This window comes from Hibiscus syriacus, unplaced genomic scaffold, assembly GCF_006381635.1.
Source record: "Hibiscus syriacus cultivar Baekdansim isolate YM2019G1 unplaced genomic scaffold, ASM638163v2 tig00112491_pilon, whole genome shotgun sequence".
Taxonomy (NCBI): Eukaryota; Viridiplantae; Streptophyta; class Magnoliopsida; order Malvales; family Malvaceae; genus Hibiscus; species Hibiscus syriacus.
In genome coordinates this window covers 1,513,166-1,585,254 of record NW_024063344.1, presented here as the reverse complement: position 1 = coordinate 1,585,254, position 72,089 = coordinate 1,513,166, and the positions used below count along the sequence as shown (strand labels likewise).

Below are 72,089 nucleotides of genomic sequence, written 5' to 3'. Positions count from 1 at the left end.
CAAAAAATATTGTAATTAGGGATGACAATGGGTCAGATCGTTAACTGGCACTTTGAAGGTAGAATATTTACATTAGATGGATCGAGCTGGGACAGCTGTAAATAGATCACGACATCCTCAGATGTACTAAATTTAATTGATCTTATGCTTCTAAAGAACACAATCAAAAGCCATCCTGTAATAGATGGCCTAAGGCTATTCAAATCATTAAATTTCTGGGATTGTGTTTTCCCCTTTCTCGGTTTTATAAGGACCTACTACGTGTTAGAGATTTCTCAAAAGTTTTGATAGCTTCTTATTCTTCTTATTTCTTTTAATGCATACTTGTGCTCATTGTGTTTGTAAATATTCTTGCTTTCATCATTTATTTAAAGATTTATATTTTTGATTTATAAGTTTATATACTGTCAGTGAACTGCATGAAATCTAAACCCGTAATTGTCTTTGTTAACCCGTTCCATTATTTAGTATGTGATCTTGTGTCCGGTCGCAACACATTCATGTAGGTGGTTATTCCATTACATCAGCTGAGGGCAGTGAATCCATCAGCTAGCAAAACCAACCCGGCTGAGAAATACATACAGATTATATCAGTTGATAACCATGAATTCTGGTTCATGGGGTTTGTATACTATGACAGTGCTGTTAAGAATCTTCAAGGTGCATTGCAGCCTCGTAGCTCTTGATGTGATGTTATCAAAAAGGTGATTTGGTTTACTAAGTTGATGTACATAACATATATCGAGTCAGGTTTGTAATAATTAAGATATAGCATATGTTTTGTATTGCATTTATTTCGAATGTCACTGTGATATGATTCCTTTGGTTCTTAAACCATCAGTTGGTGAATATGTTCGAGTTTCAGTAAAGATATCAGCTTGTTTGAGTGTCACTGTGATATAATTTCTTTTTTCCGGAACAGTGCATTGTAAAGAAGGACCCAGTTTGTGCAATAAGGTCGAAAGTAGTGTGTTTTATGGGCCCAAATGTGCTGGAACCGACAGATCCACTAGTAGGTCCGAAACCTGACCGAGGAGTGGATGTTGTGTCCAGTGCTAAAGGCCAGGCCAGGTCAGCTTGTCTGTCTTCATCTTAACTGGCAAACCTTATAGAAGGAAACATACACCTATTCTTATGGCAGATGATACTTAATAATGCATTCAGATCATGGGCCGTCCACCGGGGACCATAGATTCTCACTCTTTAGTTAATATAATCTTTCTTGGTATAATGGATGTAAATTTCTAAATATCAGTTTTGTCGTGTTTCTTTCTATCATGTAAAGATTCTCAAAAGTGATCAAAAATTATTCCATCGACTTTTCTCTAAGTAAGAGGCTTAACATAATCAAGTTTCATTTGGTTGTTTTAATAGCAAATTGCTAATCCTCCCCAAATAACCAAAAGCTGCAAAATTTGTCCTTCGCCATTAATAGTACCGAAACAGTTATCTATTCATTCAAAACAAAGAAAAGAGGATCATTATTGGAAAAAAAACAAAGGGTGTTTCATGGGGGATGTCTCAGGAAAGGCGGGTTAATATACGGCTAATATACAGCATTACCGGATACATTAAAATGTATTTAATAAATTCGGTTTAGCGGTACCTATTATGTTGACAACTAATAATGTTTTAGGTAGAAAATATGAAAAACTATTAAAAAATTTGGTAACCGGTAAACTTTGGTTATCGGTAAGTATCTATCCTTTTTATAAAAGTGTCCATACGTTTAACATATCAAGTAAATTTTACCGGTTTTGTCATAATGAATCTGGTTTTGTCATATTTTTACTTGTTATATTGTAAATTATCTATCCTTTTTATAAAAGTGTCCATACTTATTTCACTGTGAAAATATATTTATTATTATCTTTAGTTAATATTGTTAAATTTAAAATCTAAATAATATTTTATAAAATATCAAAACAATCAAATAATTTTTTGTGTAAATGAAATTATTAAATTAATATTGTAGGTGGAAAACATGAAACACTATTAAAAAATTTGAAACATAAATTACATAACTTTCAAAAAAGTATATATCATTTTTATAAAAGTGTCCATACTTATTTCACTGTTGAAAACATATTTATTATTATATTTGGTTAATATTGTTAAATTTAAATGCTAAATAATATTTTATAAAATATCAAAACAATCAAATAAAATTTTGTGTAAATTAAATTATTAAATTAATATTGTAGGTGGAAAACATGAAACACTATTAAATAAATTGAAACATAAATTACATAACTTTAAAAGCAGTTTTAAATCCTAAAAAGTGTCGATACTTTTAAAAAATATATCGATCCAAAACGATATACCAGGTAAAAATATGATAAAACCGGTAACAAAATGATAAAACCGGTAAATTTAAAAGTGTCGATACGTTATATAAGGATCGACACTTTGTGAATTTAAAAGAGAAGCAGTTATAGCGCCTATAATGTGTCGATACTTTAAAAAAAAATATCGATCCACAACGATATAACAGGTAAAAATATGATAAAACCGGTATCAAAATGATAAAAACGTTAAAATGATACCGGATATATTGAAAGTGTCGATACTTTCGTAAGTACGTGTAATAAATTATCGACACTTTCAAAGAAATAGGTAATTATCCTTTCGAAAGTATCGACACCTGACATAAAAGTATCGACACTTTTGTATTTGTATCGATTAAATATAAATAACATATCCGATGAAAATATAAGCTAAATATCCTCTGAAAATAGATAGAACGGACGAGTTTTTGAAATCGAAGAGTAATTGTTGCTGCATTTCAGAAGGCGTTTCTAAAGCGAAGTTTGTTTGTTTGTTGCTGCAGTCGAATCGAAAAGTATGTTGTCGAAACCCTAATTTTTTATTATTACAGTAATCGCGATAGGGTTTTTTATGTGTTGTTTGGGGTTTTGGAGTAAGGAAGCATTTGGGACCGATTGCAGGTAGAAATAGATATTCAAGGAAAAATATAAATGTCGATACTTTTATTAAATATTATAGGTAGAAAATGATATTATAGGTTGTATAAATGTGCCGACACATTTTGGTGTGGCCATTCAAATTCTTTTGAAGAAAACCGTTTTACCACAAGAGTAGTTATCTATATTTGTATATTGAAAAGTGTATGTAACAAAATAATTTGATTTGCGTAAACTGATATATGAAGGAAAAATGGAGTCAATGGGTTGGAAAATTGTTGGTGGAGCAGATGACTTTGAAATTGAGGCCGAGACTCGAAAGCAACCAAAGGGTGGATATATGTACTTCTAGTAAGTATCAATGTCTTTTTGTTATTATTGTTGAAATGGTAATTGGATTAAAGTATCGATAAACTTTAAATTGATTACAAATTTTAAATGTTAACAGTATGGCCGAATGCAAAAGGATGAAGGGAGATGGCACACAGAGCGGTTCGGTATGTAAAATGAAATTGACATTGAGTAGTATTAGTATTTAGTGTTAATGTATTGATTAAGAAACGTTTATGTTTAATATTAGGTGAAAAAAGATGTGAGGTCCAAATGGAATTCAATGAGTGATGCTGAAAAGGAACCTTACATCACACAGTCAAGGAATGATAGTAAAGAATACAAAGAACGGAGGAAAGCACATGAAAATAAGGTATTCATTAAACTTGTAAATACGTTGATACAAAATATATAAGAACTATAACATTATATATTGTTAAAAAATGTAGGAAGTGTCGACAAGATGCAGCATTAAAAGGGTGAATTTATTAATTAAACACCTTAAGGAGAAGGGTCAGTTGAATGTGCTGGGAGAAATAGGTTTTGGATCGTTGATCGGAGTAAGGGATCGACCTATTCGGAGGGAATTGTGTCGATCCTTGATGGCACAATTTGACGTCAGTCAATGTATGGCTAAGTATGGTGATTATTCATTCCCTCTGGGGGTATCGACTGCTGCAGCCGTATTGGGGGTACAAAACAAAGGCAAAAGTGTTATAGAAGTCTGTAGGAGTAAGAACTGGAAAGCACTTGCCTCCAAATATGGTTTGAATCATAAGGTGACATATACTGAAGTTGAAGAGGATATCAAAAGTGGATATTACTTGGGGGATGAGCTGAAGGCCCGAGTTCTATTGTACCTTGTCGGTATATTTCTTTGTCCAACGGGTGATACGTCAACGAACAAGGAATATATGAAGCTCATTTGCGATGAAGGCTTGAAGGGTGAATTCAATTGGGCTGAATATATCCATTCGAGATTGATTGAATCAATTATCACCTTTAAAAAGGGCAGCCAGAGATACCTCAAAGGGTGCATAGCAATCTTAGAGGTAAATGAGTTGAATCACTTTTTTGTGTTTTTATATAAAAATTCTAATTTTATTATAAATGCAGGTTGCACTGTTCGATTTTTGGTCGGGCTGTGAGGCAGTGCCGGCTTATGAAAGAACCGGAGTGGCACGCATCCGTGCATGGGGGAAGGAAGAGGTGGTTAGAGTGATGGTGAAGTTGAAGTTGGATAGAGGGAAGAAGCAAGAAATGGTAATAAATGTAATTAAATAATATTAAGAATATAATCAATGTCTTAATATTGTAATTTAATTTTTTGAAGGTTATTGGCAAGGATGTAGAGGAGGCAGTGGAGGCAGAGGAGAAGAAAGGAGGGATGGTTGTATTGGGGGATGAAGGTGAGTGGGACGACGGTGAAGCAAAACAGAGTAACTTCGACATTTTGATGTCTGAATTGGCTGATATCAAAAAAATCCAATTTGAAATCATGCAAAGACAATCAAGAGTCGAAGAGAAACTTGATCAAGTCGTAGAGAAACTCGAGAGGCATAAGGGGGTAGTGGAAGGAAAAATAGATGGAGTGGTGAAAGAAGTAGAGGTGTTGAGGGGTGAAGTGGTGAAAGAAGTTTCGGTGTTAAGGGGTGATATTAAGATGGTGACGGGAGAAAAATTTGAGGGAGTGGTGAAGGAGGTTGTTGATTTGAGGAGTGAACTTACGGGGGTGAAGGGGGTGGTTGATAAATACTCGGATGAAGGAGCTCAATTGAAGGGTGAAATAAAAGATATGAAGAGCTATGTAGAAAAAAAGTACGATGAACTGAAAAAATATGAAGAAGAAAAGAGGGAGGAGGAAGAAGAAGAGATGGAAGAAATGAGGAGGAAGGAAGTCGATGTCATTTATACACCGGAGAGTGTTATAGCAGCAGTTTTGGATTCGGAATGTCCTGCACCCCAGAAGAAGAAGCAGAAGGTAAGTTTAATAAAAGAATACTTAATTTGATTTTTATTATGTTGTTGTGACAAAAATTTGTATGCAAAATTGTAGGTTGAAAAAGCGGACATTCCAACCAGAATTGATGACATCGAAGCTGCAATTTGTGATTATTTATGGAATAGCGAGTTAGAATCGGGGTAAGTGAAATATATTGTTTTGTGAGTGATATTTAAATATTTCATGACAAGATATTAATCCTAATGATTCATACAGATATTCTGTAATATCAATGGGAAATCAATTCGCTACTGTATACGACGTTGCAACGTTGAAGCCTACGGAATGGGTTGGCGGTGTGGTAAGTAGAAAGTAGAAAATAAATAAAACTTATTGAATATGTTCTGATTGTGTAATTAATTTTGTTAGGTTATCGATTTGCTCGCCTGGACCATATGCTACGATTCTCAAAAGTCACACCGGAGGATTGGCTACCTTCCATACCTCTTAGTGGTGAGTTAAATTAATAAATATTGAAAAGTAGTGTTATAGACGGTAAATTAATAATGTTTGTTGCGTAATTACAGCAACAGGCGTTGGAAGGCAACAACAAAGAAAGTGTTGAGGGTATTTCTACCTTCTGGGGTGTCATATTGGATAACTATGTGAAATTCACCGACTATGAGAAGGTAAGACACCATACCAATTGCAAATGATGTTTTCGGATATAGAATGTTGAATTTTGTCAAATTGGGTGTGAAATTTGTTGCAGATAATGATCACAATAAACTACCATAATTCACATTGGTATCTGTTGGTGTTGGATATGGTAGATCATGTTGTAACAATATATGATAGTATGTTTACAACTGAAGCAGCTAAACAGAGAGTGAAGGATGCTAAGAGATTGGTATGTATGTATGTATGAAAGGACATTATGTAAATTATAATGCATAATTTTTTGGTGCATAACTTCTTCTATTTTAATGCAGATTAAAATATTAGATTCTTATAATAAGAAACGCATTTGGGTTGAGTCATGTGGATCTCTAGGAAAGTATCCCTTGAAAAATTTCAAATTTGTGGAGCATAAGAAGAATAAGCAATTGAATGGGTATGAGATGTTATCACAAATAGAAAGCTTAATTTATGCAGTATTCATCATATTGACATGTGTGGTTTTCAAATTTTGTAACAGATATGATTGCGGCATGTATGTGATGATGTGGATGGAATCGATCGGTTCTACAGGGGCAACTGGTGATTTTGTAAGTGGATAGAAAAAATTGTTTGTGGTAAAATTGTTAAAAGTCGTAGATTAAATGATGTAGTTGACAATACTTAACGTTCTGACAATTTGAATATAGGTTGTTGGAGACTGGGATCGATCGCGAGTATTAAACGATCTCGTAAGCCACAATCAAAATGAACGAAGACAGGAGATAACAAAAGCTGCAATATTACATAGGAATAACAAAAGGATGCAATGATGTAAATGTCGAGTTAATTTTGTATAAGATTTATAATTTTGTATACGATTTATATTTTTTTATGTGAATATAATTATGAATGAGATGAGAAAAGTTAGCAGTATGTTGTTGTACATGTTTCTTATACACATTAAGGGTCATGTCGATACTAATATAGTTTGTGTCGATATTTTTTTTCCAGAATGAATTAAAAACAAGGTGCACCCATAAAGTGTCGATCCATATATAAAAAAGTGTCGATCCCAAAATCATCGAACCCAAAAGTATAATGTAATATGTAATTTTTTAATCTAACCGGTACAATTATACCGGTTTTATGAGAGAATAAGTCTAAATAATGTGTCGACACTAATATAGTTTGTGTCGATATTTTTTTTCCAGAATGAATTAAAAACAAGGTGCATCAATAAAGTGTCGATCCATATATAAAAAGTGTCGATCCCAAAATCATCGAACCCAAAAGTATAATGTAATCTGTAATTTTTCAATCTAACCGGTACAATTATACCGGTTTTATGAGAGAATAAGTCTAAATAATGTGTCGACACTAATATAGTTTGTGTCGATATTTTTTTTCCAGAATGAATTAAAAACAAGGTGCACCCAAAAAGTGTCGATCCATATAAAAAAGTGTCGATCCCAAAATCATCGAACCCAAAAGTATAATGTAATCTGTAATTTTTCAATCTAACCGGTACAATTATACCGGTTTTATGAGAGAATAAGTCTAAATAATGTGTCGACACTAATATAGTTTGTGTCGATATTTTTTTTCCAGAATGAATTAAAAACAAGGTGCACCCATAAAGTGTCGATCCATATATAAAAAAGTGTCGATCCCAAAATCATCGAACCCAAAAGTATAATGTAATATGTAATTTTTAATCTAACCGGTACAATTATACCGGTTTTATGAGAGAATATGTCTAAATAATGTGTCGACACTAATATATTTTGTGTCGATATTTTTTTTCCAGAATGAATTAAAAACAAGGTGCACCCATAAAGTGTCGATCCATATATAAAAAAGTGTCGATCCCAAAATCATCGAACCCAAAAGTATAATGTAATATGTAATTTTTTAATCTAACCGGTACAATTATACCGGTTTTATGAGAGAATAAGTCTAAATAATGTGTCGACACTAATATAGTTTGTGTCGATATTTTTTTTCCAGAATGAATTAAAAACAAGGTGCATCAATAAAGTGTCGATCCATATATAAAAAGTGTCGATCCCAAAATCATCGAACCCAAAAGTATAATGTAATCTGTAATTTTTCAATCTAACCGGTACAATTATACCGGTTTTATGAGAGAATAAGTCTAAATAATGTGTCGACACTAATATAGTTTGTGTCGATATTTTTTTTCCAGAATGAATTAAAAACAAGGTGCACCCATAAAGTGTCGATCCATATATAAAAAAGTGTCGATCCCAAAATCATCGAACCCAAAAGTATAATGTAATCTGTAATTTTTCAATCTAACCGGTACAATTATACCGGTTTTATGAGAGAATAAGTCTAAATAATGTGTCGACACTAATATAGTTTGTGTCGATATTTTTTTTCCAGAATGAATTAAAAACAAGGTGCACCCATAAAGTGTCGATCCATATATAAAAAGTGTCGATCCCAAAATCATCGAACCCAAAAGTATAATGTAATATGTAATTTTTCAATCTAACCGGTACAATTATACCGGTTTTATGAGAGAATATGTCTAAATAATGTGTCGACACTAATATATTTTGTGTCGATACAAATTTAAATATCAAGTGTTTTCCACCGTTTATATAGTACTCTTAATCGAGAAACCCTAAACATAAATGCAAGCAGGCAGATCTTCCTCTTTCTTCCTTCTACCGTTATCATAAGTGACGATCAGATATTCAGGTAAATTTATCGATATTTTATGGGTTTGATTGATTTCTATATTGGAGTTTTTATCCTGAATGTGTTTGTGTTCCATTGTAATAGGGGTAGCATCCAACCAAAATGGCTCCAAAACGTCAGCATCAGAAGCGAGGTCTTTCTCAAAGCTCTTCTCAACCCAGTTGCTCCAGGAGTTGATGGATATGTAAACGAAGGTTCATTTTGAACATGTTTCTGTAGTTAAAGGGTGGGTACAACATTAAATTCGCAGTACATATTTAGGTATGTACAATAACTACAAGTATATTATCATTTTAAATTCGCAGTACACTGTTAAAAAAATTGAAACATAAATTACATAAGTTTTAAAAAAAGTATCGATCCTTTTTATAAAAAGTATGGACACTTTCAATAAAATAGGTAAACATATGATGTAATAGGTAGCCCTTATATAATGTAATAGGTATCGTTTATATAATGTAATAGGTAGTGGTTATATTGTAAAGTGTCTATCCTTTTTATAAAAGTGTCCATACTTTTTTCACTGTGGAAAACATTAATTTAAGGTTATCTTTTGAGTGAGTTTTAAGATATTAATTTAGTAATTATAGGCGTCTAATGATTTATTTTTACGTTACGGTATATATTATTATTAAATTAAAAATTCTAAATAATATTTTATAAAATATAAAAACAATCAAATAATTTTTTGTGCAAATGAAATTATTAAATCAATATTGTAGGTGGAAAACATGAAACACTGTTAAAAAAATTGAAACATAAATTACATAAGTTTTAAAAAAAGTATCGATCCTTTTTATAAAAAGTATGGACACTTTCAATAAAATAGGTAAACATATGATGTAATAGGTAGCCCTTATATAATGTAATAGGTATCGTTTATATAATGTAATAGGTAGTGGTTATATTGTAAAGTGTCTATCCTTTTTATAAAAGTGTCCATACTTTTTTCACTGTGGAAAACATTAATTTAAGGTTATCTTTTGAGTGAGTTTTAAGATATTAATTTAGTAATTATAGGCGTCTAATGATTTATTTTTTACGTTACGGTATATATTATTATTAAATTAAAAATTCTAAATAATATTTTATAAAATATAAAAACAATCAAATAATTTTTTGTGCAAATGAAATTATTAAATCAATATTGTAGGTGGAAAACATGAAACACTGTTAAAAAATTGAAACATAAATTACATAAGTTTTAAAAAAAGTATCGATCCTTTTTATAAAAAGTATGGACACTTTCAATATAATAGGTAAACATATGATGTAATAGGTAGCCCTTATATAATGTAATAGGTATCGTTTATATAATGTAATAGGTATCTATCTCGCATGTGAGTACTTTATTCCAACCATGTGACAAGTGTGACAACTCCATCAACTCACAACTCAGCTTTGAACTCAATCAATATTGTCTTTTAGCTTGATGGTTCATAAAGCATGTTACTTGAACAGTATGAATCAATTATGCAATTTTCATGTTCAATTTAACACTGCATTTCAAATTCATTTCATATGTAATTGGAGTTTGAATTTAAATTTCAATTTGAGTTTGAATTTCAATATATATTTCGGCTCCACTATAAATATTAGCCCAAGCCAATATGCATGTTATCATTGATTATTCCTAATTTCCATTGTTTTTTTTCCAACGTATAAACGCGAGGGAAATCCCGACCATTTTATTTTTTGGTCAACTTTAAAGCGTCAGAAACGTTTCGGGCGTATGATCTGGATGGTATACAAGAAATGTAACAAATAGCAACTAAAATCATAAGTTGAGTACCACCCAAATCATAAGTCTGAAATACTTCCGATGCTCATCAAAATCCAAAGCTCATATGGTGCCAAGCAAAAGGAAATCAAAATCCAAATCTCATATGATGCCAAGCAATAGGTAGTGGTTATATTGTAAAGTGTCTATCCTTTTTATAAAAGTGTCCATACTTTTTTCACTGTGGAAAACATTAATTTAAGGTTATCTTTTGAGTGAGTTTTAAGATATTAATTTAGTAATTATAGGCGTCTAATGATTTATTTTTTACGTTACGGTATATATTATTATTAAATTAAAAATTCTAAATAATATTTTATAAAATATCAAAACAATCAAATAATTTTTTGTGCAAATGAAATTATTAAATCAATATTGTAGGTGGAAAACATGAAACACTGTTAAAGTATCGATCCTTTTTATAAAAAGTATGGACACTTTCAATATAATATAATGTAATAGGTAAATTTGCAATGCTATCGGTATAAATATACCGGTTTACTTATAAAATAGGTAAATATAAGCGCTACCTATTACATTATATAAGCGCTACCTAGTATGTTATTGTACTTTATAATATTTCCGGTTAAATAATATAACATAACCGGTCTAAATTTTAACCGGTCACTTGTTTAACCGGTCACGCCGTATATTAGCCGTTTTTTAGGCGCCGCACCGCAGAACGACCCGTTTTATGGAGGGTTAAGATTGAAGAAGATATGTGATAGCTGTAATGTCAGTGCAAGTATAAATATTGTTCCAGTCTACTTTTGTTTCGAGACGGAGAGTCCACATGTCCCTCAACAGGGACAAACCCAAAAGCAGCATAAAACCAACCAAAAAGAAAACCCCCAAACTTAAAACCAATTTGAAACTCTTATTTCCGACAGCTTCAACTCTCCAATATGCCATCTGCTCTTTACTGGACTTTCCCCAACATCAAACATGTTCAGTTCCTTCCCCACAAAAACACATTTCTGATTTTAAACTCTCTCTGTTTATGATTTTAAACATGGTTGTTTATGGGATTAATTTGTTAATTATTTAAAAAATAATAAAAATAAAAAGGTGTTTTTAACGAGCCATCCGCGGAACCCAAGGGTTGTCGGAAGAAGTCTGACTCATGTCTGAAACACTGCAATAAAAGTGGTCGTTTTTACAGATATATCACCCTTAACCCAATAATTACATGTCAAATATATATCTCATAATATTATAGATCTACCACTCTTTTTGACACGGTGGCAATAAAACGCAAATTGTTAACCGTGCATTCGCGGGATTATGTTCGAGCTGGTGCCACGTAAGGAATGACGCGGATTGCCATCTGCGCCTTCGCTAAACCTGTGACACGTACCTTCCATTATGCACGTTGAATTATTGGTATTCAATTATTATTCAAGCTTGAAAACTCAACTTTTAAACGTTCTCCTCCACTATAAATAACAACCCCTCTGAATACAAACAGAACCACCCCAAAATTACTTGTTTATTCTTACTTCTATCGATTTTTTCTATCAAGCTAAGTAAATTTTGTTATTATTTTTATAAGGTAAAACTATTTTTATTATATTATATTTATTTTATATTTAATTATTTGAATAAATTTTATTGTACTAATTATTTTGTATTATTTTTTGCGGTTGTAAAATTGTAAAGCATGATCATACCTCGAGACATTTTACCGATACGGTAACAATATGAAATTGCGTTATTTAAATTATTGAGAAATTTTGCAAAATTTTTTGAATTAATTTATATTTTAATTCATATACTATTTATTTAATTAGGCATATTTCAACTATTGTTTTTGCGATATAAGACTCTTAATCTTTTAAACTCTCAAAATGACTCGTATTTTAGCTATTGTTTACTATGATAGAGAAATTCGGGAAGATGAAACCGGCGTCGTCTTCGCATCAAATCATTCTGTCAGAATATCCTTCAAGAGAAACATCACTCTTGAAGAGTTGATCACTAAAATTTCAAGAAAAGTTCATGTTGAAAGTATTAGAAGACTGTTCTCACTTCAGTACAGATTTACAACCGCAATATTTCCCTTAACTTATACATCGTTCGAACTCTCCAAAAGTGATGATGTTGCTATGATGGTTGATTCTCAGAATCAATATTCAGACGTCGATACACATATGTATGCGACATTTGTTGAAGTGCTTGCGGTTCGTGGCATGTCATTATGCTCCCACTATAACTCAAGTAATGTGTAATGATTTTAATTCGTTAATGAGAAATCCACATCATGGTGTCATCTCATCAAGTTCAACAAAATTATATTCAATGAAAAATTTTCATTATATACTCAACTAAATTATTTATATATGAATTCAGTACTGAAATTACATCAACAATAGTGAGAAGACCAACAAGTTTTTCACGATCGAACATAAAAAGAATATTTGATACCACGCCCAATACTGGAGAAGAATGAGACATCTGTCGATAGCATTTTTTCGATAATCAGTTGTTCGACACACTTCCCTATATAGAAATGTCAAAACTGCAGAGCCCCAACAAAGTGCGATGGTAACATGAAAATATGCAAGGTGACGCAACCACATACAATGAACTTGGTTGCGCGATTTGTCTGGCATCAGGATCTCTCCTATGAGATGTAAAATGCAAACATGTGCATACATTTTAACATGTTCCTCGGTGGCGTCGCGACTCAAATGTTTAAAAGTTGTATCCAACCAATTTAACGGTGTTCGACCACCGTTGAAATTAGGCGGGACACCTCCAAGATACTCCTAGCACAAGGAATGTCAGTCATTATCCGTTACCCCATAAATCACATCCCCATCTACCGAAAGCCCTAAATGTATGAAAACATCCTTCAACGTAATAGTGCACTCTCCACACGGAAGATGTAATGTATGTGTCTCTTGTCTCCACCTCTCAACCAGTGCAGAAATGAGGTTGGGTTGAAGGTTACAGTGCCCTTCATATTTCGCTACGTAACCAAATCTAACATCGGCTAAATACAGTCAGACACGAGTAGGTATCTTTAACTTAACGTTACGAATGAATGGATCTAATATACGGTCTCTCTCCTAATTTAATAAATAGTATACAAATTAAAATATAAATTAATACTAAAAAATTAATAAATAAAACATTCACAATAATTAGAATAACAACATAATTTAAAATTGTTACCGTGTTGACAAAATGCCTCGATATATGATTCTCATCTAAACGTAGCAACCCGTCTTTCATTTTATAACTGCAAAATGTAATAAAAATTAGTACAATAAAATTTAATAAAATAATAAATTATTAAATAATATAATAAAAATATTTTACCTTCTTAATAGAAATATTGATAATAAGAAGAATGAGAGAATTTGATATTTGAGTGTGGTTTAAGGGTTGTGTTGAGTGTGGTATTTATAGGAAGAGGGGGAAGGGAAGACGGGTAGTAATCAATGTGAGAGACGAACGGTTGGGGAATTAAATCCGCGCCTTCCGCACGTGTAAGAGTCACGCCATCCCCGCCTTTCTTTACGTGGCGTCAGCTCGGACAGAATCCCGTGAAGGCATGGCTAACGATCTGCGTTTTACTGCCACCGTGTCAGAAAGAGTGTTAGATCAGTAATATTTCGAGATAAAATGTCTGACAGGTAATTATTGCTCTAAGGATTATATTTCGGTAAAAACGCCATAAAACTGGCATTCACTGTGTGCTTCTCTGCCATGGTTCTATGTGTATAACCACTTCACAAAAATGAAAAAGAAGAATACGAGGTGAAGTCATGATATATAACAAGGAAATTAAAGAAACATGAAAAATGAAAGGAGAAATTATAAATGGAAGATGGGTAATTACAAAATTATAAAAATGTAAATTAAAATAACCAACTCCCGCATCATATAAAGCACATTTTTCAAGTTTTTCCTTAATGGCGATTTTGAGGATTTGTTCAGTGGGAGAAAGTGTGTTTAAGAGTTTGCAAAATATCAGCTGAAGCGAATTAATTATAGTGACAGAAAAGCCATACAATTAATATAGATTATATTACAGAGAAAATGTTCCAGCTTTGCATGCGAAACATTTTTTAATTCACTTTTATCATGATCACATTATATTAACTTACAAAAAAACCCTTGATCAGTTGACGTTCATCATCTTAGTAAAATCTAAACTAAAAGTGCAAATTTGATCACAGAGAAATGCAACTATATTTATATGTAAGAGATGAAAAATGGTGGATTAAAATTAGTTAATGAAGAATGAGATATTTAATGAGCTGAAACAACTCTTAAAATAAAAAAGAAAACTACAGTTAGCAACAATGCACTCTTCAGAAACTTCAGATCATCATCACCATCCTACACTGATCACCACTGATAATAATAACAGAAACTAAATCAAAATCAGATTCAAAAACAAAAAAAGAAAGAAAGGTAAAAACCCTAATTCAATCCCTAGAAAATTCCCATTATCGTATGCTTCTTTGATGCTCTTGTTCTTCCTGGGTAACATTCTTGAAGCATTTTCTTTTGGTTGGAGATTAGGGTTTCTTACCAAGAGTGTACTTGTTGTTATGCATCCAGATCTTAAGAACTTGCCTTTTCACCCCGGTTTCTTCACAAAATTGCTCCACAGCAGCTTCATCATGCTTTTGAATCCTCCACCCGAGCCTTTCAGCGAAACCAAGCATCTTATCCTTTTGTTCCGGCGTAAATCTTGTTCTAAGTCTCTTCTTTAATCCTCCACTCCCTTCACCTCCACCTCCACCGCCACTGCTACTAGGATTCGAAACATCTTCATCTTCTCTGCTGTAGGCACCGGCAATACCACCTCCCGTTGCCGCTGGCAAGGCCAAAGACCTTTTCTGCGGCGTTCGGGTCAGGTGGAGATACCCGGCCGGAGGCGGCGCCCAATAGTAGGGTGAAAATTGGAGGTGTTGATGCTGATGATGGTGGTGGTGGTGGTGCGGAGGGATATAAATATTACTGCCTTCGCCTTCAGTTTCTTTACGGTGAAAGTTCCTGTGACAGTTACAAGCAGCGCATTTCAAGGCGTCAAGGGTCCCTTCATCACCCGCGGCGATGAACTCGCCGCAGCCATCCACCGCGTGTCCTCCGATACTCAACGCATGGTTCTTGAGACACTCACGGTACCTTATACCGGACCCCACTTTTCTCGGAGTTGCCGAAGCCGCCCCACCTTCGGGGCCGCTAAGGGGTCCTATCTTGGACCGAGCAGCTGATGAGTTGCCGAGTGAGTCGTAGCCTGGTGGAAGTGGAACGGCCACACCCATTTCCTCCTCTTGCTCTTCTTGTTCCTCAAAATCCATTTCCTTTAAATATTTTCCGTTTTCACGGCCCAGTCAGAGAAGATCTACAAAGCTGGGGCTAATTCAGCATCAGATCCACCATAGACAATAAAAAGAAGCTAGCTTAAACAAAGGGTTTTGTTTTCTGAGTTTGTTTTTTTAGCAGAGAAGAAAAGATAAGAGAAGGGAAGAGAGTATGGCCATGAATTTGCTGGGCTAAGCCTAACCTGCAAAAGAAAGGGTGTCTTAGTGGAAAGCCTTTCATGTGCTTTCCATTTTGTTGAAACAAAGTAAGCAAACAAACACAATTTTCATCTTTTTCTTTACTACACTAATTATTCCTTCTTCTTTTTTTTACAGTGAATTTCAAATTGAACCTCTTTCTTCTTTGTTCGATGTTTTAGTTATTGGTGATGGCCTGAAACTCTTGTCTCCTTCCTTTTTCTGTTTCTGTTAAGAGATGTGGGGATGGTAAAAGTAAAAAAAAGAAAGAGAGAAAGAAATTGAGAATTATTACTTATATTGGCAAATTGAAAGGGGAAAAAAGAAGAAGAAAAAACTAATAGGGTGTTTGGTTCCAAGGACTAGCTATTTCATTATTGGTACATTTAATGATTGTTCTGCAGAAGAGTGGAAACCGACTTCATTCTAGCCATTCAATTAAATTAAATGGTGTTTACTTATGTTCTGTTGTTGTGATTTAATCATACATAGCTGATTTTGAGGTTTGAGATCCCGACTACTAGTTTTGTTGATGGCATAACGTTAAAAAATACTGTTAACATTCCATTAAATTACTATTTTAATTTATATTTGTTTTTAGATTATTTTAGTCTCAACATTAAAAATTTTTTAAATAGAAATAATTAATTAACAAACTGTTAATGCTCTAAAATAGGATATTTGTTTTTACTAAAATGAATTATTGAGAGTCAAAATTTAAAGAAAAATAAGGATCAAAGTAATTATTTAATTAAACGTCATAGATTTTTTTTATCTAAAATGAAACGATGGAGAGACAAAAATACTCTAAAAAAATACTTATTTTGATAATCGTTAAAGACTAATTTTAATATTATATCTTTATTTTATGATAAGGAACCTTTAGATTGAGAACAGATCAAGGAGGTGTTAGGATGTTTCTAAAAATTTAAAATTTCATATTTCTTTTTGTATTTCACATTGATAGTTTAATTTCCATCCTTTTTAAAATTTTGTGATTCCACACTCTTTAAATACACATAAAAGCATATGTTTATCTATGTCCAAACTTTTGTTTATAATGAAAAAAATATAAAATTATAATAATAATAAAATTCATTATTTATTTGTGACGTGATGTATATAGTAACTGAATATGATATCCGAGTGAAATAGTTTTGTTTCTGTTATACCATGTCTAACCATGACCTCTATGTTAATAAACCATATTATTCTTGTCAACTAAATCATATTGTAATCGTTTACTGGTGTATTAAATTATTAATTAGATACCTAGAATCATATATATACAAGTAAATAAATAATTTATGATCATGTCGAGGATATAGTTTAAACTTAAACAAGAGTTATATTATTTATAAATTTATAAGATTGAAGGAATTAGTCAAGCACTGCTTAATACATAATTATAAATCCATCGGGGGAGAGGTTTGTTTGACATTTAGGAGCATATCGGATCGAAATTTTTAAATAAAATTATAATTTTAAAAATCAAATATTTAGATATCCACTAACTACTTTCAAACTCAAATATAATTTTTTGAGAATTAGCAAAACGTGAATCATAATAAACAAATTCAAAATCAGAATTAAAAAATTTACAAATACCTAAACGGTATAATGGTTACAAATTCAAAATTAAAAAAATTACAAATATAAATGTTGTTGTTTCTTTGTTTATTTTTTAAGGTGTTCATGTTCATGTTCGGATCGTATTTGTGTTTGTTTAAATTTTTAATATCGTGTTCGTATTTGTTTATTTATTTTTGAAGGTGTTCTTGTTTGTTTATTTATTGTTCGTGAACATGTTCTTTATTGTTCGCGAACATGTTCGTTTATATATTCAAAAACGCGTTCATTTAATGTTCACGAACATGTTTGTTATTTAACGTTCGTTTACCATTTGTTTATACGTTCAATTCAATTTTAAGTTTTACTCTTTTATTTGCAAGCTAAAGAAAATGGTAAAATTAAGTCAATAGAGCTTAAACTCCTTAAAACTCACAGTTTAAAATTTAACTTTTACCATGTGTTCAATTTAGTCCTACACCAATATTTAAAATGTAAAAAAAAGGAAAAGGAGAATTCGGTAAACAAGCTTGTTAATTAACATAAATGAACGAGTCGATAAACGAGTTCATAAATGAGCTTGTTCGTGAACATAAACGAACCTAACACACATTTGTTCGTGTTCATTCGTTTATTAAATGATCATAAATTTTTTTGTTCATACTCGTTTATTTAGCTTAACAAAAGAACGTTATACAAACGGTTCACAGACAGTTCATTGAACGCTCTGTTTATTTACACCCCTACAAACAGATCTGATCGCATCGACAAACGAATCACAAAAGGAGATCAAGCTATTGAAAGACCACCGACAAACCATAAATTATACTCGAGCGACGTGAAAAGCTATACATGAACGCATAACAAGTATCCAAATACAATATGAGGATCCAAATCAGGGAAGATCAACAATATAACAAATAAGCGCCATCTTGATATGTCGTGATGGTGTCTAATCAACCCTTAGAAAAATATGAGTGAACACAAAGACCAAACGATCGAAAAAGTGCCATAAGGCACAAGAAAATGTGTAATACAGACAAATGAAAATGTGTCATACAAACAGTTTTATTGAAGAAAAAAAGAAAGAAAATAAATATGTAATATAAGAAAATTATAAGATAATAAAGAATATTGGTGGTCAACAAGGGACAACCATTTTTTTTTCAAAATGTTTTAGAAACCATATATTTTATATTTTCAAAATGTTTTTAAAAACTATGTATTATATAATTTTCAAAATGTTTTTTAAAAATCATATATTATATAAGTTTTCAAAATGTTTTTTAAAAACTATATATTATATAAGTTTTCAAAATGATTTCAAATTATATAATATATACATTTTCAAAAAATCATTTTCAAAATTATATATAGTATATATATTTCAAAAATCATTTGCAAACTATATAATATATAATAAATAAATAAATAAATAAATACGGACGAAAATGAGTGTCTACAGTAAGAAAATAAGTATAAGCAGAAACCTTGATTTTTTGTTTTGTTTTTGTTTCATAATTTTTATCTCTTCTTTATTCTAGTTTTATTTTTTTTTCTAGAACTGCAACATTTTAAGAGGAAATGAGGAAGCATAGATGGCAGCTTCATTCTCATCCACTTCATGTGTTTTGCCTTTTATTGTTGTTATTTTTGTTTTTATATAAAAAAATTGAGCTTTTTGTGTATTTCAATTATGGGTATTGAGCCTTAACTTGTCTTTGTGAAGCTGATGGTGGTTGTTGTATTATTGACAATTAAATTTGTTTCTCTATGTTCATTTGTTTGCGGTTTGCAAACAAATTTTCAATGAATTCTTATGTGGTGGTCGAAGGGCGATGTTAGTGAGGTTGGGGTTTGAATCGATGATTGGGGTTTGGGGATTAAGGGTTAGATTAAAATTATAAATTTTTATTTTTATTTTAAATCTTAATATTAATTAATTTATCATGTCACACTAAAAATAATAATAATATAGTCCACATCATTAGAGATTATCAAAATAGAAGCAATTCAAAATTTTAATGATTAAATTCAAAAAATTTTAATTTTAGTGACTAAACTAGGAGTGAGAAGATAGTAGAGTGATGAACTGTGTAGTTTACCCAAATAAAAAAAATACCACGTTGCCATTAGCTTTTTAACGACGATGTGCTAAAATGAAACAAAAAGTAAACGTTAGGTATAATTTTGAAAAAAAATTGAAAATTAAGGTACTAAAACAGAACAAAAGTAATAGTTTAGATACTAAACGTGTAGTTTATCCTTTTTATTAAAAATAACTGGGCGACGACAAAAGAAAGAGATGTCTGTTGTAGCAATTGATTTTTCGACAAGTTAAGGTGGTCGTCGACGGTGATTGATGCTAATAGTAAGTTCAAACTTATATAACTTAAAAATCTTAATTTTAAACAAACTAAATTACTTAAATTAATTATTATTTTTAATATAAAATTATAATAAAATTATAATTAATTTTAAATAAATCATTATAATTTTTAATATTTACTTAATAAAAATAAAATTACTTGTGATATGTTTCAGTACGTTATTTTTTAATATGATTTTCATCAAAAACTTTTATCTTAAAAAGAAACATTAAAACAAAAATACTTTAAGAAAAAGAATAAAAACTAAAATAATTATTTTGTGAAACATTAACATAAATTTTTAAAATACACCATAAAAATAAACACCAACACATTTGAATTAATAAAAGTATTATCATTATAATACATATGATTATTATATTAATAAAACTATAATGTGACAAATTTTTAATAATTTATAAATATTAAATAATCTAAAACGTATATTATATATAATTTTTAGTCTATTCATTAATGTTATTAATAATAATTTTTTACTCTCACGTTTTTATTAAAATTATGTTTGAATTTCAATACATATTTTTATTAATAATTTAATTTTATTATTATAATAAGTAATATCACCATCATTTTTTTAAAAAATTAATGTAATTAATCTCACCGTTCAAGTAGCCTGAATTTCTTTTCAAACCGAACCATGATGAGGGACAGGGCAAGGTATGTATCATGGGATACCGTCCATCAACCATTATTATAATAAACAATTTTATTTTCTTGGGATTTGGCAATCCCGGTATATAAATCTCTCTCCCCAATGTCACATTCATGTCAGCTGACGGGAAACCAACGTTGAAGAGGACGAGGGTAATAAATCGTTATTTTAAAAAGTTTGAATTAGTATATATCTTTTTATATTTGTAATTTATTTTTATTATTTTTAAAATTTTATAAATTCATCGTTTTTAATATAAAATTTTAAGTACATTATGAAACTAACCCTTTTCCCACTACCTATATCATTATTTCCCAACATTCTCTCCCTAACCGGGACTTAGTTATTGTCTTAATTACCACTTAACCATGTTTAGCTTTATAACTTAATTTACCACTGGAGTGACACTGACAATGAGGTATTGCTCTTGTACCGTACCTAGGTTTTAACCTTTTATTCGGCGATTTTTTTGATATATCACCGGTGAATAGTATATTTTTCGATCTAACACCGGTCATATTATATTTTTCGATCTAACACCCTTAGCAGTAAAGCGCGCCCCATGCACCGCGTTATACGATGATTTGGCACCACGTGGGGTATAGCGCGCCCCCTGCACCACGCTATACGGTGATCTGACATACACGTGGGTATAATGCGGCCCCTGCAGCGCGCTATATCTGGATATCTGACACGTGGGGTATAGCGCGGTTCAGGGGGCGCGCTATACCCCTAATTACCCCCCCTCACGTCCCCATCCTTCCTATAAATATCCCAATCCTCAATCACTTTTATCACACCAAATTCTCTCAAATTCTCTAAATTTCTCTCAAATACTCTCTTTTTAAGGTATATTTTATAATATTTTTACTATTATATTTTTACTTTATTTAATATTTTACTAATATAATTCTTTTGCAGATATATAATGGAAGGCAGTCTACTTCGCTCGGATGGAAATCATATATCTCTACACTTTGCTGATACGGTAACATTTTAACGTTTTAATTTAATTTAAATTATTACTAATATTTAGTTATTTATTTAATGCGTGATTATTAGATTAAGAATTAAATATCTCGACACTTTGCTGATACGGTAACATTTTAACGTTTTAATTTAATTTAAATTATTAGTAATAATTAGTTGATTCATTTAATGCATGATTATTAGATTAAGAATTAATTTTTGCAATTATTTATTTTTAGGAGAAGGACCGTGTGTTAGATCATTTTATTAGGAATCTTAAGTTAATGATACCCAGCCGTGTCTTGCCGTATTTAGTAGAGGCTGGATTCGGTTACATAGGTAGATATCAGGGTCACTGTAAGATAGAGCCAGACCTGATTTCTGCTTTAGTAGAGCGGTGGAGGCCGGAGACCCACACATCCCATCTTTCGTGCGGAGAGTGCACGATCACGCTTGAGGATGTTTCTATGCACCTGGGGCTTCCGGTGGATGGAGATGTGATATCGGGGATAGCTTCTGGTTCTTGGACCACTTTGTGTCGGGATAGTCTATGACGTGTCCCGAAAAATTTTATCGGAGGTAGGATACCGTTAAATTGGTTAGATGCCAATTTTCGGGAGTTGAGCGTAGAAGCCTCTGAGGATGAGGTTAAGATGTATGCACGGGTATGCATACTGCAGCTGATAGGAGGGTTGTTGATGCTGGACAAATCGCGCAACCTAGTTCACTGCATGTAGTTGCGACATCTTAGGGACTTTCGTCTCGTCGGATCATTCAGTTGGGGCTCGGTAGTTTTGGCTTTGTTGTACAGGGAGATGTGTGGAGCCACTGACTACAGGCGTAATGCTATCGGCGGATGTCTCATGCTGCTGCAGTCTTGGGCATGGTATCGATTGCCCTTTTTATGTCCCGTTGTGAAGAACCCATTCGTATTTCCACTACTTCTGAGGTAATTATAAAACTGATTTTGTATATTAATAATTTTATACAACGTATAACAAATTTTTGTCTTTGAATAGGTGGTCTACTGATAAGAAAAATCATCAGGAGCTACCTGATGATTTAGAAAAGATTAGGGTGCTAATCGATCAGAAGGCTGGCACACAGGTATGAATTTTAATGTTTAAAAAGCGATTTTAGATTATAGTTATATAATTAGATTATTATTTTGATAAAAATTATATATTATTTATTTTAGTTTGAATGGGTGCCATATTCTACTGATGATGTGAGGGCGGTGATCCCACCTGAGTTGAGGGGCCATTAGATGTTTGGATGGCGATGGTCTCTCTGATCTGTTATGCGACCGTCGAGTGGCACTCCACTGATCGCGTGCTCCGGCAGTTTGGTTGTTTTCAACCAATTCCGAAAGCACCTCGTAATATGGACGAGTTGCATAGCTTAGATAGACGCGGCAAGACAGATACAGATTGGCTGGTGAGGCATCATGGGTGGGTCGTGTTGTAGGAGGATCGACATCGGCGCCTTCCACTTAGAGAGCCCATTTTTTAATGACTTCTTGATGTATGTTGAGGATTATTATGAGTGGTTCAACAGTAACGGGAAACCGTTTCTATTTCTCGATGATGCACGAGGGTAGACATTTCCACGACGTCGACAGAGACGTTCACCGACACAGCACCATCATCCCCCGACTCGTGGACGGAGAACAGGTGCTTCCGGTTCATCCTCAGCTGCACAAGCAGGACCTTCCCAGCAGCCACCGCAGCCATATATGATGCCGCTATCGCCTTTCCATTACCAGATGTCGCCGCTGCCGCCTTCACCTGGTTTTATGACCCCGCCACCGCCACCGCCACCGTCACAGATGACCCCTCCTGGAGGCTATTATGGGTCTATGTTTGTAGATCCGACATGAGGTTCATATGCTGGATATTTAGCGGGTTCAGCCTCATCACCCATAGCCGCAGCACAGACACCGCCTCCTGTACAGTTTTCACACTCAGCGATGTCTGGGTTTTATGAGTTTTCCCAGTTTTCGCAGGCCGGTGGGATAGTCAGTCATACACCTCCAGGGTCCTTATTCTACGGAGGTGCTTCATCGTCATTTGCTCCTCATCAACCTAATATACCTGCGCAAGACGACGACGACGATGACGACGACGACGACGATGACGGTGATGATGATGACAGTGAGGAGTCAGAACCAGTGATACGAAGAAATCCTCCTCGAGACCGACAACCACCGCCCTGAGGAACACATTTGCGTCGCAGGCATCGATAGATTTTGTTTTTTTATTATATTTGTATTTACTTTATTTTGTTAAATTGTAATTTTTTTTATTATTTCTCATTTAATACTTACTTTATTTTGTTAAATTTGTTGGACTTTTTTAATGTATTTCAGTTCGTTTTGCTTATTACCATTTAATATCAATTATTGTAATTTGGTTATCATTTACCATTTAATACTTATTGTTATTAGTTTGTTAAAATTTAATGGTTGTATTTGTTTTTTTAATCTTCATCGGTGATTATCAAATGACATTAACTTGAAGTAAATGCAAATTAAAGTACAAGAATTATTATTTGATAATAAAATACATCATTTCCTCATCAATTGTTACTTGATGACAACAGAAGTGGACATGTTTTTCTAGTGTGTCCTGGGTTTCAACAATGCCCACATCTTCTGTCTTGTCTAGATCTTTCTCTAATATCCATATCGCAATGAATTCGATTGGATTTTGGAAGACCACACTCCCTCAATAAACTCAGATTTGGTACAATCGGAAGCCAATCTTGAACCTCATCAGGGTCTTTGTCATTACCTATGGGGGGAAACTCAAATTCGTATACCTTAAAAACTTCAGATAGTAGGTATACGGGATCCACAAAATGGTTATAGTCTTGACGTGTATGCGAGCAAGCTGCTATCACATGAGAGCATGGATACTTCAGAGCTTGAAAAAACCCACAGTCGCACGTTCTGTCCCTTAGATTTACTCTTAACGACAAAACTTCAATCCCTTGAAGAGGTCGCGGCAACTCTGTGACACGAAACATTTCATGCCTTCTAGAGAAGCTTGTTACAGACATTCCATTTGATGCATCAATTTTTTTCTGTAGATCTGCAACTAATCTAGGGTGATAGACATGACCGCCTTGCATCAAGGTTTGAGCTTGTCCCCCGAGCTTCGCAAAAAGCGCCCCCAAACGAAAATATGTAGTCTTTACCAAAGCCGCTACTGGTAAGTGACGTGCACCCTTTAAGGTTGAATTGATTACCTCTGGCAAGTTGGTCGTCATGTGTCCATATCGATATCCACCATCATATGCGTTCGTCCATATTTCTTTATCGATGAGAATGATGTAATCATATCCTTCCTCGTTCTTCGCCCGTAACTTTTGAAACATTGATTCAAACGTTCGAGGAAGTAGTTCGTAACCTGATCAAAAAATGTATAACTTACTAACTTGTTGTCTTTGCAAAATTAAAACGATCGAAAGAAAATAAACTTGCTAAGTTTCACTTACCCATGCGCACAATTAATTGACGCTCATCATTCTTCTTGTACCTTCCATGGTAGTTCGCGGCAATGTGTCGAAGACAATACCTATGTTAGACAAAGGGTGGTTGCCACATTGGACCCAAAGACTCCATTGCTGCTTTGATCCCAGCTCCGCGATCTGAAATGACACAGATGTTTTCCCTCGTGATAACATGTGCCCGTAAATTTAAGAGGAAAAAAGCCCAAGAAGTTGTATCTTCTCATTCGACAAGAGCAAAAACAACTGGAAGAATGTTGCGATTGCCATATTGGACAACTGCCAATAATAAAACTTGCTTGTATTTTCCATACAAGAAAGTCCCGTCGACCTGGACCACAGGCTTGCAGTATTTGACAGCATTAACGCACTGTGGGTAACTCTAAAAAACCCGGTAGAATTGGAATCGATCGCGAAGAACTCGATCATTATGGTATGCATAGGAGGTTTCGAAGTCCACAATTGTCCCAGCATTCAACGTCCGCTCCAGCCTAAACCAACCTGGAAGTTCGTTGTAAGATGCATCCCATGAAGTTTGATAATGGCATTTTGTTTTGCCAACCAAGCTTTTTTATAGGAGACAATGTACCCATACTACGATTGTATAGCTGAAATCAACACTGCAACAGCTATATGAGAGCTTGCTTTGACTATGGTCATGATGGCTTGGCATATCACTTCAGAGACCAAGTTGGGATGATCTTGGTTGACCCCTCCAGCACAACATGTGTAAGGACCGTTGTATACTGTTAGTTCCCATTTGTTTTTTTTCTATTCCTCTTCGATATGCGAACCATCCAATTGCATCCGTTTTCACGCTGGGCACAGCAACATACATATTTTTTGGTCGTGGAGCGGTCTACTCTAGGCTGAATAGAATTACGGATATTGCAATTTTTGATAGCCATCATCGCTTGTTCTTTGCTTGAAAACTCCATGCCTAAAGATAACTCACCATTATTTATTGATGAGTAATACCCATAGTCACCGAGATGAGGCATATCCGTAAATTCTGGCCCATACATTGCACCATAATCAGCTTCATACATGTGTGCAGGAGGGTCAGTTTATGCCACATTTCCTGGAACTTCATCATCATCGGAGTTGAATTGCAGTGATTCTGGGTGAATGCATAGTCCAGTCTCAGCACCATCCGCACCAGGCTCACGAAACGGTTCTTCTGGTGGAGATGATGATTCCTCCATGCTCTCCACATTTAGGTCGTAGAACCTACTACTTGTACGCCTTCCCCTTGAAATGGAAGGCATATCGACATTGAGATCGAAAAAGCTCGTAGTCGAATGCCTCCCCCTAGAGCTTGAAGCCATCGCGTCAAATGGAAACTGCACAAATGGTTGCGTCAATGGCATCTCCATACTAAGGTCAAAGGGATTTGCAGATGAATGCCTTCCCCTTGAACTGGATGCGATGTTATCATATGGATTGTTCGTCGACCTACCTCGGTACATATCGTAAGGAGTTGCAGATGAATGTCTCCCCATTATGGCATTAAAATCATTACACATTACTATCGTTGGGCTGTCAACTTGATCAACTTGTTCAGTCAGCCCATAGTAGGAGCTTAATGATTGACCCCGAACATCACACACTTGAACAAAATGTGCATACATTTCAATAGCGGTGTCTGAATAATTATTTTGAGCTTCAACCATCATTTCAACATGATCATTGTTCGAAAGTTCGAACGTTGTATAAGTTAATGGCAACAATGATGTTGGAAATCTATATTGCAATGACGACACTCTTCTACTACTTCCAACATGAATCTTCCTCGAAATCTTCGTTATCAGCTCCTCAAGAGTTATGTTTCTCTTGAATGATATTTTAACACGCTCATTTGATACGAAAACAACGCCGGTTTCATCTTCTCGAATTTCACCATCATAATAAACAATAGCTGAAAGTCGCGCCATTATTTGAGTTTAAAAGTGCGGCACTATTATATATGCAAAAAAAATAAATGAAACAAACCTGATTTAATAAATTATATATGAATGAACATATAACACAATAAAATTTTTACACATCAACGTAAATAAATTAAATAATATAATTTAATATTATTACATGCACCGCAAAACTATTTTGACATATGCTCCCGCTTTCCAATTTTACAAACACAAAAATTAATTGAAAATAATTAGTATAATATATTTTTTCAAATAATCATAATAAACAATAAATATAATAAAAAATTATAACAAAATTATCTTATAACGAAAAATCGCACGAACTTCTAAATAAAATATGAAAAGATTGCCAGAATTATTGACTCGTTGACGGAATTGTTGTATTAATTTATAAGTTGAGAGGAGAGATGTGAGAAACTTAACCGGCGGAGAATGGTATTTATAGCGAGGAAAGTTATACAAAACGCGGTACCTGCCCCGCGCTATATAAAATTAAAGGTATATCACGGTACCTGCCCCGTGCTATACCCCTACGTGGCGTATAGCGCGCTGCAGGGGTCGCGCTATACCCACGTGTATGCCAGATCACCGTATAGCGCGGTGTAGGGGGCGCGTTATACTCCACGTGTATGCCAGATCACCGTATAGCGCGGTGCATGGGGCGCGCTATACTCCACGTGGCGCCAAATTATCGTATAGCGCGGTGCAAGGGGCGCGCTTTACTGCTAAGGGTGTTAGATCGAAAAATATAATCTGACCGGTGTTAGATCCGGAAATATACTGTTCACCAATGATATATCAGGAAAATCGCCCTTTTATTCAGCTGTGTGTGGTATTCCTTTTTTGTGTTCCGTTCCGTTTCAGCTTTCACTTTAACAGCTCAAGAAATGTTTCACCCGTTCTGTGTTAAAAAGGTTCTTTTTAATCATTCGCGTCTTCGGTTAGTGTGGGAGTTAAGGTTTAATAAAAAATAAGTTTTAATAAAAAATAAGTTTTTAAATAATGTTTTGAAAATTCTTTTATTGTTTTTTTAAATGTATTTAATATTTTTTTTATTTTAAGTGTCTAGGCGTTAATCGTCATTAAAAACCCTGTTAATTGGCACATGATATGTTTGGGTAATTTTTTTAAAAAAATTATTTAAAAAAATAAAAAAAAAATATTATTAAAAAACCCTTCCCTACTCCCCCGTGCAACCTTCTCCTCGCCGGCCGACCAAATGGCAAATGGTCGAGCGCCACATTAGGTCAAATAACCGATTACCATAATCTATCTAAGGGATTTTTAGAGATTTAAAACCTTAAAACTAAATATTTCATTTACACCATTTTTGGTGTTCAATATGTTGCAAAAGTATGTGGTTTTAGTCGTGAGTGGTTGGTCGGTCACACGTCGTTGGGTGTTAGGCCAATTAGCGGCATTGGTGGCAATCAACAGTGCCAAAGGGAATAAAATTAAAGTTTTAAAAGTTTTGATTTTTTTAAGATTTGAAGAAATTTAAGGTTTTTTAAAATATATTTTTTTATTTTTATTTTGAATAAAAGTTCTCAAAATTATTAGACGTGACACTTATTACTTAACGGATATTTTTAATGACAGTCAATATCCAGACACCTAAATTTATAACAGATAAAACATTAGTCACCTATTTTTAACAAAATTTCTTTAAGTACTAAAACATTTTTTGAAAATAGTTTAGTGACTTATTTTTTATTAATCCGAGAGTTAATGTTGAGTTAAGAGATAGTTGGATACAGTGGAAAAACAATTTTAAATATTATTTTTAGATAATTTGATTTAATATTTAATTATTTAAAATTATAATTAAAAATATTTTAAATTGATAAAATAATTTTTGTAGTATTTTAAAATATAAATAATTAATGATATAAATAAATATAAGTGTGAAATTTTATTTACACGTATTTAAAAAGATAAATTTTAGATTTTCATTTCTTTAAAAAAATTAACTTAAAAAGTATTTTTTATGTATTTTTTATTTTTAAAACCATATTTGAAAATCATTATAGAATAAGAAAAAGGAGAAACGAGAGATTGCGACAACACAATAAAAAGGGTTTTTTTTAGGTCTAAGCTTGATTTCCATTTGCATTCTTTTTGGCAGCCTTTCTTTTAAATTCAAACCACTATGGTATACATATAGGCGATTTCACCTAACTGACTCATTTTTTTAAATTCTCCAATTCTAACATCCGTTAACTAATATTTCCCGATGTAGTATACTTTCGGTTGAGGTGGCATAAAGGTGGATCCCCGGGGGCACGTTTTATCTGGGTTTATACTGAGTCGGATGCCACGTGTGAAAGACGCATCCCCGAAGATGCACTTTCACGGGATTATGCTGGATCGGACGTCACGTGGGGAAGACGCATCTCCGGGGACACGCCTTCTATTAAATACCATAAATGCCCCCATCCGTTTTCCCCCAACTACCCCTCCTCCTCCCCTATATAAATCACATCTCATTCTTCACACCAAAATCATATTCTCCTCTCTTATATAACTCAAATTCTCCAACTATTTGAGTTTTAAATTTCTTATTAGTGGTAAGAAATTTATTTTTAAGTTAGTATTTTTTTAAATGGTTTTTATATTTTATAGTAATATAATTATATAAATATTATTTTTATTAAAATAACATTAATATAATTTTTATTTATTTAAATTTATTTAAATTTATTAATTAATTATTTTTTGTACTAATTATATTTTTTTTGTCTGCAGTTATAATGGAAAGTGACATGCTGCTGCGATTGGATGCAAACCATATCTCCAGACATTTTAGTGATATGGTAATATTTTTTATAATTAATGTTAATATTTATTATTATTTGTAATTTAAATTTATAATGAATTTATATTAATTATAAATTTTTATAATGCATATTATTTAGGAAAATGATCGTATTTTAGACACTTTTATTAAAAACCCACGTATACCGACACCGCAACGTATTTTGCCATATTTGTCTTCTGCTAGGTTCGGGTATATTGAAACAATTATTGGTGTTTGCAAACTCGAACATGTCCTAATTTGTGCATTGATTGAGAGGTGGAGGCCCAAAACACACACAATTCATCTTCCATGTAGAGATGCTACAATTACATTAGAGGATGTCTCTATGCATCTGGGGCTTCCCGTCGATGGGAATATTATGTGTGGTATGGCGGATGGTGATTGGCAGTCAATGTACATGGAGTATCTTGGAGCTGCTTCGCCAGAGTTTAATGGAGGTAGAATAGCTTTATCATGGTTGAAAGCTAATTTTGAAGTTCTGAATGAAAATGCTTCAGATGATGAAGTAAAGGCATGTGCTCGGGCTTATATTTTACGAATCATTAGAGGAATATTGATGCCTGAAAAATCTCGCAACCAGGTGCATTGTATGTGGTTGCGACATCTGATTGATTTTGATGAAGATGGAAGATATAGTTGGGGCGCTGTAGTTTTGGTATTTCTCTTCAGAGAAATATGTCGTGCAAAAAATTATAAGAAAACTGCTATCAGTGGATGTCTCCTGTTTCTGCAATCATGGGTGTGGTTCCGCATGCCTTTCTTATGCCCGATCGTCAATGAACCATACGTATTCCCCTCATTATTGAGGTAATTTTCGAACTAAATTTTGATTTAAATATTTTAATTAAATAGGGTAATATTTAGTTTATATTATATTTTATAGGTGGTCGATGAAAAGAAAGAACCATAGAGATATATCTACTGGATTAGAGGAAATCCGTTTACTTATTGATACAAAAGCTGGGTCTGAAGTATGTTTTGAAATATGTTTAAATATGAATATTTTAATTTAAAATGTTAGATATAATTAGAATATTATATTTATTTAAATTGTATATTTATATTTCAGTTTCAGTGGATACCTTATGCGAGCGATGAAGTAAAGGCTTGCATCCCACCCCACCTGAGTGGGTCATTAGAGGTATGAATGTCAATTATACCTCTTATATGTTATGCTATTATTGAGTGGCATCCAGTTGATCGCGTGCTCTGTCAGTTTGGTTGTACGCAATATATTCCTGGAGCACCTAAGAATTTAGACGACATGCATAACATAGACAGACAAGGCAAGAAATATGTTAACTGAGTGGTGAGACACAGAGATTGGATTGCGCTTTGGGAAAACCGGTATGCACAGTTGGCCCCTCGACAATATTACGCTGAAACTGGTCATATGGTTACAAATAACTATATGGACTGGTTTAATGAAAATGGAAAGTCGTTTCTACATTTGGCGGAAGCACGAGGGGTTAACATTCCTAGGCACTGAGAGAGACGTTCACCGTCTCAATATCATCGTCCCCCGACTCGTGGACGGAGAGAAGGCGCTACCGGTTCTGCATCAGTCCCGCCACAAGATCCCTATCCACCGATGATGATGCCCAACCCTCCAGTTCAGATGCCCAAGCCCACCAATTTATATGCCATCTCCGCAGGGTTACATTCCTAGCCCTCAGGGTTACATTCCTAGCCCGCCAGGTTACATGTCTAGCTCACAGGGTTTTATGACACCATATGGAGGTGCATATACGGCTATGTTTAATGATCCAACATATGGTTCATATGCATCTTATTTGGCTAGTGGTTCTTCTCTACATACACCTCAATCTCCATCTGGATCACACACATCGATGCCAATGTTTTCACATTTTTCTCAATTTTCTATGAGCGATGGGATTGTTAGTAGCACTCCTCCAGGGTCGTTATTTTATACAGGCCCTTCAGTGTCATCTACAACACCAGCCGAAGAAAATGCCGATGATGATGATGATAGTGAAGATGAGGAGACTGAAAAACAAGTTCCACGAAGAAATCCTCAGGGAAATAAACAACCACCGCCATGTGGAACTCATTCGAGAAGACGACATCGGTGATCCAGTTTTATTTTAATGTTATTTAAATAGTTTTATTTCATAAATTTATGTAATTTGTTTATGTTATTTTAATGTTTCATGGTTGTTAGAACAATATTTTTAATGTTATTTTTTTATTTAAATTTAACATTAAATATTTTTAATATACAAATTATAGATTTCAAAATTTAAAATTAAAATACAAATTATGGTATTCAAAATTTAACATTAAATTCAACTTAATATTCCAATAGTATTCAAAATTAAAAGTTATATTCCAATTATAGTTCACAGTACGTAAATTGAAATTAAATTTATCCATACATATGATTTTATCCTTAACATATACATTAAAACCAACTTATCACTTCATATTTATTCGTAAAAACATGTCAATGCTCATTCCATACAATTTCAATGTCACGACCAACTTATCACTTCACATTTATTCAATTTATCCATAACATTTTATCCAATATATTCAAACAACCAATTGATCACTTAACATTTATTCAATTTATTCATAACATTTTATCCAATTTATTCAAACTTCACATAACGTTTTAATTTAAGTTATGAACTTAAATGTATCCATATGTATAATTTTATCCTTAACTTGCGCGCCTATTACAAAAAGAACTTAAATTTTGGTTACAATTTACCTGATTTCACCATCCATATATAGTTCCCTGGGGGACATGAGTGACATAATAGGGCAATGATAACATATTCTCTGACAAAATAATCGAAGGCGCTCCCCCGGGAACGCGCTTTCACCACTTTGCCAAGTCCCCTCAGAAATAATAGGTACTGACATGAATAGTTCCCCGGGGGACATGAGTGACATAATAGAGCAATGATAACATATTCTCTGACAAAATAATCGAAGGCGCACCTCTGGGAACGCACTTTCACCACTTTGTCAAGTCCCCTCAGAAATAATAGGTACTAATATGAATAGTTCCCCGGGGGATATGAGTGACATAATAGGACAATGATAACATATTCTCTGACAAAATAATCGAAGGCACCCCCCCGAGAATGTGCCTTCATGTGAATAGTACCCCAATTATAGACACTATTATATGCAACGCATTATGGACTTTCAAAACAAACTTCAGTTCACAAGCTTTCAAATTCTCAAACTCTAAATTTCTCAAAAATCTCATTCCTCTATTTTCTGAAAATAAGTCATCTTTCTACTGTTTTTTATATGATGGAGAAATTAAGGAAGTTGAAGAGGGGGTTGTTTTTGAGTCAGATCATTATATCCCCTTAACCTTGAAGAGAAATATCACTCTTGAGGAGTTAATCACAAAAATTTCGTTAAAGATTCGTGTAGCTGGTCGGAGAAGACTATCTTAACTTCAGTATAGATTTCCTATTGTACTTTTTCGACTCACGTATACATCATTTCAGCTTTCCAATGATGATGATGTTTCTATGATGGTTGATACTCATATGGGGAGTTCACAATCTCTTATTGAAATGTATGTCACTTTTATTGAGGTTCGTGTTTCTCGTGGTCTCTCATATTCCTCTCACTTTGGCATTGCATATCATGTTGATCAAGTTGATAGCCCGACGCAACTGATATGTAATGATTTCACATCATTAATGGTGGATCCAACGCCAGATGTTATGTCATCAAGTTCAATAGGAAGACATTCATCAACAACTGTTTATGATCTCAACCCACGTGGTTTCACCAATAATCCATATGGCAACATCTCTTCTACTTCAAGGGGCAGACATTCATCTGCCAATGTTTTCGACTTATATATAGAAATGCCATCGAGACGGCAATCTATTCACATCCCACGTGATACAATGGCCTCAAGTTCAAATGGAGAACAAGCAAGCGGGAACTTATTTGACCTCAATATTGGATTATCGGAGGAACCCTCATCTCCACCAGAAGAACCTCTTCGGGAGCCAGGTGCTGAAACGGGATTACTCGTTGAACTTGACTCACCACAGTTTAACGTACATTCTAATGATGATGAAGATGATGTTCCGATAAATACAACACCAATCGAACTTCCTACACATATGTATGGTGCTGATTATGATGCAATGTACGAGCCTGAATTTTTGGATCTTCTTGATGTTGGCAACTATGGACTTCAGTCATAAGTCAACGACGGTGATTTACATATTGGAATGGAGTTCGCATCGAAGGAGGAAGCAATGATGGCAATAAAGAGTTACAATATTCGTAACTCAGTTCAGTCCCGAGTTGATCGATCTACCACGGAGAAATTTTTCTGCTACTGCGTTCAACGTGACAACGGATGTCAATGGATGGCTTGTATATCAAAGAGGAAGAGCAATAACAACTTATGGGAACTAACCAGATACAACGGTCCTCATACGTGTTGTGCAAGAGGTATAAACCAAGATCATCCCAACTTGGACTCCAACATTATTTGCCAATCAATCATGTCCATTGTGAAGCAAATCTCTCATATAGCTGTTGCAGTGTTGATTTCTGCTATACAGTCACAATATAGGTACACCGTCTCCTATAAAAAAACTTGGTTGGCAAAACATAATGCCATTTGCAAACTTCATGGCGAATGAGATTCCTCTTACAACGAGCTACCCAGTTGGTTTCATGTTGTGCAAAGACTCAATCCTGGGACAATTGTTGAGTTTGAAACTCAACATCATTACGTGAATGATCGAGTGGTTTGTGATCGCAGCCAATTCTACCGTGTCTTTTGGACTTACCCTCAGTGTATTAATACAGTCAAGTATTGTAAACCAGTTGTCCAAATTGATGGTACTTTCTTATATGGGAAATACAAGCAAGTTTTATTATTGGTTGTGGTCCAAGATGGAAACCGCAATATTCTTCCTGTTGTGTTTGCCCTCGTTCAAGGAGAAGACACTGAGTCCTGAGCTTTTTTCCTTAAAAATTTACGTTTATATGTTGTGACCAGGGAACTTGTATACATTATTTCAGACCTAGGAGTCGGGATAAAAGCAACAATGGAGTCTTTGGGTACAATGTATAGACCTCCACATGTTCAACATCGTTATTGTGTCTGTCATATTGCTGCAAACTATTACGGAAAATACAAGAAGAATGATGAACGTCAGTTAGTCGTGCGGATGGGTATGTTACTTTTTCCCAATTTTTCTATCATTTTCGTATTACTTATTTATACTTCATATTAACTATTACATATTCCTAATGGCTTAGGTTACGAACTTTTACCTCAAAGGTTTGAGTCTATGCTACAAGAGTTGTTTGGCAAAAATAAGAAGGGGTGCGGGTACATTATGGGCATCAGCAAAGAAATGTGGACAAATACGTATGACGGGGGGTATCGCTATGGTCATATGACAACAATCTTGGCTGAATGAATAAATTCAACCTTAAAGGGGGCGCGTCATTTACCAGTCACGGCGTTGGTCAAAATGACTTATTTTCGTTTGGGTTAACTCTTTGCAAAGCTCGGTGGACAAGCTCTTACTTGGATGCAAAACGACCATATTTACCACCCAATACTAGTAGTTGATTTACAGAAAAAAATGGTTGCATCAAATGGGATGTTGGTTACAAATTTTTCTCGTACCCGTGAATTGTTTCGTGTAACCGAAATGCCACGTCTGCTGTAAGGGATTGAAGCTAACTCTTTCAGAGTTAATCTGCAAGAGATGTGGTGTGATTGTGGTTTCTTTCAAGCACTCAAATATCCATGCTCTCATGTCATTGCAGCTTGCTCACGTTCATATTTGGACTACAAAAAATTATGTTGATCCCATATACCAACTTTCACAAGTATTCAGGGTATATGAATTTGAGTTTCCGCCCATAGGAAACGAAAGAGACCCAGATGAGATTCAAATTTGGCTTACAATTGTACCAGATCCATTACTTTTGAGGGACTCAGGTCGTCCAAAATCTACTAGAATACATTGTGATATGGATATTCGGGAGAAGTCAACAGAAGAAAAACGATGTGGGCATTGTAAAAACATCGGGCACAATAGAAAAAAATGTCCATCTCTGTTATCATCACATAACCGTTAACCCTTATGTAATTAATATTCTATTTAAATGAATGTTTTTGTTTCTAATATTTAAATGTAATTGCATTTTCTATAATTTCTCAATGTATGTACACCTAAAGATTTTTTTAAATTTTTATTTAAAATTATTTTATGATATTTATTTAATATAATAATTAATATTATTTATTATAAAATTTAATTATTAATTTTAAAATATTATAATAATTTCACCTTCTAAGTAGAGAAAAAGGTTAAATTAAACAAATTAAAAGTAAGACTAAATTGATAAAATATGTAACTATTGAAGATTAAATATGTAATTATACTAATTTTATTAACTTATGCATCAATATTTTCTTTAAATATTGATAACAAATTACTATATTGATAACATTTAAATAATTAAGTGATAAAATTAATAGATCAATAATCAAATAATAATAATAGATATATAACAATACGTGTTATATTATAATTTCATACATTTTTCATATAACTACAATAAGATCAAAGCTTGTTTTCATCTATTATTCCATCCGATTAATGTCGCGTGGAATGGGTGAATGCCAAAGTCCCTGAAACATATAATACTAAAACCTAAATTCGCTCCACCTTTAACACACATTTAAAAAATACATTCAATAATTCTTAAATTATAATCGAAACACTTTACATAATATATTAATTATTTATAATAATAGTAAAAATAAAATCTTTATTATTAAAAGAAATACCATCGTGGCATCTGATTCAGCATAACCCATATAAAGCGAATCCCCGGGGACGCGCCTTTCACACGTGGCATCCGACTCAGCATAAACCCAGGTAAAGCGCTTCCCCGGGGATGCGCCTTTGTGCTTCCTCAGCCGAAAGGGTGATACTTCGGGAAATATTGGTCAACGGGTGTTAGAACGGGATAAATTAAAAAAAATGGGTCAATTAGGTCAATTAGCCATACATATAAAGTTTATCATATAAACTGACATCATTTTAATAATTATTGTGTACTTTCATTTATTAAAGAGAATGTTATTTTTTTAAGTTTTAAGTTAGAACAATTGCGATTGTAAGATTTTTCTCTCTTGAGATATTGACTTCGAACAATTACGTTTGTAAGTTGTGCATTGTTAATGACTAAAAAAATATAATACATATATATTATCTTATAATTACCTTAAACTATTAAAAATGACAATGAAATTAATGATAATTAAAATATTAATGTCATTTACTAACACATGTCATAACAAGATTAAGTATTAATAAAACTAGGATATCTTTTTGGAGTGTCAAAATGAATTTATATATTTTGGAGGGGATAAAGTACATTTTCGTTGGATTAACTTTGTGTGGTTTCTTAAGGGGATAAAGGGCAATTTATCCTTTTAGGGGGTAAGAACAATACATGCCCATGTACTAGTTTGAGATTTTTTTTAAAGTTAAAAGTATTAGTTTAAGATAAAAAAATTCAAGTACCAATTTTAAAATATTACCAACTTCAAGTAATAATTTGTATTATTATTTTTTAATAGTACGGGGTTAGTATCTATTCAAAATATTACTTAACCATTTGACAATGGAAACATCCAAATGCAATTAATTATTAGAATCCATAACCTTTAGGAAGAATAACACTCAATTTATTTTTCTTCCACTTTGGTTAGGGTTTTCTGGATGCTCGGTTCCTACTGCCTCACGAGGTTAGTTGTACTAGTCCAAAAATAAAATAAAAAAGTTGCATTATTTATGGTGTTTTCATGTCATTTGGCAATGTCAAAACAAACATCATATCTTACAAGTAAAAGGCATTGGATGTGTCGAGTATCCAAACACTGCCCATCGGGGCCATTGCTACCACGTTCTGCTTCTGCAATTTTAACCCTTTTCAACCACCATAACCAATTCTAAACAAACACATTTCCACCGTTGCATGCCTTTTTAAGCTTTAAATCACCTCTGATAACTTTGCCCACGATGAAGGGGAATGTTTTTTTCCTTAAAGATTTTTGATTCGAATAGTTACAGTCTATAAATAAGTATATATTATCAATAAATTAAAAATATATAGGGAAAAATATTATCTTAAATTAACCTATTATTCAAAAATAAAACTGAAGGGATGAGCTATCGCCTATGGTTTTGAAATCGTACTCGGTGGGTGTTGGATAGGTTTAAACTTCGACAAATAGGATCGGCCCATTTAATATGCCCACCTCCATTCTTCATTAATTAATACACACATCTCACATATCAACAGTTTAATTAATTAATAAAATTAAAAACTAAGGTGGCCTTAGCATATAACACAGTTGATATGTTTTGTCTTCTCCTTTAATAATCGTGTGCGGCAACAACTTGCAGATAATGATACCCCAATCATGGAATTTAGAAGCCACAAAGTCAACAACCCGGAATTATTAAACTTAAAATATTCATTATTTACTTGCTTTGAACAAATTAATAAAGAAATGGACTTCTTCCTTTTTAATCTTGGGTAAACTATACTAATAGTCTCCTTTGTTTTTGGTTTTACAGAATTTGATTATCAATTTAAAAATTAATGGTACATGGTCCCTGACATTATCAATTCGTTCTAGTTTAGTCTCTAACGTTACCAATCCGTTCGATTTTATCCCCTCAGTCGTTAAATCCAATTCGATTTTGGTCCCTCAGCTATTTCACATATTCGTTAGGAGTTAACGGCGGAAGAACTTAAAACAAACAAATCGATAATGTTAGAGACTATTTATCCTTAATTTTTAAATTGGTGATCAAAATCAGACAGGCCCTAAACAAAAGGAACTATTAGCATAATTTACCCTTTAATTTTATAAATATGACCCAACGACTTATTCTTATGCAGACCCTTCACCAAGTCAATTAATTCTAATCAATTCCTTTTCTAATATATAACGGTGAATAGTTTATGTACATAAACTTTAATTAAAAATATGATGTTTTATGTATTTATTTCCATACTATCAATTCTATCTCAAATTACTAAATTTAAATAAATCTGCATTTTTTTTCAAAAATTATTCCGACCGCAAAAACAATTTGGAATCTGAGATATCAGTATTGGAAGACCTAGCTAGCTAGGGATTTGACTTGAACAAAATCGGTGAGCAATTGTTTATTTATTATTATTTTCTGTTAGTGGAGCTAGCTTTAGCTTGTTATATATCAATGGAAGCATTTTGAAAATTACGTGGCAAACATTCTATTTCGTTTTGAATTATTCCATTTTTCATTGACTAATTCTTTGCTATGATATCAAACGTCATAAGTTAACCATGCACCTTATGGTATCCAAGAATTTTTTTCTTCTTCTAAATCACACTGATATTATATCTGTTTGGAACGAGGGAAAATAAGAGAAAACCAAACCATAAACAATCTCCGTAGTTTCATTTTCCAGATAAACATTTATACATGTGTGTTTTTTTTTTAACTTGAAACCTCGTCCAAAAGCTTGTATCTTCGTACCTTGTTTCTGGAAACATGCCTTGTAATGTGCCCACCACTCGAAATCTCTTTTGACTTTCTTGTCCTAAGCTTCTCTTCCAAACGAGCGTTGCTTATGATCCTCTTTCGTGTCGTGCACGGAGGCCGTTTCTCCGGCGAGTTTGGTCCGTTGACAAATCGCAGCTTTAAGTTTTGGTTCCTTTGGGTGCCTTTAAAGCCTGAACCTCCATTGTTATAATCACACTTTCCCTTGTTCTTATCATCATCGTCTTCGTTGTTTTCTTTACACGATGGTGAAGAAGTAGAAGAATTCTGAGATTTTGAATCCATTTTTTGATTCAAACACCAATTGCAAACATCATAAGACTCGGCTTTGGGATACAGATTGCTGCAATATCTGCTACAAAAGAAACCAGAAACAAAATATGATCGTTTTTTCTAATTTAAAAAAAAAAATTGATCAAAGAAAACAAAACCCCAGAAAGAATAGATCTTGATTGTGGAGGGTATAAACTATAAAATGACCTGTGTTGATATCTGAAATGGCAAACTTTGCATTGCAAGAGCTCATGAGTTAGGCCAGAATCGCCACACATGCAACACTGGACCAGGCTTGATTGCTGTGATATAATTGGTGCACTCTTTTCCTTGTTTGCTGTCATTTTGTTTTGCAAGTCATATGAGACAGATGAAGGCATGGTTTTTATAAGGGGTAGTAAGAGAAAGACAGACGTCCACACAATCAAATAAAAGAAAAAAGCAACGTTTTGACGGGTTTTTATTTGCAATAATACAACAATGTATTATCACATTCGATGTCGCGTGCGCGAAAAGTAATATAACTACAAAACATCTTGTTAAAGGTAAGAGTAACTAAATTCTCTACCACATGAAGAAAAGAATCACCCGCTGGAAAGAAAAAAAACACTAAATCATTATAAGGAAAAAGAAAGGGAGGGTTGGGATTTTTGTGGTTTTTAGGCAAAGAATCAAAGGATGGTAGTAAACAATACCTGTTGTATTTGGACAGCTAATTTGATCTGGGAATCAAATTAGACAAAGATATGTCCATTGTGGCAATTGATTTTTCCCTTAATAAATAAAATTATATGTGATGGCAGCTTTGATTAGTTAGCATCAATTGCCCCATATAAGGAAAGCACTAGAGAATGGGGTAGTTTAGAGCACTGTAATTTTGTGAGTTGATCTATAGCTAAATAGTTACAAGTTACAACCACTCATCGTATTTATTAGCACTTCTATTTTCCCCATTTTTAAGGTTTAAAGTGGAAATTGCTGACCATTGAAAATGAGGCATCATTTGTATTTAAATTACACATTTGAGATGGTTGAGAATGTTGATTCACTGGAAAATATTAATGGGCGTTTGTTAATATGATTCTGTAAATGAAAAATATAAGTTCAAAGAAAAATGCACTTGTATGTTGATTAATATGATTTCCCAAGTTTTTTTTTCTTTTATTAATTACAACCACAATACTTGATCAGTATATTACTATATAAAGAACCAATAAGACCAATCCTTTTGACTTTGACAAACATTTATTAGTTTATGGCCGCAGAAGCCCACCATGGTCCGATAATATATTTTCTTTATAACCAATTTCCAATGAAGACGGCTGTCATGTAGAGTAGATGGGGTTTCCCTTTAAATTATACACAGCATTTCACAAAACAAGCGAGCTTGGCCGCCTACATCTTCGGTTCCCCAGAATTCAAGAAAGTGATATATATATATATATATATATATATACACCGCTGTTTGATCATTTATAGCATGCGATGGTTTGAGAGAATTAAGTGCAGACTGATTCTCAAACTCCCTATTGTTGAATGGAAATCATCCTGATTCAGCAAATAAGATTCTTTCTGGACTTAATGACTTCTTAACAACATTTACACCAATATGACACAAACCATCTTCTCATTCTTCCACTATTTCCAACACCATCTCCAACAATGTACAAATAAACTTGAATGTTTGTTCTTCGGGATAAGACGGAAAGGGAATGCAACATTGAAAGCAAGAACATCTACATCATTAACACTGTCTGAGATGGCTTACAATTGATTTAGAGGGGGCTTCTTGTAGTTCTAGACAACCTTGTTGTAAGCTTTGTTTATGGCAAATCCCCAAAAGCTTGATCTACCTCCTCTTCTCTCTTTTCCTACATGATTTTGCACACTGCTGTCTGCACGACAAAAACTGAAACTACCAAAGAAAAAAAAAGATGGTGATCGTTGATACAGATTTGCTCAACAGAGTATTAGTTTAGCCCGGGACTAAACTCGAGCAAAAAAATACAAAACCGCCAACACTGGAAATATGATAAGGAAATGGGTCACCACAACAAGATATCCATTTCAACGTCAATAAATCTTGTGTCTCAACTAGTGACATATACATCACATTTGCAGAAGAGTAAAATCCATAAAATGATCATTAGTATCCGGGTCAAACTTCATTCAACAAATGAAATTACAAGAAAAGACCCAGTATACGGTTTCCAATACCTTAAATTAACTGGCAAATATTTGAGAGAAAAACGTGTGCAATGAAAGATTGGTTTGCTACCGGCTTGGTTTTAAAAAGCGTAAAGCGCCTAGGGTCCTAGACGCCGAAGCGCCAAGCGAAAGCGATCGCTTTATGCACACGAAGCGCTAGAAAGGCCAAAATTCACAAAAAAAATACAGAATATTTATAAAATATCTTATAAATACTTAAATATCAAAGTGTCAATGCATATATTCAAAACTTATAAGTACTTAAACACCAAAATATAATTCTCAATTTACTTATAAGTTATAAACACTTAAATACTTATATACCATTAACCATACGACTATACGAGCATATTAATCTCAAAAGATGGTCTACACCAAAAGTAGTCTAAAGTGAGATGAACAAAAGTATTTTTCTAAACCCTCAATTCCTTACAACTAAAAATCCTCTAAATCGTCATCGTCATCAACTTGGACAACACCATCTCCTTCATCACTAGACACTCCAATATCTTCTTCCATCTCATCTTCATCAACTAAGCATCTACGAGATGGTCTACTAGAGATAGGATTATGAGCAGGAGATTTTCCTTTATCATTTCGCGATGGTCCGGCTCCATCATTCACTACTTTTGATGCTCTAGTTAGATAACTAGGCTCATATGCACCGGAAGCGTTAGCAACATCACTCCATGTCAAATCCTCACCAACAAACACCGCCTCATCATCATTTTCCATTCTTCCCATGAACCACTCATTGCTCTTATCAATATCTTGCAAAAGAATGGGATCGGTCTCCTTACTTTTAGCTCGACGCTCCAAGGGACGATTGAATTTCACAAACACCATGTCATTCAATCTAGATTGTGCCAATCTATTTCGTTTCTTAGTGTGAAGCTACAAGAAAAAAACCAAAACTGGATGTTAGCAACATTATGCATATATATATATATAAATTCCAGCAATATTATTCAGAAAAAACATGTAAAAATAACTTGTTGAAAAACACTCCAGTTTCTCTCACAACTTGTAGCACTACAAGTGAGACTAAGAATTTGTATAGCAAACTTTTTCAAGTTAGGAACCGAAGATCCATACAACTCTGTGAATTTTTTACCGCTCAACCTCAATCGTTCTCTGTAAATTCTTCGATTACCGCCTATTTCAATCGCATTTTTTACCCTAGCCCGCCTAAACTAAAAGCCGATCTAAGCCTAATAATTTAATAGCTCGCTAAACCCTAAACAAGCCCAAAAACCATATCTGCTAAAGCCCAGAATTGTATCTTCTAAACTCGCGATTAAGCGCCGATTAGCGCTTTGCTAAAAGCGCTGCAAAAGCGCCGATTACTACCTCTTAATGAATTCGTAGTGCTTTTTCTATGCTGAAGCGCCAGGGGCCTCGCTCGAGTCGCTTAGCGCTTTAATTGCGCTTAAGCGGCGCTTTTTTAAACACAGGCTACCGGTGCATATTTTTATAAGAACTAAGAAGCAGACTAGCTCTGGCCACACTCAAATGGTTCAGAAAACCCATCATTCCGAAAACCTTCCAAAACTTCATAGGACCTGCAAAAATAACAGAAGGAAACTTGATCCAAGAAGCATGACTATAAGAGTTAAGAAAATAACCAAATAGATGTTTTACAAACAACAATCAACATTAAAAAATAATGAACATGTCTAAATTGGAAGTTCCAAACTATACCTAAATTAAAGTCATGCCTAATCCTACCTTCCTATGGACTTTTTCTTTTGAAAACAACTTTTTGATGGTGATGCGGCTTTTGTAAATAAGTTTTTGTGATGGCAATTTCAACTTTCAAGAAACAATGACGATGGTTTGAAAGACATGGTAAAGTTATACATACAATCTACACTTTTGTCAAACATGCCTTGTAAACTAAGAGATGTAGATCCTCAACAACGACAAGAAGACCAATATCTGTTAGCTGAAAGTTCAGCTTCGTGAAGTTAGTTTGCTACCCAGTGAACCTCGGTTGAAATCTGATGATACACGTGCTAAATCCCAAGAATCAAAATCATGCTTCCTAAAAATAGTTAATTGTGCCTAATACTACCAAGTGACCCCCTCAGTTAAATTCTGACGACAAGTCCTGTAAAATTCCAAGGACTAAAACAATTTCAATAAACATAAGAGTTTGACCAATTTTGAACCTGATGTTTTGAACCATTATAGCACTGAATAATATCAAGAGAGAACACTTATGGCACAAAGCAGCCTAGAGTCCCGAGAAACTAAAGCAGAAAAAATAAATCATTGTTGAGACTCGTAGCCTTATAAGAACTGAACAGAACAGACTAGTTGAATAATCGTTTAATATAAGGATCTAAAATTTCATCTATAGGAAATTCAAATTATAAAACAATAGTAGATAAGTTCATTCTGTGGAACAAATATCCTCCAACAAGACCACCTATTGACAGAAAAGACAGTTGACGTTTGCCCAGCTGGGGGTGCTGCAGGGACAAAAGGGGGATTACATATTCTGGGGTCAGATATTTGAGAATGAAAAATATTTGGGGAAAACAATCTTACTGAAGTTCATAAAACTATACAATATGTGTTTCCACCTGTGCAGAAGGAACCTTGCATGACAATTAATAAATGATCAATCAGAACAGGACACGAGAGAAACAGAAAAGAGAATACAACGAAGCACGTCTATAATTATCTCATCAGATGCATGTTCCAATTTAAAAACACAACAAATATCACCATAATCCTTACGAGAAAGGTTCACGATAACGACATAATTTGCGTTGATTACTTTCCATGGCCTCTAATGCATTTGCAGCTTCTGGCCCTGCTGACCCACCAGCAACCATTGATGGAACAACAGCAGTTGGAGACCACAGCTAAATGGCAGACCATCTAAAATTAGAAGGTTATCTTGAATACTGCATGTAACTGAACTCTTCCCATACACCTGATGCTCACCTTTATCAAGTTGTCAATTCCACTGGTTGCCACAAAGCAATCAAATGGCACTGAACACAGTTTACGACTGCAGAGGGCAAGAAGAGCTATTTTTTAGTGAATAAGAAACATAAGGTGATGGCAAAGCCCACCATCTGCAGGGCATTTTTATCAGAGAAATATTACCAGAATCATCTCCTAGAAGTATTTTTATCAATCTACCTGTCTGCTTTTCCCAAATAAACCACCTTCCATCATCACTGCCGCTAGCAACAAATTCACCTAAATGAATCAATCAGAAAATGTCATGATAATAATTTCATTGCCAAATTGCACGTTGACCCAATTCAAGTAGTTGTGACTCGTGTGTGACTGTTTTCCACGATCAGGACTGGTTTCATGAACAGTCAGTGTTTGACGAAAAGAAAGTAACATTCACAATGAAGCAGAATCGAGACTAAGAGTGGTGAAAACTCAGGTTTCTTGGGGGATGCAGGGACATATCATCTGCACACACTTGTACTAGGCAGCAGTGGTTGCACATTGCCGAAGGAAAGACCATATTTCATGGGAGCTATTACAAAGCTAAAGCAATTGAGGTGTTGCTTGATAACAAACTTATATGTTCATCTGTCTGCGCTCAAGAGGAGTAAAAGGAATGAAATCACATGCTTGAAGATTAATGGCTCGGTTGTCTCAGATCCGCAATCGATCAAGTCTCATATTGCGGATTTTTTTAAGAATGCCTACAGCTCTAAGTTAACTATGGAGGTTGTTGATTTATCACTGGATTTCGCAAAGCTGACATGGGTTCAATCTTCAAAGTTAGAGGAGCAGTTCTTAGAACAGGAAATATGGCAAGCGGTTGCTACCTCGAACAGTTCTAAAGCACCAGGACCGGATGGCTTCACCATGGGATTTTTCAAGAAATTTTGGCCTAGTTTGAAGGAGCATGTTGTGAAATTTTTTTTGGATTTCTTCTTAGGCAGGAAATGGGATCATGGGATCAATCACGCGTTTATTACGCTTATTCCGAAGAAGCTTCATTCGGACAATGTGGAGGACTTTAGACCTATTAGTCTAGTAGGCAGTCTCTATAAGATTCTCTCTAAAGTTTTATCTAAGAGTTTGAGTTACTGTGTTGGAGATATTATTAGTCAGTCACAGTTTGCTTTTATTCCGGGGAGACAGTTGTTGGACTGCGCCTTCATCACGAATGAAGGTATTGACTATTGGAGAAAGAAAGGGCTGCAAGGGGTTGTTCTTAAAGTTGATTTTCGAAGAGCATATGACTCTGTGGAATGACCAATATTATTTAGAGCAATGTCAGAGATGGGTTTTGGAAGTAGATGGTGCTCGTGGATTTCTCAGTGCCTTTCGACAGCCTCGATATCGATTCTTGTTAATGGGTCTCCTTCGGAAGAGTTTCCAATGGCCAAGGGTCTAAGGCAAGGTTGTAGCCTCTCTCTGCTCCTGTTTAACATTGTTGGAGAGTTGCTACTTTTAATGCTCTCTAAAGCAGTTGATAAGGGTTTATTTCAAGGCTTTGTTATTGGGAAACCAGAAAATTCTACTACACTGTCTCATCTTCAGTTTGCCGATGACTTAATCATTTTTTGCCAAGCCTCTCTCCCTCGGATCAAGAATGTTAAAAGAGTGTTGAGGATTTTTAGTTTGATGGCAGGTCTGAATCTTAATTTGGCGAAGAGCAAGCTATTGGGAATCAATATGGAAGAGGATGTTTTAACAGATTGGGCAGCACAAATGGGCTGTTCAGTAGGTTCTTTCCCAACAGAATATTTGGGACTTCCATTGGGAACGAAGAAAAACTCGGAGGTTTTATGGGATCCAGTTTTTCGAAATTTCAGTGCTAAGCTTGCTGGGTGGAAAACTACATGTTTGTCATTGGTTGGTAAGACAGTTTTATTGAAATTGGTGTTAACTTCCTTACCAATTTTTTTCTTATCATTGTTCAAAATGCCATGCAAAATCGGTAAGAAGTTAAACTCGTTAATGGCCAATTTCTTATGGGGTGATAAAGAGGGAAAGAGGAGAATTCATTGGGTAAACTGGATCACGGTTTGCAAGCCTCTGAATTGTGGTGGTCTTGGTGTTCTAGATTTGAATCTCACCAATCGGGCCCTTCTTGGCAAGTGGGTGTGGAAATTCGCCAATGATAAAAGTTCCCTATGGAAATGTGTGTTGTGCAGCAAACTCAAGGTTAGTTGTAATACAATGTCTATTAGGGAGGTTCCTCACTCACAATCTTCTTGGATTTTAAGAGATATTGCTAACAATTACTTGAAGAATGATTCGGAAGGTATTAGCTTTAGATCAAATTCGAAATTGATAGTGGGAAATGGACAATCCATCTCTTTTTGGAATGATGTATGGGCTGATGAGTGCTCTCTCAAATCTCTTTTCCCTAGAATTTTTGTGCTCTCTACTAATAAAGAGGGGAAGATTGCAGAGTTTGGCAGTTTTGAACCGAGCGGTTGGGTGTGGAATGTTCAAACTAGAAGGAGTTTAAGTGATTGGGAATTGGTTCAATGGATGGATCTGATGTCTAAACTAAAGGACATTCAACTTTCAGAGTTGGTGGAAGATTTTCTTTCGTGGACTGCAAGTGGAGATGGTTTGTTTTCGACAAAATCATGCAGAAGTTCTCTTGGCCCTGTGTTGGGGAGTAATACTTTGTGGTCAAAAGGGGTTTGGATGGGTTTTGCACCACCTCGGGTGGAAGCATTCCTCTGGCATCAGAAAGTAGCAGTCAAAGCTGAGTTGGTTAAGAGAGGTTTACCACTAGGAGCCGACATTCTGTCCTTTATATAAGGAAAATGAGGAATCGGTGCAACATTTATTCATTTCTTGCGTTGTTGTTTGGGAATTATGGAATAAATTAGCGAGTTTCTGGGATGTATCGCTGGTTTTACCCCAAGACCCTCCTTCTATTCTTATTTCCTGGGGGGGAGTTGAGGGTGAATTCGATAATTTGGAAGTTTATTCCGGGAGTCATCTTTTGGTCAATTTGGAAAGTTAGGAATGCTATGGTATTTGAAGATTCTCCTCTTGACAGATTATCTTTGTTCATTATTGTTAGATTCAGGCTTTCTAAATGGTTTCTAGCCAAATTTCCTAAGATTACCATTCATGAGGATGTGCTGATTGGTAACCCTTCCCTGGCAGATGGAGTTACACCTTTTAAAGACAGAGTTTGTGATGTTTCTAAGTGGATTCCCCTTCCGGTTGATTTTCTTAAATTGAATGTCGATGGTGCTGTTAGACTAGATGGTTCGGGTGGAGGAATTGGAGGTATATTAAGAGATTGGAATGGTCGTACCCTTTTGACTTTTTCAGAGAATGTTGGCGTAGGAACTCCTCCACTTGCTGAATTAAAGGCTATTAAAAGAGGCATTGAAATTTTTTTGTCATCTAGTTGGGAATCTATCGGTAGGTTGATCGTTGAGAGCGATTGTTCATCTGCAGTGGAGTGGATCCAGTCCCCGGTTTTGGCTCCTGTCTTCTTCTCTCCTCTAGTTTATCAGATTTCGACTCTTATCACTGGGAAGGTACATTCAGTGAGGTGGATTCCAAGGACGTGCAATGGGGAGGCGGACAGTCTAGCAAAGAAGGGGATAGGTTGATTGTAAGGTTTAAAATGTGGTTTTTTATGGTCCAGTGCGTAGTATGTTCTACCAGGAGGAGTGGTTAAGTTTTATGTAATGTATTCTAGTATAATTGTTAAATCTTATGTAAATGTTTCTCCATTAATAAAAGTTCTAAGGCACTCTTTTCCTCCTTCCGCTGATTAAGGAGCTTAATTTCAAGCTCCATTAATCAAGAGGGAGGTTTTTAACGAGGCCTTCCATTCTTATAAAAAAAACAAACTTATATGTTACATATCAAATTTCCACCAAGCAAAAAATTTTGTGAATTAAATGAAGACTTCTAGATCTCATCCAGATACAACATGAACCAAACTGTTTGGGAAACCAGATTCCATTGTCAGGTGTGAACTGCATTAATCAAACAGACAATGCCATATCATTTTCAGTTTTTCACATCACAGATAGAAAATGGGTCACAACTCCTTACTATTTGATTCTCAAGAAAATGTTAGAGCTCAAATGTAGGAATTAAAATGATATTCCTCAAACAAAATAAGCAAAATTGACTTGAGATGCAATGATGTGTATTAAATAAATGAAATATAAGGAACTGAATTTAGAAGAAAGAAAAACTAAGATATACTTATGAGTTATGAAAAGTCACAAATTCAACACCGTCAAGCAACTGCCATAAATCTCATAGAAAAGGGGAAAAACAATATAATTTCAATGGTAGATAAAAAGTATAGATAAGATGATAAGAGAAAACTACCTCTCTGACCAAGGAAACTCGCCTGCTTGATGTCAGTTCCAACATTGCAGTGATCAGCATATCTATGATTCATATCAATAGCTGCCTTGGACTAGGAACAATATGAATGCATGACATGAAAATTATAAGCAAGACGATTAGTGAAGAGAGAAGCACAAACAATTCGATGAATGTCATTCAGCATACATAAAATCCAAATAGGTATTGGAAGTAAACAAACTTCTTTTCCATTCTATTTCTACTATAGGACAGTCTTTTGTAGACTTCTATCCAATATTTCTGGGCAATTTGATTACTTGTCAAGTTATTAATATTCATCAAAAGTTGAAGCAAAACACAAGTAGGTTATCTGTCCGGGAAATAACAACCAAACGCTATCATCACATTTAGCCAGATTCATAATTGACTGGAGTCACTTTCAAGGTGATTTCTTGACAATGACATAAAAAAATAGGAGACATCATATTCTCATAGTCTTAAATCATTTGCAATCTATACCAAAGATATGAATGTGAAACTGATAAGCTGCTCTATTTTGTGATGATGAGGATGGAGATCCACATGAAACATATGCACTTGTTTCTCTTGTTGAATCACCAGTTCGATGAATTCTAAGATCTTAACTTCCATGCAATACATTAGTTTCAGCATCAGGCCCTTCCTCACCTGATATTGAAGTCTCAAAAAATTCCAGCTCCTTATCAAAATCCGACTCTTCTCTTTCAGATCTAGGAACATAATCACTGTTAGCTTCTGAGCGAAAGAACATGTTAGTCAATGACAATACCCTTCCAGTTCGAGGTTTAGACCTAGGTGCCCTTTCACTTGCCTCGTTAACTTTTGCAGCCTCGGCTATTTTTGAAATTAAAAAGGAAAAACGACAATAGATTAAAGAAAAGATACAAGTTCAGCAAAAGTCAATGGAAAATGTCATTAGCAATCTAAGAGTTACTGAGCATTCACATTCCTCATGGAAAACGAAAGGAATGAATGAAAAATGAAAGAGTATTTCACCCTTCTTTAGTGATTACTGAAGTTTATTCCATATGTCATGGCAGAAAAGTTAGCATATGCAATGACCATAAATTCCATGTTATCAACTTGATAGATACGAACATTATGCATGCTGTACATCAAAACTTGATAGCTCTCGAGCCTAACAGAAAACTAAAGCTGATCTATGAACAAAGAGAAGGCTTAGGGAAAGATCAAATGATGCATTGAGTACAGAAGAAACACAAGGAGCTGAGGACATCACTTATACATGGCGTCTAGAAACCCAATGAACTGAACAGGCAGTGAATATAAGTAGGACAATCAACTTAAAAAACCACAGATAAGCCACTTCAATTGTGATGCCAATAAGCTTGCACAAGACACCAACCTGCAGCAAGATGTTTTTTTATGTTCTCCACTTTCTCAGCTGCCATAGTGTCATATAAACATTGTGCTGCAACAGCAAAATTTAATGCTTCTTTATGTTTTCCCAACTGGAAAAAAGTAGAAACCAAATGATTGACATTAAATGTGTGAATATTCATCAAGAGACAAAAATCTATATAAACATACAACTGAACACATGAGAACATAAATTACCAAGCCATATCCGCTGGCTTTACTTTATCAAACAATTTCTCAGAATATAAATTTGGCTAATGAATAAATTACATTTCCTAAGTGAGAATTAAACAACTTTCCAATGATAATTTCAATTTTTTAAAATAAAAGAGCTCCACAAGCTCAGATTGTGTTTAACCTTAAAAGATTTTGAAAGGGTAAAATATGGTCGTGACAAAACCCCAAAGCAAGGAAACCATTTACTGAGGGTCAAACTTAACAATTTAATGTTCTTGGCAACCTAAATGAGTCGATTGATCAGTACTATGTTTATAAACTCCACTGTAACACATCCTGCAGATTACCTGTTCTAAAGTCTCAGCCATAAAATAATGAGCTTTAAGGGAAGAACTGTCTATTCTTCGAGCAGTATGGCAATCTCTAATGGCCATATGAGCATCATTTTTCCACTTCCGCTGCAAATGGAAACAATTTAAAATACTGGCATAATGGCATGTCAAATAGATGAATGGTCCATTAAAAATAACAAGGTAATTATTGAACCTTAATAAACAAGGCAGCACGTGTACAAAAACATTCAAGCCTTAGAGCAGGCCCAATATCACTACCATGTCCGTCCAAGACTTCACTGCATGCCTCAATTGCATGGAAAATATCTTTCCCCTCGTCTAAGGATCTTTCAGCACTTTCAACCAACTTCCTGCATTTTTCAATCTGCTTCCACCATGTTAGAATATAGCTGAAATACATATGGAAGAACATAAAATACATAACAATCTACCTAAATTTACAGAACAAGGAAAAAAGAAAAATAGAAGTTAAAATAAAATATGCATACTCTAGCAGCAGTGTTGCTTCTACTCTGGAGAACATTTTGGAAGACACTGGAAAGAGGTGGTTGGTGCTCTAGTTTATTTAGTACAGGAATGAAGGTCATCAATTTTGAAGTATCTCCTTAGGTATAATGCATTAACCTCCCACTAGCTGTTGATTATTGAAACAACTAACACATGATCAGCTACATTACATTTCAATAATCTGAAAAACAGTTACAAAAACATCAATCTAACTGAAAATAAAGCCAACAGATAGAAATAGTGATACAACTATATTTAAGAATATGACAAGCTACAACACATATTCTGACCTGATGCTACCTTGATATTGCAATCTAAAAAGCATGACATGAAAATGAAACTTAAAATAACAGGGGAAGAAGCGGAGGCAACACACACTATGCTAAGTTGAATCTTAAGATGCAGTTAGAACTTTACATGTCAGTTCTCTGAATTCAAAACTGGAACTTAAACACAGAAAGAATTCAATAGTATAAGACGACATGTCAGGCGACATGAACCTCCTTAAACAAGATTAAGAAAATAGCAGAAACAAATTGAACAATCTGACTAGTGACTACAGTGGAACTAGAGAATTTGGAATATTTTTACCATGATTTATGTCCATTAGATATACATGCTCCCTACCATAGATAAGAAGAACCTCTTCTCTGTTAGGGCTGAATGTAACATGAGTTAAGTGCAACCTTGAGCGTCCCTGTAAAGCAAAGAAAACAATGATTTAATTAATATTAATAGAACAATAACAGTTTTACCAAAACCAGCAGTGCTGTTGTTTTAAGACATATAATGACATTAGAAGAAAGAAAGCCGTGTCACTGACGGGAATGTCCATTAATAACAACTGGCAGTTCACAATTAACCGACTCCTATTAACACTTTTAACTTTAGTTCTTCAAATATCCAGGATTCACAAAGTAAAGAAGTAATAGATTCCAGTAAGAGAAAACTACTCAATAGTGACCTAATGAAGACAAAAAGAAGAAAAGCACACTCATTCATCAATAAGGAAAACAAACAGAGAATTATGATCATTTCAAACTGAATAGTTATATTTATTCATAAATCCACACGATACAAAAAAAACTTGGTCCTGATAAGCAGAAATCATGAAGTTTACCAAGATATTTCCAAGAAAAAAGTGAACAAGAGTATTTGAGTATGAACTAACAAAGTAATTCAAAACTAACATGGCCAGAAAGATGCATTGGGCAGAAATAAACACAAGTAGGCGGTAACATTCTTTTCTGGCAGGAGGTCAACAGTGGCAGCATCCTTCTATCGTATAGACGAGCAAATGCATCACTGCAACCATTCCACGACAAGATTAGTGGAGAACAAAAAGAGCAATAAGTTTAGGAAAGGGAAGATCAGCTACATACCTCCCACCAACAAGTAGTAAATGAGGTCTAGTAGAACTGATATCACATGATTTCAAGGCCAGAGTATGTCTAGGATTATCAACTAATGATCTCTTTTCCCCACCACGTAAGTCAAGCTGCAAAAAAGGAGTGAAAGAAAGATTTAAATGATTTACAAACCAATAAAGATATGAGCAAATACCGAGAAACTCAGAATATGAATGTAAAGAACCAAATGTAAAACTATATCCTATTTGATTGTAATAGAGCCAATGCCGGCAATAGGGGAAAGGGATCCATCGGCTGTTCTTACAGAAGACAGAGAAGAAGTTGTCTGAAAAGTTTGAAAAAGACCCTTGTTGCCAGTCATATGATCAAGGGCCCCAGAGTCTATTGTCCAGGCTGGTAAATCCGTACCAGCAACCATTCCTGCAAAGGAAGAACAACTGAATTCTACAGTAGTAACTAGATGAGAAGAACCAGGTTGAAACACCTGATTAATAGTGGAGTTATTATCAGAGTTTGCAGGATTGGTCATCTCGGCAAAATCTGGAGAAGGATCGATAATTTTAAGCTGATACCATGTGGAATTTGACGAGAAACAGTTTGTTTCTTCAGTCGGTATTTTTATTCAATGTCAAAAGAACTCCTATACTGGCTAGAACTCCTATAGCTGTACAACTCTTAATTTAAACTTAGGATAGAGTTTATCCTAATCTAAACTAATCACTCTTATTTAAACTTAGGATAGAGTTTATCCTAATCTAAACTAATTTTCACATTACAATCAGTTACAACTTACAGTCTTATATTTGTTAGAATGACTCATTATGGCAATTATACAGTGTCAAACTTGAGATATCAATTAAAGACAAAAATTGGCAATCAAAGCTGAAAATTTTCAAGCTACACTGACAACAAGATGACTTTCAGATGATAATCCATTAACACAAGAATCAAGGGACATCCTTCTGTACACTGTTTCAAGCCCTCTCATGTCATCTAAACTCTAAAGTGATGTTGAACATACAATGATGAGCTACTTAATCAAGACCACTTCAAACTAGTAATTTCAGGCATTTAAAAAGGCGTATTGTATGGTTCTAAGTTTTTAATACAAACTAAGGATCACAAAATCTGAATTGGCCAGTGGATTCCAAATGGAGCATTTTTTTTTTATATAAGTAGGTAGGCCTTGTTAAAAACCCCCTTCATGATTAATGGAGCACAAAGTGCTCGTTAATCAGCGGAAAGAGGAAAAGAGTGCCTTAATTCATTAAAATCCGAAAGGTACATAATGTTTAAAAACAAAAAACACCCTTTACAATAATCAACCCAAATCCTAACTAAAGCCTAAAAGAAAGCTGTGTAACTAGCCAATACCAGCTTTAGCTAAACTATCAGCCTCAACATTGGCTGATCTAGGAACCCATCTAATAATACCATTAAGATCTCTTAACAAAATAACAATGTCTTTCACAAAGGCTCTGTAAACAAAAGGACAACAATCATAATTTTTAACCCACTCCACTGCTAGTTTACTGTCTAATTCAACAATTAAGCGTTCTTTAAACCTCTGATGAATCAAAGCGAAGAAAGATAAGCCCTTCTTTATTGCCATAATCTTAATCAACAGAGGTGGACCTGGACCAGCTGCCTCTTGGAAAGAACCCATCACCGAGCCATCCTCAACTCTTAGAATGCCCCCAACACCACTTTTCCTCCAATCTCCATTCACTGCTGCATCGACGTTCAATTTTATAAATCCCTTTGGAGGAGGAGACCAAGACACATTTTTGATGATCGAAAGCCTTGAATTAGAACAACAGTCCCCAAGAGTTGGATCAGAAATGAGAGAGTCCTTTAAAATAGCCACATTATTGAATTTAGCTAAGAACCAAGTAGCCAACCTACATCTTGCCATAAAAAATAACTCCATTTGATCAACCCTTCCCCCATCGAACACAATGTCATTCCTAGTTTTTCAAATCGTCCATATAACCACTCCCGGAATAGAGGACCAAATTTTAGACTTTAGGACCATTTCTTCCCATGCTACCATAAAACTTTGAGCATTATCCTGCAGAACCGAACACACTCCCCAAATTTTCAGAAATTTGTTCCAAAGATTCCATGCCACAGTGCAAGTGAAAAATAAATGTGCTGAAGGAGTCTGTTATACATCAACAATAACTGAAACTCCTCTCCTTTGTAATTCTTGCTTTACTGCCAATCTATTATACACCACCTGCCACATAAAGACCTCCACTCTAGGAGGCACTAAACCTCTCCAAATATATTTCATCCAAAAGGAGTCTGTTGTCGAAACAGGACAGCAAGACTTCACACTAGACTTGACAGAATAGATACCTTCCCCATTCCCTTTCCAAACCAACCCATCTAACAAATCATGGAAAGAGTGATATTGTGAATTATCACCATAAGATCAGAAAACTGTTCGAGCTCCCAGTCACTTAGATTTATTCTCAATTGAACATGCCAATACCAAACTGATGACCGAAACTCTCCAAACTCATTAAGCTTCCCATACCTATTTAAAGACAGAACAAACAGTCTCGGGAAAACTACTTTAGGAGGGAAATCAATCGCCCAACTATCAAACCAAAAACTAATGCTCTCTCCATTCCCCACCCGTACTTTAAACATACTTCGAAACTTAGCTCCAAACTGATCCTCTTTGAAATGATTTTGAGCTACCGATTTCCAAATCCAAGAAGCATGTGCAAGAAGTTTATCCTTGAACAACAAAGATCTAACGTCTAGATTGTACTTACAGCAAATAACCTTCTTCCACACAAGCTCTCTATCATTAGCAAACCTCCACGACCATTTTCCTAGGAGAGCTCTATTCATATAATTAAGATCCAAAACCCCAAGACCCCCAACACTTTTGGCAGAGCACACTGTCGACCAATTAATCCAGTGAATTTTCTTTACCTTTACCCCTCCTCCCCATAGAAATCTGGCCATGATGGAATTAAGTTTAACAATCACCGAAGAGGGATTAAACAAGGACATGAAATAGGTGGGTAAAGAGCACAAAAGAGCCTTCAATAAGACCACTCTCCCTGCCATTGACAGAGTCTTCGCCTTCCATCCTGTTAACTTTTTATAAAACTTCTGCAAAACCGGATCCCACATCAATATAGAATTTCTCTTAACACCAAGCGGCAGTCCCAAATATTCCGAAGGGAAATGGCCGACTGAACATCCAATTGCATTAGCCCACTGCAATACTTCTTCCTCACTGATATTTATACCAAATAGTTTACTTTTAGTAAGATTCAGTTTGAGGCCTGACATTACTTCGAAAACCCGTAGAACCCTCTTAACATTAAGAATCTGTGCCAACGACCAGACCAGAAAACAGACCCTCAGTTACTGCCTTTGACAGCAGTAAGTTAAGCAACTCTCCAACGAAATTAAACAGCAACGGAGACAATGAACACCCCTGTCTAAGTCCTCTCGCCATACCAAATTCATCCGTAGGTACTCCATTAACTAATACAGACACCGAGGTTGTTGCAACACATTTCCTAATCCAACAGCACCACTTCGATCTGAACCCCATTTTAGTCATGACTTTAAACAGAATATTCCAATCAATCGTATCGTAAGTCTTCTTAAAGTCTACCTTAAACACACAACCCTTTAATCCTTTCTTCCTCCACAAGTCAATTCCTTCATTCGCAATAAAAGAACAATCCAAAATTTGTCTACCCGGAATGAAAGCATATTGTGAATCACTAATAATATCATCAATGCAACCTCTTAACCTTCTCGAAAGACACTTGGACAGAATTTTATACACCCCTCCTACTAGACTAATAGGTCTGAAATCATCAAGCCCCCCAATATTAGAACCCTTTGGAATGAGAGAATGAAAGAATGATTAATGCCATTCTCCTAATTTTTTTCCAAGTAAAAATTATGGAAAAATTTCAGAATATCACCTTTCAAAGAGTGCCAAAATTTCTTTAAAAAACCCATATTCAACCCATTTGGGTCAGGAGCTTTGTTGCTATCACACGAGTTTATGGTTTCCCAAATCTCTTCCGTAAACTCCTTCTCTAGCATAAGACTCTGCTCCATAGAAATTCTTGAAAAAATCAACTTTATATCCTCCACTTCCAAAGTTGAACTACAAATGTAAGCTTTGTAAAAATGCTCTCTAATAGCTGACTTGATAAGGACAGGATCTTTGATAATTTCACCTTCAACATTAATAGCTTTCGAAGAATTCATCCTCCTCCTAATGGTGGCACGTGTGAAAAAATTTAAAATTTCGGTCTCCATCTTTAACCCACTTCTCTCTCGACTTTTGGAACCAGATTTGTTCCTCAATACTGTATAGTCTCCAAAGCTCATTCCTCAAAAACCTCAACTCTGCTGGACTACCATAGTCTATGGAATTTTGGTTTTACTAAAACTTATTTTCCAGCTGGTGAATTTTGTCTTCTAGGGCAGAGATATCATCATGTGGAAACTGTTTCCTATCCCCAGACCAGCTCTTAATAGCAACCTTTGTATTCTTAAGAATACACAAAATACCAGCTTTTTCTTGTCCATCCTGAACTTCTTTATGGACTCTGTAATCTTCTCCTCAAACCCTTCCTCAAACATTAGATAGTTAAACAGCGTAAAAGGTCTTTTCCCCCAATTGTCTACCCCACTCTCCAGAATTATTGCATTATGATCAGAGATAGATTTAGGTAATAACGACTGAGTGATACCAGAAAAAACTACAGAGAAACTAACATTAACCAGGAATCTGTCAAGTCTGACAACAGTGGGATAATCTCGGTTGCTGCTCCATGTAAAATTCCACCCAATTAAAGGCATATCAATTAACCCCGTTTGCTGAATAAAAAGACTGAAGAATTCCATCGAATTCCTGTTCTGAGTACGACCCTCCTTTTCTTCTTCTATTAAATAGGCATTGTAGTTCCCTCCCACACAAAAAGGAATGCTGAACCCATTTAAAAACAGTCCCAGTTCTTCAAAAAACCCAGCCTTTTCTTCTTCCACAGATAGACCATAGACATTTATGAAACCACATCTAAGTTGATTGGATTTGAACTTCCCGAAAACAGTAATAAACCTGTTGTGAACATACTGATCTTCTTTCTCAAAAAAACTATCATCCCAACAACTAAAAATACCCCCTGAAGAACCTACTGCTGGTGACTCAATGACCCCTTGCAACTTATTCAACCCACTTCTCCTTAAGAAAGATTTTGGTAAAATCTCAAGTTTTGTTTCTTGTAAAAAAAGAAACATTGTTTTTTTCTCAAAAACTATTTTTTGAACTGCTCTCTGTTTTTCTTTTTTGCCCAGCCCCCTAACATTCCAAGACAACATATATAACTTTGACATCATATTTCTATTTGATAATAACAAACCCAATCCCAGGATTAACCCACGAACTCAGGAAGCCCCACTCAAGCCTTTCTCCAAATCCATAATTTTTTGCAGAAAAGTGTTTCTCCCTTCCTTAAAAGATATACCCAAAATCCTGCTGATCTCCCATGTAGCCATAGCTTCCTCCAGCAGCAAAGAAAAGGTTGATGAGGACAATGTAGAAACAGCAGCATGATCTAATGCATCCCTAATGAGGGATCTTTTAAAACTCCTGTTGAAACTCCTCCCCCTTATACCATCTCTGTCCCCTTATGTAAAATCAACAGCCTCCGAAAAATCAGAATGATATCCTCTTGGAATTAAAGCCCTATCCAACTTAATACTGCTCTCCCCTCCTGATACATCCAACTATATATTCCTTTCCTTGGATCTACTATAAACTCTCTTATGACTTTTAATAAACTTTCTTCCAACCGGGGCACTTTTCATGGATAAAAAGCTTTCAGGATGAGTATGAGAACCAACTCTTATCGTTAACAACTTTAAATCTACATCAGACCCCAATTTAACATTATTCCCTGGTGGATCCTTGTTACCAACCTCTATTGACATAAAACACTTATTGTCGTTAGCTTTGTCTTCATCCCCTGATCTGCTTGAGGAGCTATGAATCATTTTTTGACTTGCATACCCAAGCCCAAAGATATTAATTGCTGGCCCAGCAGAAATTAATCTCTTGATGGGAGATGTGAGTGCACTGCTCCTCTCTGATTGGGCTTGTGAGCTTCTAATTCCTTCCTCCTTATTTCTAATGCCCAGCCCAGCAAATTCTCCCTTTTTACTACTCCCCAGTCTTGGAAAAACTGACACTCCTTCATTAATGCCTTTCCCTTCCAAGCTTTTTATTGGAAACTGTAATTCTCTACCTGCTACACCAAACCCAGCAGACGCTCCCTGATCAATCCAAATATCAACTTTCTGGCGAGCTTCCTCAACTAGTCGAACTGGCCCTGACATGTCAGAAAATTGTGTGCTGTCATCTTCCTCCTCTGTCATGTGATTAACTGTGCATTTTCATCGGAAAATTTTTCCGGCGAATTACCAAGAAAAAATCTAAAACCTATGAAGTAGATCCCAGCTTAGAAGTCACCTTGAATGATCTTCCATATGATCCTAAAGTAAACACTTCAGGGACGACAAACGGACTTGCCACCCTAAGCAAAATTTTTACCGTCGTGAGATCTTCCCTAGTTGTATTCGAATGATATATACCCTCCATTGAGCCCCATCTTCCTGCTAACTTCTCCAGAAAATTCTCTTGCCAACATAGTAGAGGAACACCATACAACTCAACCAGACAATAAGCCATTGGCACTCCACCTTCATTCAACATAGGTGCCAGCCGGTCGAACCAGAACCATAACTCCTCACTTTTACTCGCCCATGCCTCCTTCATCAATTCCTCGGATTTGAAAGTAACACAAGCATTCCATATATACCCCCAGCACGCAATCTGAACTTCAAAACCTTCATTTACCAATGCTCTTTAGACCAATTCCAGATTGAAATTAAGTTTAACAATACCCGTGAGAGATCTTTTCACCCAGTTTGAACTTTGAGTGGGAATATGCATTTCCCAAATATTCTTCTTCTCCCTCCCCCTGTCAAAACTATCATCTCTAATTCCCATTTGCTCCGAATGACACTTCTGCATGCTACTCGACAACAAGACATCTTTATATGATCTATCGTCTCTTATACTTCTCGGAATCTCAGCCTCATCACGTGGCTTAAATTTCCTTTCTGTGACCTTTCCTTGAGCAACAGATAATGACCGAGATGTACCAGCAGCCCTTGGACTATTTTTCTGATATTTTGCGACTCCAACAAAAACTTTCCTCCCATCTATCCACAACCCATTCATGTTTTCAACTGCCTTCCTCATTCTTGTCTCATTACTTAACTGAATAAAGGCGAACGTGGAAGATTTATACTTTGGTTTGTTCATCACATTTGGTATGAAGACTCGCACCACATGACCCTGGTCAAGAAAAAGATTCCTTAACTCTCTTGCTAAGATTGTCAATGAAAACAATCCAACTCTCGCCGGAGGAAGACTGACCTTTTCCACGGGCAGAGTGGGTGTTTTTTTAGATTGTAGGTATAGAGCGATTATGATGATTGCGTACCCCACTCTGCCCAGCCTATTATATGAAATTATCATTTTACCCGTATACAAATATAACTATTAAAAATGTAAAAATGAGCTACATAAAAAGTCCTAAATTATTTAAATTTTAATATTTTATGTTTAGACAATTGTGGAAAATGTCTTATTTTTTATGTACAAATATTCTTTTTGAAGAAATATGCTTATATATTTAACTAACAAAAATCAAAGAGGTGGGGCGAACCGGAGAAGGGATGGATGTTTTCAGGAAACACATCCATAGTGGAGCGGGGCAAGCAGTGGATTTGACAACATCTACCTTGCCCACTCCATTTTCATCCCTAATACCAAAAAAAAAAGATGAATTTCTACCAAGTATCTTGATTGGAAAAAAATCAGGAGGAATAGATATACTGTTCAACATCAAATAAAAGTCTTCATTGTTGCATAGGATCTATAAAGAAAGAAATAAAAGTCATATATAACAACCACAATGTAGGAATTATAGAAATGAGCTGTCAAGAGATTTTGTAATTATTTTATGTTTTTCAATCCCTTATTTCAAGGGATTACATCTCCTAGGATTAGTATATTTCCTAACTTAGAGTTTCCTAGTTTAGAGGCATAATTTGTATATAAATATGTAATATGTTTCTACTGAAAGTATGCAAGAATAAAATAACAGACTTGTCTGTTTCCTACAGTCTGTTTTCTTTCTACAGTCTGTTTTCTTTCTACAGTCTATTTTCTACATGGTATCAAGTTAGAGCGATCAATCCGATTTCTGCTTCTCTTTAAATCAATTCATGTTCAACTCTATTTTTTTCATGGCTAATCGGGATCCCTCAGCATCCGAAATCACTTCCCAGGCCATCCCCTCTCAATCTGTTTTTCAGATTTCAGATTTTCAGTGCAGCAAAGGCAAAATCGCCTCTGGTGTGAACATTGTAAGAAAGCAAGCCATATTATAGATCAATGTCGGAAGCTGCACAGAAAACCAGCCGACTGGCAGCCCACACGGTCCAGGTTTCAAAAGGAGGCCCATATTCCCTCTCAAGATGATTCCTCAAGCAGTTTTAGCAAGAAACAAATAGAGGAGCTTCAGCAGATTTTGAGCAGTATGACAACCAAGCCTACCAATGTGACTTATACTGCTATTGATGGAAATATTCCATATGCTTTCTCGGTACAATGGATAATAGACTCGGGTGCATCAGATCATATGACAAGAAATATTGATCTCTTGGAGGAATATAATGAAAACAGCTTACCAGCTTCTATCAAAATAGCAGATGGCTCTCTCACTACAGTCAAAAGGAGTGGTTTTGTTACATTAAACAAAAATCTAATACTTCATAATGTCCGCTATGTTCCTAGACTTGCATGCAATATGTTGTCAGTCAGCAAATTAATTAAAGATTCTGGTTGTAATGTTGTGTTTGGTACTGGTGGTTGCATTTTTCAGACACCGGACTCGAAGAGGATGATTGGCAGTGCTAGGCTGGGCAAAGGATTGTACACCCTTGGAGGTAAAGCATCTCATAATCATGCCTTATCCAATGCTCTTAGGAAACCAATTTTATCTTCTGATCTCAATACCGATAAAATTATGTTATGGCACTCTAGATTAGGTCATCCTAATTTTTACTCTCTTTCCAAAATGTTACCAAACTTATTTATAAATAAAGATCCATCCTTGTTTTCCTGTGAAATTTTTCAAATAGCCAAACACACCAGAAAACCATATATTGCAGCCAAATATGAACCAACACCTTTTTCCATCATCAATAGTGACATTTGGGGCCCTTCTCCTGTCAAAAGTATTTCTGGGTACAAGTGGTTTGTATCTTTTGTAGATGATTACTCTAGGACAACATGGGTATTCTTAATGAGAGAAAAGTCTGAGGTTGAGTCTCTTTTTAAAAGTTTTTATCAAAAAGTTGAAACCCAATTTGACACAAAAATAAAAATTCTGATGAGTGATAATGGGAGTGAGTATTTGAATAAAACTCTTGGGTATTTCTTTAAGGAAAAAGGCATTGTTCACCTTACGTCTTGTGTCAACACACCTCAACAAAACGGGGTAGCAGAAAGGAAAAATAGACATCTTCTAGAGGTTACTAGGTCTCTTCTGTTTGCTGCTAATGCTCCTAAGTATCTTTGGGGGGAAACTCTTCTTACAGCCACGTACCTCATCAATAGAATGCCAAGTAAGACTTTAGATTTCAAAATTCCTACAAAGGTTTTGTTTCAACTTTTTCCCCATTTTAAACATTTAAACTCAAGTCTTTCTCCTCGGGTGTTTGAGTGTACAACCTTTGTTCATATCCACAACATAGGGAAATTAGATCCTAGGTCCATAAAGTGTGTGTTCTTGGGCTATTCTTCGAGTCAGAAGGGTTACAAGTGTTACTCACCTTCCACAAAAAAGACATATGTCTCCTTTGATGTTACATTTTTTTAAAACCAACCTTATTTTTCGGAAACAGAAATTCAGGGGGAGAGTTACAAGGAATTTCAGCCTGTTCAAACCAATATTTCTTTACAGCCTATCCTTTCTTTACCTATTACTGTCTCTCCAAAGCCGGCTAGCATTGTCCCAGTTCCTAGTGAGGGTGATGGGAATAACCTAAATAACTCTGATGAATTACCTTTCTTCTTATCTCAGAACTCTAGTTCGTGCAAAACACCTTCCACCACTACCAAAAACCAGTCAGCCTAGCATTCGCCAAGAACCAGATTCGGATCCTGTTGCATCTGAAACAGAAGGTAATGTTGGTTACCAAGAGGCTACTACTATTGATCTTGATGACTTTCCTATTGCTATTAGGAAGGGGGAAAGAAAATACACTGCTCATCCCATAAATAAGTATGTTGCATATGGGAAATTACAGTCTAATTTCAGGGCCTTCACTACCAGCATTAACAGTGTGAAAATCCCAATAAATGTGACAGAAGCATTTCAATCTCCTAAGTGAAAAAAGGCTGTGGAAGAGGAGATAAAAGCGTTGCAAAAGAATAAGACATGAAGTTTGACAGATTTGCCAGAAGGGAAGAGAGCTGTTGGATGTCTGTGGATATTCACAGTCAAATATCATTCGGATGGGAGTGAAAGATACAAGGCAAGGCTGGTTCCTAAAGGTTTTTCTCAATCCTATGGCATCGACTACCAGGAGACTTTTGCACCAGTTGCAAAATTGAATACCATCATAATATTGTTATCAGTAGCTGTTAACATGGACTGGAAATTGCATCAGTTGGACATAAAGAATGCTTTTCTGAATGGGAACCTTGAAGAAGAGGTATACATGGAGGTCCCCCGGATTAGAAGGAAAGATCACTAAGAAAACTGTGTGCAAGCTCAATAAATCCTTATATGGCTTAAAACAGTCTCCCAGGGCTTGGTTTGATCGATTTGCTAGGGCTATGACACAATGGTTTCAAACAAAGCCAAGCGGATCACACATTATTCAGAAAAATTACACCGAGTGGTAAGATAACCCTCCTAATTGTCTATGTAAATGATATGATTATAACTGGTAGATATATAGAAGAAATAGAAAAGCTAAAGATGAACCTTGCAAAGGAGTTTGAAACCAAGGATTTAGGGAGTATGAGGTATTTCCTGGGTATAGAAGTTGCAAGGTCCGAAGAAGGGCTGGTCATAAACCAGCGTAAGTATGTTTTGGATCTTCTTGCAGAAACAGGGATGCTCGACTGCAAACCAGTTGAAACTCCAATGGAACCAGGCTTGAAATTTTGCAAGGACCGGATTGGAAATCCAGTAAACAAGGAAACCTACCAAAGGTTAGTTGGGAAGTTGATCTACCTTTCACTGACCATGCCTGATATTGCATACTCGGTGAGCATTGTCAGCCAACATATGAGTAATCCTCGAGAAGAACATTTGGAAGCTATTAACATAATTCTAAGGTTCTTGAAGTTTACCCCAGGAGCTGGACTTATATTTATAAAAAATCAAGACAGAACAGTGAAGGTTTATACGGATGCAAGCTGGGGAGGTGAATTAACTAATAGAAGGTCAGTTAGTGGCTACTGTGCCTATGTTTGGGGTAATTTGGTGACTTGGAGAAGTAAGAAACAAGCCGTTGTCTCGCGAAGTAGTGTTGAGTCAGAGTTTAGAGCAATGACTCTCGGAATATGTGAAGGATGTGGATTAAAAGACTGCTCACAGAACTGGACTTAGATGACAAGAAGAATTTTGAGATTTTTAGTGACAGTCAATCAGCTATGAGTATAGCAAAAAACCCAGTGCAGCATGATAGAACGAAACACATTGAGATAGACAGACATTTTATTTACGAGAAGGTCAACAATGGAGTTGCACAACTGCAGTACATTCTGACGAAGAAACAGCTTGCAGATATCTTCACCAAAGCCCTTCCACTAGTGACTTTTGATGAGCTGTCATTCAAACTGGGTATATACAACATATATACACCAGTTTGAGGGGGGGTGTAGGAATTATAGAAATGAGCTGTCAAGAGATTCTGTAATTATTTTCTGTTTTTCAATCCCTTATTTCAAGGGATTACATCTCCTAGGATTAATATCTTTCCCAACTTAGAGTTTCCTAGTTTAGAGGCATAATTTATATATAAATATGTAATATGTTTCTACTGAAAGTATGCAAGAATAAAATAACAGACTTGTCTCTTTCCTACAGTCAATTTTCTACAATACAGTCTATTTTCTTTCTACAATACAGTCTGTTTTCTTTCTACAGTCTGTTTTCTACACACACCAACAATTATAGCCTAGTGAAGACAACAAATTGACACTCCCCAGCATGTATTTCATAGATAGCATCATATTTACAATCAAAAACCCACACTGCTAGGAAGTACTATAATAACAAAGATCTCATATAGGTATCTAGAACATAGGAATGAATGAGAGGAAAATGTGAGTCTCACTAGAACATTGTGACATTCTTGGTGAGAAGATCCAGCTGGAGGACAAGAAGTGCCCTCTCGAGTCATGTTGTCTCAGAGTTCCATCTTCACTTGCACTCCATACCATATCAGGGTTTCCAACTTCAACCTGAATTGGGAAATAAGTACAGACAATGACAAGTGAAGCGACCAGAAGAACACTCATTTTCACCATGTAACTCAATAAATGTTGACAATTTACCATTTTCCACGTTTGTTGACCAGTTAAATTATTATTCCATTTATCAGTCATTTATGCAATAAATCTTACCGCTAGTTTTTTTACTCTTCTTGCGTGACACTGATGGAGTGCTGATGGAGTAATAGCACCATCATTGAGCCCTCTCCCATTTAAGCAGGACAAATTAAATAATCGAATCAGCAAAAATACTAGCCATCCAAGTTACTAATTGTAACTAATAGCAATATGGTAAGAATACACCACAGGAACCTTGTTGAACCATGTAACAAAAGAATTACCTCTGCATCTCCAGCTCTAGAGACCACAAGCTCATCAGAAGTTTCAGGAATGAATTTTTTACAGAATATATTAGAATCATGTCCCGTCCCTAAAGAATGCAAAAGCTTCCAACCACAGTAGCTCCAAATATTAATCTGCAAAATATAGTTCATTAATAAATCTGACATTCTCACAAAACCAATACCCTCAACCACAATTCTGGACCCAGCTTATCAACAGATGATAGGTGCCAAAAAATTACAAAACTAGAAGCCATAAATCAACATTGTATGCCATACTACAAAGCATAAAAATCATTTCTTAGGTGAAAAGGCGAGATGTTTTTATATGTTCTAAAAAGTAATATTGAAACCTTTCAGATGCTGTATAAAGTGTTTATATGAATCATTAAAAATGAATACACAACCCAATAATCCTGATTCAGAAGGATTACTAGAAGACTCAAGACGTCACAAACACTTTCCAAACTAAAATGTAAACAAGGAAAACTTGAAAAACAATCAACACCATAAGCACAAACCCCCAATACCATAGTTCAGCTAAATTTTCCATTATCAAATTTTGTTCCTTTCATGCTACCTATTAAACTCAGAGAAAAACATTGACATCCCATACCCGTTTATCATCAGAACCAGAAATCAGAAGTGAACCGTTTGAATTCCAAGCCACATCATTTACACAACCCTGATGTCCCTGCTCAAACAGAAAAAATGGTAAGATGACACCACTAATAGTCCATGAGAAAAAAAGTATAAAAAACTGAAACAGCCTCCAATTCCGAGAAAAAAAAGTGGGCATAAAAAGTATCAAAGAGCATGAAATACTGTGGCCGCTTTTTAAATGCAAATATCAGATAATTGAAAACTGAAAAAACCTCCAATTCTTGTTCAATTGAAAGCCTATGAATCAGAGACGAATGCATCTGCAAACTATGACCAACATCCTACAAAAATACCAAAAATGAATCTCTTAGATAAAGTACAGTCACCATTGCAAGTCAACAAAAGGAAAGCACTTATTCATTATTCTAAATTGATCGTGTTTTAGTTTGCAACAAAAAAAATAGATATAATCATTGATTACCAGAAACCAATAAAGATTAAGTAATGTTAGAGTTAAACTATCAGCGCGATTCGAGGGGAAATTAAAATAACAAGAAAGAAAAAAAAACCATTAGGCATTAGGCTCATGCACATCGATTCTTGATGAGAATTTAAGTAATAAGCATATATATAAAATTCCGGTAACAATGTAGCATTTTCTGGATTTCTCAATTAAATATCAAATAAATTGAAAAAGAAAATAATTCCGCTATTCCTAAGAACTGAAAACCATAAAAACAAGTTGTTGCGAAGAAAGAGAGATGAGATACGTGACCAGTGTCGATGTGCCTGTTCTTGAGTAGATTGTGCACGTTGCCGTCATGGAACGGCCACTCCTCCATCGAGTTTCTTGATTAAAAACAAAGAAAGAAACTGGAAAGATACTCGAAAACCCTAGCTCCGATCTGCAGTGAAGCTGGTAATCGGCTATGATCAAAAGCGATTCCGAATGCCGAAAACGGTTCCCGTCAACTTTTAGAAGCTCAGACTGGTTTTCTATTCGTTTTGAATTTCGACAACGCTATAATTCTTGACGCATCAAAGTAAACAAATGATCAAATGCGCTGATTCCTTCATGTTTGTTTACTGTGTAGTGATTCTCATGATTTCGGAGGAAAAAGAAAAAAACAAATTAATAAAAATAAGAAGAGCTGTGTTGGGTTGCGACGGAGAGCTTTGTTTGGAGAAGGGGAATTGGTAAATGGGCAAAGTAGCCCAGTAAGTAAGCCCATGGAACTCCCGCCTTGATTCTCGGCTTTTAACTTCTTTTAGGTTAAACTACGCAAATATTCTAATGATTATAATTAGTTTTTTAGATCCAATTATGAAAAAAATAATTATTTAATTAAATATATTTTAAATTACACGAACCAAATTACCTCAGTAGTTAAAGGGATGATTGTTATCCTTAAAAATCTCAAGTTCGAGCACCAGAGAATCTTTAGTACGAATATTATTTTGTTATCACTCTAAATTAAATATATATATATAAAAACTTTTACATTTTATTTATTTTATTAATGCTAAAAAAAATTACCCTCAATATTTTAATATCCTATCAATTTGATTTGTAATTCCATCTATTTTGATTTTCCTTAACTAATTTTCTTTTCATAATAATTTTGAGTTGTTTGGGGTTCTTTTCGGGTCTTATAGACTGTTTGTTTACTTCATAATTATTAAACGTTGAATGATTCAAATGTTGAATGATTCAGGGACTCTGTATGAATTAGCTCTGAATATGACATGCTATTTGATAATGGCTCTGAATCATTCAGAATGTACTTCTGTGTTGAATCATTCAGAGGTGCGAAACAAACACGCTGCGCTGAATGATTCCATTAAAAGGCAAACAAACAGCCGCTTAGATTTTTTTTTTACAAGATTTGGCATTTAGGTTTTGCTTTGGTCGGTGAAATTTGTTAGATGAATTCAAATTTGTCTCCTAACTTTTTTACCTAAAATTTTAATAAAACTTTACAATTAATATGAGTTTTTTTTAATTTATATATTTAATAATAAACATTCAATCACTCTTACTGTGTTTAAACTCGTGACCTCTAAAAATAACAAGTATTTTATGCATTTTTTATTTTAATAATGTTATTTTATAACTAAAGTTGAAATTATTTTAATAAAAATAGTTTAAGTGCTTTAAAAAATATACTTTTAATAATAATTACTGTTTTATTTCTTTCCTCATTCAATTTTCACGTGTCATAAACTGGAAATAATGCTCGACAGCAGCTTTAATGGTCCTATTACTTGGCACCATTTAAGACATCGCTGTCTCATACATAAACGCACGAACGAAAGGCAAAAATACATGAAGACAACATTACACCAAAGGAAATCTAAATTACATTAACACACCCATGCCGGCCATGGATGCTCACATCATAATATATTTCAACAAAGCACTACAAGATCACGAGTTTAACAACAAAACACGACTCCATGATGGCACAAAACAAGGAATGCACCAGATGGTAAGAAATGGGAGAAGGCTCTTTGCTCCTGCAATTTTCTGCATCAAAGGAAAGGGGACATAATATACACTGCTGCATCCTTCATTTCTCTAAGCCAATTCTACTGGTTTCCAACTTAACTGACACAAGAAAGACTTTATGAAGGGAAGAGAATCAACACCTTCAATTTTAGAAGACTACGAATTATATATGCGACTCATTGTAATTATTTAACACGGCTCCATTAACAATGGCATAAGCTACCACTGATACTACTTGTAAGAACAGTTGCAGTTCACAGAGTACCAAGTCCCAAGGTTTTGGCTTTGTATTTCAGGGATTTCAAATGGTCAATAGCTTCATCAAGAACCACAACTGCATCTTTTCCCTCTCCACCTGGAATTATGCTTCGCAAAACACTTACTGTCTCACGGATTTTATCTTTTCTCATCCTCTTGTTGCCTGAAAAATAATCCATGTTACCTGATCCACGATTTTGTCCACTGGCACAGCTGGAATCTGCATCATCAGCATATTCTGAATATCGGTTAGGATTTCCTGAATTAGCAGTATCCATAGGCAACAGCGAATGATCGTTACTGCCATCAAGTAGCTTTCGCTTCTTAGTTAGCCTCGTGGAGCTAGCAACCTCTTCACAGCTTCCCTCAAATTTCTCATCCTGTGCAGTCATTGAACTTGGAGAATGACCAGTGCTCATAACTTCTTCATCCTCGGTATACTCACTATCATCATCCGAGTAAAGCAATGCATTGAGTTCTTCAGTATCCTCGTGCATTTCACTTCGCATATCAGTCCCGTCCTCGTCAAAAATATCTTTAGATATTGGTCCAGAGTGAATATTCCCGTTTACTTTAGCTATGGGATCTTCCCCGTTAATGTTACCAGCAACAGGAGATTTTGGACCACAACAAGTCAAGCCCTTGGTTGGAATCCCAAAAGCAGAACTAAAAATCAGGGTAGTTTGATCACCAGTCAGATCGAAAACAAGGAATCTCTTTTCAGCAACCGCAGATCCTGCCTTGGGGATACCACTTCCTTTACAATTGTTACATGGGTTAGCCGGGGCTGGTTGCTCTTTCAAGAAAGAGTTTGAAGCAGGTGCAAAGGCCTGTCGAAAGCGGGGTAAACAGTAAAACCAGCCACGAGGTTCAGTACCTTGGCTAACCCGTAAGCAAGGTAATTCTGGATCCGCATGAACCGGATAAGTCCGGGCCGTGGACACCATATTAGTGCCAAAGTTCATGAATGGAGGATTACTACTTTGCATCCCAAAAGAAGGTGGAGAGGACAAAGAGTTCAAGTTGGGTGATTGCCGATCAAATTCAACAAGATCAATCACCTAAAGAAAAACACGGTGTGAACCTAAGAAGGATATTCGAAAAACGCAGATATTAAAAAAAACAAGCAGTGGAAGTAGCGCTACATACCAGAAATCGAATATTGTAGCAGTGGAAATGGCAGTTCACTTGCAGTTTCTCTCAAAAACAAAGGGCGGAAAGAAAACTAAAAACTTCATCTTAACTTGAACGCGAAAATGTAAAAAGCAACCTACGTAACTGGCTTAAGCAAATGACGGAAATATTCAGCCTGGAAAAGAAAAACGCAAGAAAGGGAATTCAAAATATAATAATAGAACAAGGAATCTCATACGTTACATAAAACAAATACGAACCAATGAAATGTAAACGTCGCCAAACAAGACGGCATCTAATTCTTTCAGGAATTCTTGGGGGAGGGGGAAAAACAAACAAACCTGGCAATCCTGAAGGGGTTGAAAGCATGCTATGACTCTAACTACAATGGTGGCACTCCCAGCAATACCATTCTCATACTTCAATGCCCGGAATCTTGTTTGGCTCGCTGCTTGGCACACCATAACTACGTCCTAACCCTTCAATATTGCACCAAAAGAGAGGGTCTTCCACGTACGAAAACGTATTCAAAACCCCAGGATCCGTATTCTAGATCAAAGAAACCGAACAACAACTACTACTATGGAATTATAATTGTTGGGTTAGAAATCTGAGCGATGTGTTTGAAGATTGTCAGCTAATCTGGCGGACATAACATGGAACGACGATGAAAAGAGTGGATCCCATGATGGAGGACAGAACACAAATACTAAATAAAACAATAACAAAAAAAGGTGAATCTTGAAGAAGCTGGATTATGGAATTACAGAATCACCCTACAAGTTCAAGGAGATGACTTTTAGAAACGCGTCAACTGAAAGACTCAACCACCAACGCATGGTGTTACTTCTTCACTGCAAATAGCCAGTGTTTACTTCTCTTCGCAACGCTCCCCCCAAAAAAAAAAAACCCCAGAACCCTGCAAAGAGGGATTAACACTAAAAACGATAAGCTAAAAATCACAGCAACAGAACAAAGTAAATGAAACGTGGAAGTGAACAGGATCAAAGAAGCTGACAGCTTACCGAAAAGAAGAAAGGATAGGACACTCAAAAATCTCAATCAAAGGAAACACACAATTGTTCCAACAATCCTTAAGCTTGCAGATAGAGAAAGGGATGTTTTTAAGTCTGAAATTTATTTCCCCTTCCGGAACTGAGATAATTGAGGCTTACAGACAGAGCTGAAGATTTATGGAATGCACGTATCCTAACATATACCAGTAGATTAAATAGGGTCAATGAATTGACGAAAATAACCCTGCAAAACCCAAAAAAGGAAAATTATTAAGAAATAAAAAGCCTGGTTAAAGCTGGAATTGGTGAAATGAAAAGCACAGTTAGGGTCCGTGTGGTTGGTGTTTGGTGTTCGGGCCACCCTTATTTCATGTAAAACATTTTTTGAAAAATATTTATTTAAATGTTTAATTGATAAAAAAATAAGCTAATCAATGTAAATTATTTTCCTAATCAATAAAATTATATATATATATATATATATTTAAATGACTTTTTGTTTTACTTTTCGTAAGTTTTTTTAAGTTTTTTTATTTTAAAACGTAATTATTTAAATTAATATTATTTAATATATTTAATATTAAAATAATATTTTATTACAATATTTAAAATACATTTATTAAAATATAATAATATTATTTTTATTATTACAATAATATAGT

General features: G+C 34.9%; 4 protein-coding genes and 1 pseudogene across 4 annotated transcripts in view; 1 reads left to right on the top strand and 4 right to left on the bottom strand.

Annotated features, from left to right (window-relative positions):
- The window catches only part of LOC120180161 (GEM-like protein 1), a 2,048-nt gene extending 1,165 nt beyond the window's left edge, over window positions 1–883 (top strand). The window contains exon 4 of the mRNA XM_039185544.1: window positions 507–883. Coding sequence (XP_039041475.1) covers window positions 507–686 — 180 coding nt within the window. The 3' untranslated portion in view covers window positions 687–883. The remainder of the gene's footprint in view (window positions 1–506) is intronic.
- Window positions 884–14,627: 13,744 nt separating this feature from the next.
- On the bottom strand, window positions 14,628–15,970 carry LOC120180199 (zinc-finger homeodomain protein 2-like). Its single transcript, XM_039185578.1, has one exon. The coding sequence runs from the start codon at window positions 15,682–15,684 to the stop codon at window positions 14,896–14,898; it is 789 nt and encodes a 262-aa protein (XP_039041509.1). The 5' UTR covers window positions 15,685–15,970; the 3' UTR covers window positions 14,628–14,895.
- Window positions 15,971–39,137: 23,167 nt separating this feature from the next.
- Window positions 39,138–40,004, bottom strand: LOC120180164. The gene is made up of 2 exons (XM_039185549.1): window positions 39,810–40,004; window positions 39,138–39,681 (listed from the first exon to the last, which is right to left on the bottom strand). Exons 1-2 carry the CDS (start codon window positions 39,980–39,982, stop codon window positions 39,267–39,269), a joined length of 588 nt encoding a protein of 195 aa, XP_039041480.1. The 5' UTR covers window positions 39,983–40,004; the 3' UTR covers window positions 39,138–39,266.
- Window positions 40,005–42,061: 2,057 nt separating this feature from the next.
- Window positions 42,062–67,646, bottom strand: LOC120180318 (annotated as a pseudogene).
- A 1,425-nt stretch (window positions 67,647–69,071) lies between these two features.
- On the bottom strand, window positions 69,072–71,612 carry LOC120180331 (transcription factor bHLH145-like). Its single transcript, XM_039185678.1, has 4 exons — window positions 71,437–71,612; window positions 70,753–71,330; window positions 70,427–70,586; window positions 69,072–70,338 (listed from the first exon to the last, which is right to left on the bottom strand). The coding sequence occupies exon 4, from the start codon at window positions 70,264–70,266 to the stop codon at window positions 69,274–69,276; it is 993 nt and encodes a 330-aa protein (XP_039041609.1). The 5' UTR covers window positions 70,267–70,338; window positions 70,427–70,586; window positions 70,753–71,330; window positions 71,437–71,612; the 3' UTR covers window positions 69,072–69,273.
- Between the last annotated feature and the right edge of the window lie 477 nt (window positions 71,613–72,089).

What these genes read in the sequence shown, in the direction of transcription:
- LOC120180199 (XM_039185578.1), bottom strand. Translation starts at nt 15,684, where the DNA reads ATGGATTTTGAGGAACAAGAAGAGCAAGAGGAGGAAATGGGTGTGGCC.
- LOC120180164 (XM_039185549.1), bottom strand. Translation starts at nt 39,982, where the DNA reads ATGCCTTCATCTGTCTCATATGACTTGCAAAACAAAATGACAGCAAAC. An exon ending in CATTTCAGATATCAACACAG is followed by an intron (nt 39,682 to 39,809) that starts GTCATTTTATAG and finishes CTTTTGTAGCAG; the next exon opens with ATATTGCAGCAATCTGTATC.
- LOC120180331 (XM_039185678.1), bottom strand. Translation starts at nt 70,266, where the DNA reads ATGCAAAGTAGTAATCCTCCATTCATGAACTTTGGCACTAATATGGTG.